Source organism: Triticum aestivum, chromosome 1A, assembly GCF_018294505.1.
Source record: "Triticum aestivum cultivar Chinese Spring chromosome 1A, IWGSC CS RefSeq v2.1, whole genome shotgun sequence".
Classification (NCBI taxonomy): domain Eukaryota; kingdom Viridiplantae; phylum Streptophyta; class Magnoliopsida; order Poales; family Poaceae; genus Triticum; species Triticum aestivum.
Window position 1 is genome coordinate 505,758,348 of NC_057794.1, and position 71,709 is coordinate 505,830,056.

Consider the following 71,709-nt stretch of genomic DNA (forward strand, 5'->3'; position numbering starts at 1 on the left):
AAAGAAAGTAAAGCGCAGAATGAATGTACGTAATTCTTTGGGACAAATCAACGAAATTTTTGTTTGAATTCGACCAGTGTTAAATATAAAAAATCCAGAAGGAAAGGAAATATAGTGTTGTATGAATGTACATAACTTTTTTGGGAAAATCAACGATGTTTTTTTCAATTCAAATAATGTTAAATATAAATATCAAGATTAAAGAAAATATAGTGTAGAATGAGTAAATTCTTTGGGACAAATCAACGAAATTTTTGTTTGAATTCAAATAATTTTAAATCTTAAAATATAGATAACAGCAAATATAGTGTAGTATGAATGCATGTAATTTTTTGGACAAATGAACTAATTTTTTGTTTGAATTCAAATATTTTTAGTCCAAAAATCTAGAAAAAAAATATAATTCAGAATGAATGTATGTAAATTACATTTAAACCACCAGCCCCTCCTTTTTTCATTTTATTTGAGGGACTCTGTGTGCGTCAATAAAAAAATGCAAGGCTGTTTTCTGAATAAAAAATCTGGCACGCCAGGGAAGCGCGAGATACGGCTGGATATGGGAGGAAGCATCGTATTTGAATTATCGGACAAGTTCGCTGACAAAAACACGTATTTTATAAGTTTATATACCAAACTGACCGTTACATACAAGTTCTATGACCCATGATGTATTTACCTCTTGAAGAAAGTCCTATGCTTCATTAGAAAGGAAAAACAGGTCACTTATGCTGCATAACCCACAGTTTCAGGACATCAGCACCCACTCGACAAACAGCTGCGGACGTTCTACTCGCAAAGATTCAGCAATATTAACAGAAAAGACACATCTGTGCTGACACGATTTAAGATACCAGCGCGATGAAATTATGAGACGAGGCAAACTCTGGTCGGAAATCTGTAAACAACCCAAACTGCAGCGACATCTACTGCACAAAGCTTGACTGTACTAAAATGAACCTCTACACACGAGGTGATGAAGGGCGCAGCTTTGTCTCTAGAGGTTGTTCACCTGACCGTAGGATAGCCTTCGCCTGTTGAGGCTTTCAGCGGTTGAAGCTTCAGTTTTGTAGGACCTGTATTCCTACTCCGAAAATGAACCACCATATCTGCATCTCTGACTTTCTTATGGGCGCAAATCAGATTGTGAGAACGACAACCACAAGTCTGAAAACCAGTAATGTACTCTCTCCATAAGGAAATATAAGAGCGTTTAGATCACTACTAAGGAGGGAGTATTTCCCATCACACCCTAAACTTGCTTTGACAGATTATTACAATTCCTCTACTAACCTAGTACACATCATTAACTCATCTAGTAATAATGTACGTATGTCCCTGCCCCTGAATCACTGCTATGATTACCACGCCCATCCAAGTTCAGTATCAGGATCAGTCATGCAAACCATACCTGCTAGTTTACTGAAACTGGAGTTATCATGGAACTCTGAACCATCCCCACTTGCTTGCATACTGCAGGTCAGGCTTCCATTACCTACAGACTCTAATTTAACCCAGATTATGAATTGCAGATAGTGGTGTTCCTATTTAAGGCTTCTACAGAATGAAAATGGATGTCTCGTTGCATCCTTGTAATGTGCAAATTAATGTGAAAGCAAATTTAATTAGTAAAATATCATAATCAGAAGTGCTTTATTAAGCATTCTACTGAGATATGGCTGCCTTAGGTATGCTTCTGGCTTCTTTAATTTGGACAAGCTGGCCATATTTGCTTGACTACCATGACCTACGTAATTAAAACACTGACCTTGTACAGCTAGGAATCAGTAAGTTCCTGGAGGACAGTCTGACCGACTACAAATTACACTTGACCAGATTTTTCATAGCAAAGGATGCATTCCAGAACTTGCCACCACATTGTGTGACGATTCGTGATTCGACTAGACAGCCTGTGCAACTTCTACTCACTTTATTCACTGCTACTCAATGTAAAATATTAGGAGACCATGACAGTTCTAATGCAAAGGATACAGAGGAGCTAACTGCAGTCCCCTCCACATTTTCTCATCCGGGCTTGGGACCGGCAAAGGCAGTGTTAAACTACTCCTACTTAAACACAGAATACAGCTAACCATACAAGCCACGCAATCAACCGAAGGCAGCATTGGCACGACACACGATTGGCAATAAATATTCACACAACGTTTTCACAACATCATAAAACTGACATGCGGCGCAAACAAAGAATGCCATAAATTCCAAAACCTGAATGGCAGTAACTAATTTATCTAGTGGGATGAGCGAGATTCAAATCTTTGCATTGAGAAAGCTTTCGTAGTTTATACAGACAGGGTCAGAGGACCCATAAGATGTGTGAACAGATACTTACGTGTCTTTGAAACCTATATAGGATTTATTATGTAGTATGAAACAGAATGGGTTTGTCTCGACAGGAATCATCAAATTAGTACTTTTGCTAGTTGCCAATTAAAGAGAATATGTGGTTCAAGATTCAGAATCCAGATCAAATTAGCAGTTCACCAGAAAAGAAGGTCAATTAGCCATTAGAGGACTGTCAGATGTGTGAACGCCATGAAATTATAGATTTACGTAATTGAAGATTCCATAATCCATATCAAATTAGCAGTTCGGCCGAAAAGAAGGTCAAATTAGCCATTAGAGGACTGTCAGATGTGTAAACGCTATGAAATTATATATTTAATAAGAATATATGTAATGGAAGATTCCATAATCCAGATCAAATTAGCAGCTTGCTGTAAAGAGATCAAATGAGCCATTGGAAGACCGTAGAGATGTGTGAGCGCTTTGTGTCTTTAAATCCAGGATGAATGAAGTAGGAAACAAACTGCCGTATGTTGAAAGTAATCAGCGGGATTCATCATCAAATTTGCCAGAGTGTTTAAGAATCATCAAATTAGCCAGACTGTTTTGCTATTTGTCAATTTAACGTAGGACGTTCCCCAGCAAACCGAGAAGATGCATTGAAGATTTCCAGATCTCACAGGAGAAGCACCAATGAGAATAACATCACTTCTGAAAATCAACTCCATACCAACGAGTGTTCAGGGCAAAATATTTGTTCAGAACCTTCAACTCTCCATTGTTTTATACTCCTAACATATTTAATAGCCAAATATCAAGTCATCAATATTACCAAACTACAGGAGGCCACTACTGTTAAACCAACACAAATGCGAGGGTGGGATCTTTCAGTTATAAATTATGTGCAAACTAAAGAATGCATGGACAAGAGTATGTAGAATAGTAGACCGACAAATCCAAGTATAACCAATTCATATATTCATATAATATGCTTAACATTTTTACTGCATTTAGAGCTCATGTACATGCGATCTTTACTTCCTATTAGGTGATAAATTTGCAAGTTGAAAGATACAAGCAGCCAAATATCAAAACCAAACTTCCTGAAACAGTATGGTAACCCGGTAATTAATAGCCAAATCAAACTTTGATAATCTGCTACACAAACTGAGTACGAACTGATATTTCCATTCTGGACCCTTGTTTGAGACTTCTAGCATTTTCTTGATTCGAGCAAAAGATGAGATCATATTCCATCCAAACCACATGCAAGTTGAAGAAGATACCGTAACCAGTAAGGTGGCACAGCAGAAACGAAGTAAGATGATTCAGGACAGTTGAAAGAATCAGATGTGCACACTACCAGCTCCAAGCTGCACCAAAGATATGAGGCCACTGAATGCAAGTTCAAACTGAAAACTACCACAAAAACCATCATGCTTCAGGATCACTAATCAGAAGTCAAAACCATCAAGGGAGTCCATTTGCTTCACCAAGTCCCCGCGCTAACTGACTATCCAACTCTACAATCTTGCAATAAAACCTCCAACAATGCAAATCAATGAACGGCCCAAATATAATCAGCATACTTAAAGTTTCTTCAAGGAAAGTCAGACCATAGTGAAATCTGGTAAATCAGTTGAAACAGGCATGAAGTCCAGGTGCAAGTTTTTGTGGTTGAAGAAGATTCCGAACGAAGATCCCAAACAGCCATCAGACGAACATAAATCGAAGAATGTATAGCCACTCAAATCTGACGTCACCAAGCACAGATGAGGAATCCAGTAAACCAATGTGACGAAACATGGGAAACTGACCTGCCTCGAGTCCCCTTCACCATACGTTCACAACCCACATGGAGCTTTACTTCCCGACCAGATCAAGATCCAGTCCTGCAAGCCAAATTGTAGAGGCGGCGATAACAAATGAAACAAACAGACCGTCTACGAGACACTGACCTGACTCCATGTACAGAGCAAAGGTTTGGGCCCAAACTCCTAATAACAATTATATATTGCCAACCCACACACGCAGAATACCAATAAAACACAGGGATCAAGAGTTTAGTCATTGCCCACATGGCCTGGGCTAAAGAAAAATCTGCAACCATAGGAAGGGCAGGGGCAAAAACCTATATCAGAGAGATGGCCAAGTAACTAAATGAAATTAAAAAAAGGAAGGTAAGAGTCTTTTTCGGTTGTAGGATGTGCCATTAGTTGAAAGCTCTGGATCATCCTATATATTCGTGCTGCATATGAATCTGTATTTAAAATATTGTCTAGTAAGATAATTTATAGGTTATGTAAGTTGCAATGAATTGAAACGACACTGTGGATTTCGAAGATCAGTAGACGGATTCATCATCAGGCTGGACAGGAGTTTGTCAACTACAACCTGCAGCGAGCAAGAGACCGTTTCTATAAAGAAATGTTAGGGGAAATGCTGCTTATAAATAGCTAAAGCATGGATGAAACGATGAGTGGGAACAAGTAAAGCCTGTCTAGAGTCAGGTATGGATGATGGAGGACAACAACGCCGGTTCCAAACTGCAGTTATATCATTTCCAAGTCAGTATCTGCAAGAGCTGATAAGTACTAAGGCAATGAAAACCTAATGTCTAGAGAGTTCAATTATAGAGTAAAAAAGGTTGAAAAAGTTTTAGCCACAGAAGGAACTGCCATGCCGAGGCAAAATAGGACCGCCTTCTAATCCATATTATTCCAATTTCTGGAGCCACCAAGAAATAGTTTAAATCAGAATTGTGGGAAACCAAAACAGAACAGTGGAGACGAAAAGAGTAAAACAGAGGGAGTGATAATTATCCAAACGTAGAGCAGCAAGATGCGTCGCTCCCGCTAAGCCATATAATTCCAATTTCTGGAGAACCACCAACATATCCAAATATATCCTGCACATAGGCCCAGACTCCCTAAATATATCCTGCAACTGATACGCGCAGAAGACCAGCACGGGGATCAAGAGTACAAAAAACAAATCGATCCAGAGAGAGATAGAGAGAGATCGCAAACCAAACGATTTTAACAGATTCCGACTCACTACCAGCATGGTTTGGGCTTAATCTGCAACCAAAGGGAGGGTAGAAGGAAAAACCTAAATTAAAGGCATAAACAAGTAGCTACGTGAAACAAAAAATAAGAGGTGGGTTAAATATAGTCTTTTCATTGTAGGATGTTCCATTAGTTTGAATCTCCATTGTTGAACCTTTGCAGATCTGTATTCAAAATATTTCCTGGTAAGATAATTTTAAAGGTTGTCTAAGTTATGATGACTTGAGAAAATAGTAGATTTAGAAGAACTGCAAACAGATTCAACTCAGCACCAGGTTGGACTTGAGTTCATCAACTACGACCTGCGACGAGGAAGATACCTTTCTATAAGTTAACAGGAAAACTAGGCTCAGCTAAAGCATGCATCAAATGTTAAGGTTAAGAGGTAAAGTGTAAGTAAGCCTGTCTCGGCCGCGAAGGTCAGATAGACAACACTGGTTCCAATTATTTCGCTTCCAGGCCAGCATCTGCAGGAGCTAAGAATTACCAACTAAGGCAAAGAAAGTAATCTCTAGGAAGTTCAATAATCAAGGGAGGACAAAAGGTCAGATATGTTTGGGCCACAGAAAGAACCGCCATGCTGAGGAAACATAGGTTCACCCGCTAAGCCATATATGTCCAATTTCTGGAGAACCAGCAACAAATCTAAATCAGAATTGTCGGATAACTAATTGAGCTGTGGAGAAGAAATTAAGCAGAGAGTAATGATCATCCAAACGCAGGTCAGCAAGAAGATAGGTCACTCCCGCTAAGCCATATAATCCCAATTTCTGGACAACCAGCAACAGATCCAAATCAGAATTGTCAGGGACTAAAATTGAATTGTGGAGAAGCAATTAAATAGAGGGGTTCAGAATCATCCAAACACAGATCAACAAGAAGATAGGTTGCTCCTGCTAAACCTTATTAAGCCCAATTTCTGGAAAACCACAAACAAATACAGATCAGAACTGCCAAGGACTAATTGTACTGTGCAAACCAAATAAATTGAATCTGGACAGAATTCATTAACCAAACGCAGATCGCAAGTTCCAGGTTCCAATCCAATCAATCAAAATGATGAACAGAAACCAAATCTCCACCAATTAACCCCATCTCTGGAAAACCACAAACGAATACAGATCAGAACTGCCAAGGACTAAATTGTATTTTGCAAACCAAATAAATTGAACCGGGGCGGAATTTATTATCCAAACGCAGATCCGAAGTTCAGGTTGGTAAGAGATCCAAAGCTTCATAATCCAATCAATCAAAATGATGAACAGAGACCAAATCTCCACCCTATGATTCATCTGTGCAGAACTACTACCCTCCTGCTGCAAGCAAAGGAGCACAAACACACACCAAACGATCAGCTGCTACAACCACATGACCGCACGATTCAAATCTGACCTGCCTCAATCCCCTTCGACATACAACACCACAGGGATCTCCACATTCCAGATCCAGTCCTGCAACCAATGTGTGGAGGGAGGCAAACAAATAAACCAAACAAACCGTTGATACAACACTGACCTGACTCATTGTACAGAGATTTGCCCATAGGCCCAAACTTCCTACAGGATAAGAGTACAGAGAACAAATCGACCCATATAGAGATAGATTGCAAACCAAATGATTTTAATAGATTTCGACTCGCTACCAGCACGCTCTGGGCTAAAATAAATCTGCAATCACAGGGGGGGAGAAGCAAAAAAGCCTAAATCAAAGGCATGAACAAGTAGCTACGTGATATAAAAATAAGAGGCAAAGTTAAAATGGAGGAGTCTCTTTTTTATTGTAGGATTTGCCAAGTTTGAAGCTCCATTCTTGCACCTTCCCAGATAAATCTGAATTTAAAATATTGCCTAGTGAGAAGATCTTAAAGATTATCTAAGTAATGATTGGACTTTGCATTCCTCAAACCTGCAACGAGCAAGATACTTTTAAAAGTTATAAGAAAAGTCTTGTCTGGGAAGGTCAGGTAGACAGCACCGGTTCCAATTATATCCCTTCCAAGACGATGTCTGCAAGAGCTAAGAATTGACAAACTAAGGCAGAGGAAACTTGTCTGGTGTTTTCTAATAATAATCTTGAGTAAGAAATACTGTTGAGCCACAGAAAAGGAACCGCCATGCCGAGGGAAAAGAGGACCACTCGCTAAGCTGTATAATTCCAATTTTCTGGAGTACGAGCAACAAATCCAAATCAGAATTGTGTGCAGACTAATTGAACTGTGGAGGAAAGGAAATAAACAGAGAGAGAATGATCATCCAGACACAGGTGAGGAAGAATGACAAGTCGCTCCCGGTAAGCCGTATAATCCCAATTTCTGGACAACCATCAACAAATCTAAATCAGAACCGACTAAGATTGAACCGTGTAGATGAAGGAATTAAATGGAGGGGGTAATTAATCATCCAAACGCAGATGTTGCTCCCGGCTCCCGCTTTGCCGTGTAATCCAATTTATAATTTCTGGAGAAGCAACGAATTCAGATCAGAATTGCCGTTGACTAGTATATATGCAGACCAAGAAACTAAAATTTTGAGGGATTTAGTATTTATAAATGCAAACGCAGATGGCAGGTTCAGGTTGGTAAGAGAAATCCTAAGCTTCATCACCCGAGAAGAGCTGACCACATCATCAGAAAAAATAACCGCTGAACCGGAACCAACGAATCAATGAAAACAACCATGAGCAGGAATCAAACCTCCACCAAATCCATGAGGGCCTCGAATTAATCCACCTCGTACTAACGAATGATTTGGCGGAATAATGGACCAGAAGACGACACGGGCCATATCCATTTGATTTGAAATCTGGAATCTATCACGGACGAACGCAGGTGACGTAATCAAGGAACCGATAGGAACGAGCACGGGAAACTGACCTTGCGTCGGCCTTCGGCTCCGCAATCAGAGCTCCAATTCCAAAAACAGGGCACGACGATCCTGCAACCAACGCGCGCGGATCCAGGAACACAGGATCCACGCCTGCAAACAGAAGTGGACACACAGAAAAGAGTTCCTGAGACAGATTCGCAAACCAGATAGATGAATGGATCCTCGATCGATCGCTTCCCGGGCTCGCACGGAGGCAGAGGAGACGGGCCGGATTCGAATACCCTGCGAGCACAGCAAGGCAACGGTGACGGCGACGGCGAGGGCGACGGCGAGGGCGAGTGAAATCAAATCAGACGCGATTGGAAAGGAATCGAGACGAGGGCAAGAAGGGGGAAGGAAACAGTCGCTCAAACGCGAGGAGGCGCGGCCCGTCACCAACGAGAAAGGTCGGACGAGAGACGGGGCCGGAGCGCGGGGAGGAGAGGGTGCGCCTGGGCGCCTTTTATAGCCGCCGCGGAGGCGGTGGGGGAGGCCTGGCGCCAACCGGACACGGCCTCGCCGCGCTGGGCGCTGGAAATCAAAAGGGAGTTGAGCTGGTGGGGTCGGGCTGGATCCGGGCCGGGCCGGGTCTGGTTCGGGTGGGCGGGCGGGCGGGCGGTAGGTCGGCAACGGCAAAGCCACGCGACGCGCGTCCGTCTCGGGTTGGGGGTTTGGGCTTTGGGGCGTGGGGAAATTTCTAGGCTGCTCGGGAGTCGCGGCAGGCCATGTGATGTGATGCGATGCCGTTGGTCGCTGACCGCGCGTCCGCGAGGGACCGCGAGCCACGACGAACGCGTGGATGAGGAACGTGGAACAGGCGGTGCGGTGGCCGGTGGGGGATTGCTGCCCCGGTCCTAGACGTGGTCCGCGGAATCAGCTGCCGCGTTTACGCGTTCAGTGTGCTCGCAAGTTATTTTATTTTAATTTTTCATTCAGGGTCAAGATCGCGTGATCGTCGCTCTCGCAAGTTATTTCGAGATTGTATTTCAGCTTTCGTCTAGCTGCCACGAACAAAGAGGTACGGTATAAAATACGGTTTTCATCGTTTTATCATCACCTGCAACAATGCAAATATAAGTTTTTGCAGGTGCACGTCTCAAACTCCTTATCTTCAGACTTCACTTCACATGCACAAGCGTGACCCTTTTATATTTGTTTGCTTTGCACCCACTCATACCAACTTCTATTTCCATTTTTTTTCTTTGTTGAGGGTATAACCTGTGCTACTACAATGACACGCAAAGGTTAACTGGTTTTAATATTTCTGGGATAAGCAGCAGGAACCCTTGACTGAGCTGGCTGAAAGATGTCAAATGATGACAATGCTAGTGATCTCCTCATCTCCTGGATGCCATAGGAGAATCAGACAGCAGGGGCTCATAAACTGAGCTCTTATTCTTGACCGTCGCCAGTCGTCGGTCGACATGTAGCTGGTCGAATTATCGTTCTCTGATCTCAGTTGAGATTCCAGATTTACCAGGGTGTACATAGGCCCGCGTGATTGCTCGGCCTTCTGAAGAATGATAATATTTCAGAGCTATTACAGGACCCATGCCAACTCCACTGATTAGCTGAAACATTGATATCATGCCGTCGTGAGAAACGTATTTGGAATGATAAACCAAGCAAAACAACATGATAGCAATACTTACCAGCGTCGTTATCCAGTATGACGGCTGTCTACAAAGGCTGTACATGATAGTGCACATCCCAGCAGTTGGTAGCATTGATACAGAAATTTCTGATGTACTAGAAAGCAGCAAAGGTTCCCCATATTGCCAGAAACTGCAGAAAAGTGAAAGGACTGCAAAATGGAAAGATGCGTTAGAACAAATATAATCTACAATGCATAAGCTGTTATAAGCATTATGATTCAAGTTCTTTTCTTTCTCACTTCATCTCTAATGTCACAACAGACAGACGCCTGCAACCAAATACTTCCTGAGAGAGCAACCATTGACAACACCTCCATCTCACTTTTTTCATTGGCATAAGCATTAATGGTGATTAAGAAAACAAAGATTGCCTGAAACCAACCAAGAAAAGAAGAAGCTCTCATCAGCCACGTCAAAAATTTGTGCACTATTACAAATTGGTGGGTTCAGACTTCCCTTGCCCCCTCACCACAACCCACACCAAACCCATCCGCGTAACAGCAGCAAAAACCAAGGAATTATGAAAAATTGTAGTTCGTGAATTAACTTCAATCCACCGCAAGAATGCCCGCTATTACTAGCTTTCAGAGCACCATCCATTAGTCGCTAATAATGTGTAGATAACAGAGGACCATTCACTGAAAATACAATGTACCCACATTTCGTACGAGTGAAGGAACATGAGTAAATAACAAGTAAATAATGTAGTTCATAGATTTTTTTTTCAATACAAGTTGACAGTAATCACTTACTGAGTTTAAGAACTCATAATTCTAGTGAAATGCATGAAAATTATTTCATATTTTTTGCAACTGTCATTTGCAGACTAGAAGCATCACATGGTGCGCCAAAAATGTACTCACATCATATAATGATCGACCAAACCAACCAGGAAAAGTACTTGGATTAAAAGCCTGCAAAATATGCACATATTAGTGAAGGTAACACAAACTTGATTCCAAAAAATTACAGATAATTTATTGCATATACCAAGTTACTAACAGAACATATAGAACATATGGATGCTGTCAACAACAAATGAAAGGAGATATAATCTACCTTCCAGACTGGCAGTAAAGTGAAATTTCTGGGTTCTGTGCCACTGTCTTTTTCAGATAAATCCTTGTCCAGAGCAGTAGTTAGAACATGAATGCTTGCGTAGAAGACATTATAAGCCACCAAACTAACTGAATTGAATAAACTGGTTCGGCAATACCTGAAACAAAAGAAAAACTGCATGTATGCAATATGAGAATGCTGGCAAGAGCAGCTAGTATCCAGTATGCTTGAATGAAATATGAGAAAGATATTACATATAAGATCTGTGATTCTGAAGGTGAATTATGGACCTGTGATTTTGTTTGTGACGTAAGAGTATCTGAATAAAGCAAATTAACGAGAGTACAATAAAGCAAATTAACAATGACTTGTAGAACGAATACTGCGAAAGGAAGGCAGTACGGTTGTGTGAGTATCGTCCATGGACAAGAATAAGCCTTTTCAAGAACCTGAACTCTGCCAAGAAGGAAAAGCAGAAATCAAAAACCATCAGAATTTCAGTGCATTTCAGTGTTTCAACCATTATGTGATCAAATTATGAGACCAACAGTTGAGCAATTTCATAAAACACAAAAAATTATCTAGGTAACATAAAATTAAAATGTTTCCTCAAGAAAAAACATATAATTAAACTCATGCCCGCAACTTCAGTTGTATTTTGAACATTTCAGGGAAAAAGTTACACTGTTGTTCACATCAACACAGCTTGGGATATACTTTTGGCTTGCTAAATCTTCTATGAGCTCCATTTACATGAGAAACATCTCAAGGCATTAGAACGATGACCCAGTGATATTTTAAGGAGAAAGCATACAAAACTCAGCAAGTGGTTAGTATTGCATAATTTACTACCACGGTTAGTATTGCATAAGATTTGATGAGACTTGGAGCAACAATGAGCTGGAAGCCTGAAATGATAGGCATCAGTGCAGCGGATTGAAGACTTGGGAGTAGGGCGACACGACAGCCTCCTGCACCATCTTCCTTGGGTCGCCTGGATCGGGCCCCCACCTCACCTCGCTCATGTTGGGCGTCTCGACGAACATCATGGTGAACTCGCCCACCTTCTCCACTCGTCCTCGCTTGCCGGCGCGCAAGAACAGGTTGTTGCCCCTATGGTACGAGAAGATGCCACTCGTGAGCCGCACGATGTCCCCAGGCTCGAAGGCATCGCACTCGGTGCCCCACAGAAGGAAATGCACCGCCGCCGTCTCGTCAGCCACTAGTGACGGGCATGTCTCCTCCCTGCCGTGCGCGTTTGCGTGGGCCGGGCGGGGCACCTTGTCGACCACGATGAACGTCGTGTTCACTGTGTTGGTCGCTGCCGGGACGAGGTCCTTGAGCTTCACCTCCATCCTCCCGCCACCTATGGTTACTTCGGCCTGCAACAGATTTGTTGATAACCAAAGTAAGTGCGCATGAACTAGCTACACTTGCATCACAAAAGTACGACCTCGCTGCATCTAGTCCATGCTCAGTGTTCATGACGAAGCAGCGTTCAGCCTGTACCGGGCAATTGAACGAACACCTTGTGGTCGTCCGAGGAAAATCTCTAGACCAGCGTCCAGGCAATAGAACCAAATGCATGAGAAAGAGGAGAAGACGAAAAGTGCGGCGATCTTGCCCCTTTTGCGTTATCGTGATGACGCGGGCTTGCCTTTATACCGCCGCCTGAGTTAACCCTCGCTCTTCGCCATTTCTCCCCACCGGGGCCTCTGCTCCGCCTTATGTTTGGCTTGGTGCGATCCAATCATGTTGATTGCAGCAGGATCGGTACTCATTTTGTCCGACCTTGTTGGGTCCGTCAGACGAACCACATCACCCTTACACCCCATACTCTAGCCCGAGACACGACTCCTCCCCCTGCTCCATCCCTACGCAATTTCATCCACCAATACCAACTCACCTACTTAGTTTTGTAGATCAAGTGCACAGACTAAAGGTAGCTCAGTCAACTTCTACAACAGCCGCTGGACTTGGAAAGAAAAACGGGAACTTGAAAATCATGCTTCCAAAATTGTAAAACCAATTTTAATGATCTACCATACCCAATAGAACTATCTTGCAGCAGGCAATTAAAGCACCTTACCCAGACAATCAAATTCTATTTATTTTTTCTTTTCCTGGTAGAACAATTCTAACCAGGGTAATTTTGTGTTAATAATAGAAGTACAAATGTGTTGTAAATTTCTAATCGAATTTGAACAGATGAATCAATGTCATTGAAAGGAGTAGGACATGTCTGTAACTCTATAAAAAGACAACATGATGCACTGCCTAATAAATGCACCTCAAAGATTGCTAGAAACCCTGTTTGAAAATTACAGAACAGATGAATACAGTGAGTGAGAGGATAGGTATTAGCAGAACATGATTAATTAATTATCAGAAGATAATATTCCTTAGACATGGCAGAACAGTTTAGCAATAATTAGAATGGTGCAGCCGACATTCTGTTCTCAGCTAGATGCCAAATTCAGTCAGCCTAATACAAAGGTGGAAGCTCCTTCTAGTTCCTGTAGTATGCAACAGAAAGAAACATTGCATTCTTGGTGGGTGCTAGTGTGTAATGTTGGTGCTAATGTTCTCATGGGGATATAGACTTGAATATTTAATTAAACCAAGCATCAAAACATAAAGGTAAAAGCCTAAACGGTATTCTCCGGTGAAACATGTGAAATGAAGCAGCACCTTTGAGTGCAACTCTAGCCTACAAACACTCAGTAACACATAATCTGAAATTCTCTCTGAAAGAACTATATATAATCTGAACAATCACACAGCAGCAAATAATGACAGGCTGCAACCACTTATTATTTCTGTATGTGTAACACTAAGCTCCACAATATGGCTGACCAAATATGTTCGATATGCGATACTGAATCAAGTGCCGTTCTGGCTTTAGTTGCAAGCAGCTTCAACCCTGCGCCTTCTATGCAATCCATGCCTCGGTTTCTAATCAAAAGCTAATGAAGAACTGTCAGCGGCAGACCTAGGATACCCTATCCCACATCTGTTTACTATATAATCCGTGTGATGTTCTTCAGAACCAGATACTAACTGCAACAGTATTAAACAGTTGGTGTTAAATCCAGTGAGGAGATAGGTCACCCCACCCCAGTGGCAAAAGCAGCATCTCTGGGCTCTGGCCAAAGACTGCAAGGAAGGCTCCGGACAACAGGGGCCGGGGCGGAGGAGGGGAGAGGCGGAGGGAGGTGCCGGTGCCGGGGCGGAGGAAGGGGCCAGCCAGGCTGAGGGCTCCATCACCAGAGAAGAAGGTAGAGGAGATGCAGATCTTACCGGAGAGAAGGCGGCAGCCGGCAGTCGTCGTCTCCGCTCGTCGCCCGCGCCGCCGCCTTCGCTTCCCTGTTTCCTCCCTCGGTAGCGCCTCGCGTGGACCCTGGAGCTTGCCTGCGATTCACATCTGCGGGCTAGGCCTGGCCTGTGATCGCGTCGCCCGCAGCGCATTGCTCTCTCACAGCCTCGCAATAATAGGCCGGCCCATGAGCGCAGTTTTTTTTCACACATGGTTTTTTCCTAGGTCGATTTTTGTTACCTATGTCGGTTTTCTAATTAAAATAATGCGAAATTCAAAATAATGTTCGTGATTCAAAAATCAAATGCAAAAAATGTTCATGAATTCAAAAAAAATTTGCAGATTACAAAAAGTATTCACGAACTCAAAAATGATCATGAGTTCAAAAAATTGACAAATTCAAAAAATATTGCGAATGCAAAATTTGTTCATCGATTTGAAAAATGTTCACCAATTCAAAAAAAAAAATCACCCACTTGAAAAAAATTATTGGATTTGAAAATAAAAGGTTTGCAAATTCGTAATATGCATCAGGATTTAAAAACTATCAACTTTTCAAATAGTGAATTTAAATCCAGAACAATTTTTATAATTTCCAAATAAATTTTAAAAAAATGTAAAGCATTTTTTAAATTTATGAACATTCTCACAATTTTTTAGGTTCAAAACATTTTAAAACATGAAAATTATCTGAAATTGTTATCTTAACACTCACAATGAGCGATCTATATCATTTCCGCACACAGAGGGTGTCAAGGTAACTCCAACTCGCCCCTAAAACGTCCGGACCAGGGTGTGTGGATGATTTTTGCCATCCTATGTCATGCCTCAAATGTCCGCGGGCTCATTTGGGCGTCCGCAATCCCACAAACTGGTTAGAAAGCTAGGGGAGGTTTGCGGACGTTCAGACCTCTGCCACGTAGGCATCCAACACCCCAGACCCAGCCAAAACAAAGGCTGAGCCCGCACATTTTGACCATTCCGCAATGTTTTGGCATGAAAAAGCCCGTAATTTCCCACCATCTCCGCTCCGAGCGTCGCCACCCTCTAACCAAGTTCCTGCCCTTTTCATCTTCTGACGCCACGATGGAGCCGACGGAGTAGCTGATGGAGATAACTGTCGTGCCGCCAGAGCCGGAGGACCCATTGACTACGGCCGCCTATAAGGTCAACTCGGCCACACGCACCGCCACAAAAACAGAGGGGCAGGGAATTAGCAGTTGCGCCGCCCCGATTAGTCACCATCTCGTAAGCCAAAGATGTTGATCCGTCTGCCCCAACAAAAGGGCTTGAGCCAGCCAACAAGGTCAAAAGGAACTAGAGGAGGAAGGAGGAGAAAGAGAAGCGGGAAGGAGCGACTGCCAAGATGACAAAAAGATTTGAAGTCATCATGGAAAAGAAAGAGAAAGCATGTGTGAAGTGCCATGACGTGAAGGAGGAAAAGAAGGCCAAGAGGTTTGACAAGTTCATGGTGGTGATTGAGAAAAATACCAAGCTCAAAGAGAAGAGAGTTGAGCTCACAGCCAACTCGGACGATGCCAATATGTTTACCTTGAAGATGGATGACTTGGATCCCAATGCGACGAAGATCGTGCAAGCCTATCATGCTAAGATGTTGAAGATTTTGACATGGATAGCCAGTGGAAGGCAAAAAAAATGTCATTGATTTTGAGGATATGCATGGAAAATATGCAAAGGCCTAACAACGATCTAACTGGTTTTTCTAATACTGTTCAAACAATGAATACAATACCTTTGAATAACTATGCTGACCAAATATGCATTACGCTCAAACACTACAAAAAAGTATGAGATGGTTTGAACAGTATCGGGTGATCATAGACTGGATAATGCGGAGTGTCGTACGTTCATGCCCATGGACTTACCATCATCACCCCAAACACCAAGTGGACCGATGACAAGAGCACGATCAAGAGCTATTGAGACCGAGATAACATATCTCCTTAATGAACTTCCATCTGAACCACTTGAGACATGGCTACTACCTCAAGGTGGAATGCTATGTGTGCTTAGGTATCAAGAAGAAGACACCCTCGGCGACACTCGAAATGAAGGCGAAGCCACCACGGATGCAGAAAAAAGAAACACCTTAAGTGGAGTCGTCGAAATGCTATAGCGGCCGGACATCCGGCCCCTTCCCAGAAATCCAACACCTCCAAGTCTAGTACCAGCGGCAAGAACCTGCGCCTACTAAGGCTACAACGGCAGGACATCCATCCCACTACGACAGGTTGGACTTCCGGCGCCTCCCCGGAAATCCGGCCCAAGGAGTCCATAACCGTTGCCAAATCGGGCCATCACCTGGCAGGACATCCGGCCCAGCCCAGACATCCGGCGCCCCAAGTCGGGCTCGACATTCGGCGCCTGCGTGCACAGAATCGAGCCAAAGGCCCATGTAACCATCTCCCTCTCACTTATTCCATCCTAGACTATAAATAGACCATCCCCTACCTCTAGTTAGGATTAGCAAAGCATATTGTGAGATCTTTGCTCCTAACTACCACCTCTCCCATTAAGATCAAGGCCTCCATGTGAAAAGATCCCTATTGGATATTAAGACCCCTTCTGGGGAAGATGCTCTAAGGATATCAAAACCCCTCCCTCCCTGAGACCGGGATGAGCTATCTACCTATGTGCCTACCTTTGTTGGATTTGGATCTTGTATTTCATTGTGTATGTGGATTTAGTGGATGTGTGACTTGAATCTTGTCTTGAGTGTTTTCCTCTTGATTTCTGCTCGCCCCACCTTCAAGTGTGAAAAGATCACCAACTAGGATTTCACCCCTGGAGTGAGAAAAATCTTAGCCATTTCCATGCTGTACACTACAAAGAATGCTAGATGCTGAGATGTGCTTTGAGTTAATTGTAGAAAATACATAAGTGGTTGCAGTTAGATGATGACAAGATGCCAACAAGATACAAAGAGAATACATTTACCCTTGTTAATTCTTGGTAAACTCTATCATGATAATATCTTGAACAATATCGGATGATCATAGACCCGATGGAGTGAGAAAATCTTAGCAGTTTCCATGTTGTACACCACAAAAGAACATCAGATGTTGAGAGGTGCTTCGAGTTACCTATAGAAAATACACAAGCAATTGCAAGACGACAAGATGGCAACAAGATGTTGGATGGCAACGTACATGTATTCTATTATTTGCACACAAAAATCCCTAGACCAAAAGAGTGCCCATGAAGATCAGGTAGATTATAGTGTGTGGTGATCTTAGAATACCATATTGTTTTTAATGCTCTTCTCATTTCATTGGAAAAAAATTAGGCTCATGTGCCAACGCATGGGCACATACCTAATAATGATAACAAAACGAGCACTACCTATGTTGTTAGTCACAACAAGCTATGATATACCACTTGTAGCATGGAGGTGACGGTGTGGCGTAACTGTACACATAAACAATGTGTCAGTGTGTCCATAAAACATTGTGCATGCCAACTCTACTACTTCTTGGAAATTAGAATATTTCCAACAATATTGTAAATTGGTCATTCATCGAGGGATCAGAATCCACAAAAGAGGACAAAGCATTGTTAGAACTGTCCAAAATGGGAAGTCCATGGCAAAAATCACGTTTTTGTCCACGTCTCCCTTGTGCTTGACTAGTCAACAACCCCCCCCCCCCCCCCCCCCCCGCCCGCGCGCCAAATCCCACACCATCGACAAGTCCTCTCCTCTAGAATGGATTTGTAGAAATTATGAATCGTCTTGACCATCCTGGGAGGCATGCGTTGTGACTTTATTGATGAGATGAGGCTTATCTCGTGGATGCATAGAACATGGTGGAGAAATTACAACAAGGAGAGGAGATAAGAGAAATTAAAATAGAAAGATTACATATTGTCGATTCTTCTAACAACTCTCCTAACAGCCTTATTCTGTGTGTTGCGTGTCTAGAAGATATTTCAACAACCCCACTTAATCACAACTTCATCAAGTTGATATTACACTTGAATTCTTCTAGACTTTTGTAGAGGCAATGCTTTTGTAAATCAATCTGTAGCCTGATCTTTAAAAGGAATAAAACAAATATCCAAATTCTTTGTTTGCAACATGTTCTTTCACAAAGTAAAAATCTATTTCAATATGTTTAGCCCTGCCACAAAAAATTGGGTTAGTAGACAAGTAGTTTTCACCAAGATTGTCACACCATAAACAAGGAATTTGCACTTGTGATACTCCAAGTTATTTAAGTATACTAGTAAGCTGGCAAGTGCAACACACGTCTAACAAAGTAGAAAACGATTTTCTCATTCATCTAATTATGACTTATGAAGCAATAAATAACATCATATATTAATTTCTGGATGCAAGATTTAAGTAAATAATTGCAGAGAAAATATTTAGGCAAGATTTCGGAACCTCTCGACTTGCAAATTGCAATGCACGGACAAGCTTTTTTTCGAGGAAACAAAAACAAGCATCTAACCGTTGTACTCCCTCCGTTCGTTTTTATAAGGCGTTTTGGAGAACTGATTTTGAACTATTTAGAGCATGTTCTGAGCAGGCTTAAATGTCTTATATAAGTGAACATAGGGAGTAATAAATAACTGGTAACCCAAAAATCTACTGTAGTTATGTTACAGCGTACTGGTTTTCTTATTCCATTATGGCAATTTCGGAGGTGGCTCTATGCTTTATCTACCCCCTACACAAATGAGTCGTATTCATCTCATGCATCAGATACAATTATATTCTTGTGAAGCAAGTTGATTATACAAGTATAATGTGTTGTTTCATCGCAGAAAAAACACAATATTCCATTCATGAAATCCTTGAGTATGCACGCACAAAAAAATCAACTATACCCATATTACATCGCAAAAACAAGTATTCCCTTCGTAAACTAATATAAGAGCGTTTAGAATACTAAAATAGTGATCTAAACGCTCTTATATTAGTTTATATTAGTTTACAGAGGGAGTATTTTAGTATTACAGCTTAAAGAAAATACATTTGTATTCCATCGCAAGCAAGGATATGTTAGTCGAAGTTAGTTTTGCAGCCAGACCCATACAGGTAGATTTTGTCTAATAGAGGGGAAAAGGGAGGCCCAAAACCTCAGCCCCCCACCATGCATCCGGAACAACTATAACAAAATCATATCTTGAATGTGGTGTCATTGACTTAATGTTCCAATTTTTCCTAACGCCATACGAGGTGAGTCCATGAAAATGCTTTTTCTCCTCCTTTGAAACCTGATCGCCATCCACCAGTCATAGATGGGAGCGATGTTCTAGAAACTGGGGGAGACAACACCTGGTATCATGACCAAAAGGCCACCCTGGCCATACTTGCCTCGCAAAGCTGGCCGTCTCTTCGCAAGAGCCACACGTCGGGCAAATCTCACTGCCTGGCCATCTCTAGCGCAACAACTTATTGGCCATGAGGATGTGGCCATGCCAAACCAACCAGGATGAGGACCTCACTTTGTTATATATATGCAACCTAATACATAGCTTGAGGAAACAGAGCTTACGTTCTTCAGTCAGGCTGCATTTACTCGCCTGTGGAAACAGAGCTTTAGTTTTTCTTATAGCCACTGAAGTCTGATATCTGCACACAACAATCTCCACATGATCAAGTTTGCTGAAACAAATTATCTCTGCACACAACATTGCTAGTGTGATAAAATTTGCAACGTAAACTTATAAGTGCAAGGTCATATAAACAATCGAGTTTATCTTGTTAATCCTTTGGAACCAAAAGTAGCAATTGCAAAATGATGGTCTAAATTGACATTCATCAGCCTACATGCTTTATTTTGCCCTCTTTTAACTATATTTTGCCCTCTTCTAAAACAACATACCCCTCTCTCTTGTGTACTCGACGGAGGAATACAATTATGATGTACACAGATGCTTATTATGACCGATCCCTCTCTATGCACCTTAGTTTATATTCAGTCTCAAGCTGGCCAACACGAATCTACAATAAAAGTGACTGCAGTTACTTCTTCGGCTACTCGGCATGATGCTGCGGCTCAAGTCATCATACTGGAAAAAACATGGTCGCCTCCTCATTTCATCGCATAATGCTACCAGTAGGCTGAAGTCATGATGCTAGAAAATACATGGTTGCCTCATCTCATCAGATAATGCTACTGGTATTAAAGCAATTAACTCCCAAGACTCAAGTATGAATCCACACAAATGGCAATTGAGACCCACTATCAGTTTCATTCGCCAGAAGGGATACATGAGCGATGCTATCTTCAGACGTATTTTTGGAAATCAATACAAGAAAGCGCACAACTTAGCTAGGAGCACTTTCTTCCATATCCTTCTCTATTTCTTGTATGAATTATTGTGATGTTTCTTGCCCATTAAATCATGTTTTTAGCAGTGACATGTACTCAAATGTAATATGTTGCTCACAAGAAATGTCCCTCGAGGGAGCTTTTCCTTGAAAAAACATTGCAAACGATAATCTTTTTCTGCCAATCTTATTGGAAAACATAATCATGATATGCAAACGGCAACTTATAGGGAGCGAGAACAGATACCTAGGACTTTTAGTTGTGGAAGTAAGCAACGGTGGTGGTGGCTCCCACGTCCTCGGAGGCAGTGAAACAAGGACTCCGAAATTTCCTTGTTCATTGTTCAAGGGCTGCTTGGAAGGGAGGTAATTTAAAAATTAGTCAACAATAATACTTGGGATGTTTGATTCATATCAACTCATATTGCACAACAAAAAATTGCAATGAAAAACAGAGAACAAGAAAATGAGTATTCTTATTGTGGTATCTAGAAACTTGTTCTCCCAGTGGAAAACCTGCATGCATCGAAATATAGGACATTGTAGTGAACAATTTGAATAATATTCTTATTGTAGTATAGTGAGAGCAGAATATAGGGCACAAACCTGTAGGGTTGGAATTTTGCATTGCAGAGACTACAGGTGCTTATACAAGTTCTTAAACCTCCTAGAAAAAGGTACTTGCATTGGGCAAGGTATCTTTAATTATGACGTTTGAAGTTTGATCACTGCCCGTATTCTCGCTTTAACCACCCACGGAGCAGGAAGAGGTTCCTGCATTGGACGTGCACCGAAATAATCTAAACATTTATGGAAGGAAAAGTGGTCTGATTTTACATAACAGATGGAGTCAAATAGTGTCTCCAGCCAGATTAGTAGCAGTTTACTGATTCACTTCTATGTAGAAGTTATGTCTTGTATGAGCAGATTGGGGTGGGTAATGGGTCCCAGAAATTTCAACACTACATCTAAGTGATACGAAATTAACTCATTAAATAACTATTGTTCCCAATCATGCACAAGAAAACGGTCACAAATGACATACGCGAATGTAATCATCGATCATTCCCACGGTCCCACCTCGTCCTGATTGCCAGTCACAATATTATGCAAAGAAAATTTGCATGAAGCAACAAAACAATTGATGTTTCTAATGGAACTCAGGCTGCAAGTGGACGCGGGCTGTCCGCGGTGCCCACGTCCAAGCCCACATAATTTACGATCGTGGACACCCACAGTTAGAGCACCGAGAGATGCGGATTATGTGGGATGTCCCGCGGCGCCCACATCAAACCCACATCCCTTCTGAGTCGAACGTCAGTCGTGCGGATTAGCCCGATTATGACATGCCGCCATGGCCGCGGCGCCGCCGTGTACCTTCCCCATGGCCGCCCAGCGCCGCTGTCCAACTCCGCCATGGACGCCGTAATGTCGTCGTCAACCTCCGCCATGTACAGGTGCAGTTCAGTCTTCTTCTTCCCCCCTCTCATCTGTGATTTATTTCCTATCGACTACTACATCTTCAGCCAATTTCCTCTAAATTGTTCAGAGCAAAGCCGATTCATTCTACCCTGTTGAATCACGTATCATCTGTGGCCTGATAATGCGAGTCAGTGGTTGTGGTATCTTCCCTCCTTATCCAATCCTCCTTGATTTCTTCTTCTCTCAAGAACGCCATGAAGAAGCTCGCTGCTTCAAGGAACATCAGCTGCAAGCAAGCAGATTGCACCCTGCTCACCTCTTATTTTGATCTTATAACAGTGGCACTTCTAAAATCATTTTCGATGTGATTCTTCTACTGAAGCGACGCCCGCCGAACCACTGAGCTGCAACTTCGTAGAGGCAGAGGATTACCCCTCCCAGATAAACAAAAGTACTACAAAAAAGATATAATTTGCAGTGTCAACTCTGAAGATTCTCCACCTGATATAATGAAGCCTGAACTTCTCTGCTCCTTCCATGTCCATTGCAAAACAGAAAATATAAGCTTGAGCCTGTGATTTACATAGGGATTACGTGGGATGTGGGATGCCCACTTATCCCGTGAAAAATTATGTGGACATATGCTGGATTCCCACTAATACTACGGGGCAGATGTGGGCGTGTTTGCGGGCTCCTGCGGAACATCCCACTTGCAGCCTGAGATCGAACGCAACATATGTATCCCCTCGTCCAAGCACGGCCATCTTGAACCACAAGGATGTGCAGATTCACAATTCTCCAATCCAATGGCAAACACAGAAGCTAATCAAAATCAGCAGCAGTCGCGGTCACCACTCTCACGGCATTCCACGCACGCGGCATGAACAGCACGCGTCGAACACCTTGCCGCATATGCAATCAAAGGACGCAAGAGGGAAAACAGGCGAACCGGGAGCGGAGCTGCCCTCACCTCGGGGTCCTCGAGAGGCTGCGCGCCCGAGACCTCGTTGGCCGTTGCCTGAGACCTCGTTGGCCGTTGGCGCCCGGAACCAGTCGACGGTCAGCACGGTCCGAATCAGGCGCTGCCTGGCCTCCCGGTGCTCCTCGTCCTCGTAGTCGATGTTGTCCTCCTCGTCCTCCGACTCGAAGCTGCCGCCCCGACGGCCGCGGGCCCCCCTGCCCTGCGGCCCTCCAGCTTGTCGTCATCCTCCTCTCCCGCGGACACCCACCGCCACTCCATGGATGGCGCCTTCCGCATGCCAGCCGCCATTCCCGAGCTGTGGCCTCGATCAGATCGAGAGACGAGAGGACGGGGCAAGGCCAGGGAAATCCTCCCGCCAAGCTGAGCGGCTGCGGAGGATGATTGGATCGGCGGGCGGCGAACGGCGTGGGAGGCGGCGGGAGGATTGGCGCGGGAGGCGGCCCGTCCGTGCTGTGGCGAACGGCTGGCGTCTGTTGGGAGGAGGAGGAGGAGTGGGCGAAAGTCGTGCGGGCGTGGTGCGCAGCGGTTTTTTTTTCTGAACGGCGGACAAGGTTAGTGATCGACGGATTACCGGCTTAATTCGGTGGCTTATAGCGTTAAACATGGATGGAAAGATTAAGAGCCATTAGATCTTGCTAATGAATAGATCTGATTGTTTGGTTCTCCGCCCTCTCTTCTTTTTATGAGGGTAGTAGATAATGCACCCAAATAATTTTTGTTGACGCAATTGTTACGATTTGCTTCTTTGCACACTAAGATACTAAGTTTGGCCAAAAAAAAATTGCAAACCCACCAGTTGACCGCTTGTCATCCAAACAACCAACTTAATCTGCATCGAAGAAGGCATTAACAAGAGTTGAGGATGACTAACCAAAAGTTTTTTTCTCCGTGAGGCGAATACTAGGTGACTTAGGGTTAGGCGGTCCGCCGCCGATCGCCTCCCCGACGGCAGCGCGGGCGCCAACATTTATTGCCCTAGGACGGTGCTTCTGAGGTGTTGTGGCTGGTTTAATCACCGTAGCGCCCATGAAGGGAAAGGACTTTGGTGGGCGTTCATGTTATTATGAGACTTGGCCAATTAAATCTTGTACTTCGGTAAAATTCTGAAATCTCAAAGGCCCATTTAAATTGTATGGCAAATGTGCAAGTTTAATTAGTGGAGTGAAAGAAACACCAATATAAAAGGTGAGTTGTTCTACTATTTCTTGTAGCATGAGAAAAGAGAGCAATAATACTGTGCTCACTCACCTCATGCCACACAACGCACACGCGCGCATTTCCTGAATTGGGTTTGAGTACCAATTTGGGCTAATATTATATGCGCCTTGTTGTAAGAACTAAATTAATACGCGAGAATAGTCTTCCGAAACCGCGCCCCTTGAGAAGCTGCACTGGGTGAGAGACGGTAAAGTTTTTGGGAGCATCTTGGCGCGATTGCTCGCTCAAGTTCCACTATATCCTTGATGCTCGTCTGCCTACTTCATCTATGATAGCCACCACCATGCCTGAAGACGGTGCCGCATCAAAGTTTTCGGTGCCCTCTCTCTTTTGACATGTGTCATTGATCCATATGCGTATGCGCTAGATGTTTCTATATTATCCTAAAACTTAATTTAAACATCATCCTAAAACAATAATTAAATATCTATACTTAATCTTTACCTACTAATAAAGCGGCTATCGCTTCTGCCCGTCCGTCGTCGCGCACATTTTACAAAAAAGCCCCTATGGTTTTCCATTATTCAACTCGCAGTCCTTTTTTAAAGTGGCTAATTTGTGAAAACGTTTCGTTCTTGCAAAAAAGGCCCTGCAGTTTGGGGTATTCAACCCGCGTTCCGACCACACACAGAGCACGGGCGCCTCCTCTCCTTCTCGCCCGAGGAAGTCCTCGCCGCCGCCAGCACCCACGCCGCCTGCTTCCGGCGAGCTCCGGTGCCGCGCAGCACGCCCCCGAGCTCCCCGCGGTCTGCGCCTCCCTCTCCTCCTTCCAGATTCTCTGCTCTCGGCCTCTACCGCCCGCTTGCAACCCCACCCGGCCCCGTGGCTAGGGTTTCTGGCAGGGCTTCGCCGGCACGTCTCCGGCGGCCCCAGGTTCGTCTCCTTCCTTTCGGTCAAGTCTTGGTGGAGGTGGGGCGGCGACTTGGTTGTGGAGGAAGGGAGCATGGGGCGGCGTCAAGTGGGTGGAGCACGCGCTTCGCTGCGAGGGTGGAAGAAAAGCATGGCGGATACGGTTGCGTCGTGTAGGCGGGGGAGAAGGACGGCCATGCGACCCTATCATCCTCTGGGTGGTGGTCTTCGTGCTCCATGTGGAGACTAGGTGGAGCACAGACAACTGTTGTGGCTGAAGGTGCTGGGGCTGACGAGCTCCTGCCCCTACTGTATGTGGATTGGGATGGATGGGCACTGGGGTGATTTGGGGATCTGGCTGCTAATGCTGCGATAAATCGTTGTAGCGATTTTGTGTGATCTTGGGCCGCTGGCTGTACCTTATCTCTTGTGGTTGGCCAGGCAGCCACTATTCCCAGTGGTCGTGTCGCTGTTATCTGCTGCACATCTTTATATGGATGTAGCCTACGAAGAATAGGAACAATCACTACAGAGCCCGAAGATTGTTTGTATTTCTTTCATTGTCTTTCACTGATCTATCATTATTTGATTGGTCCATGTAGATTTAGATAACATGAGATGAGCTGATGATACGTACTACTATCTGATGACACGATTATCTACTGCAGAATTGTTGATGTATTTGTGCTGACAGGTTTTGCGAGTACTTGAAACACATCCATTAGAGGAATTAGAGTTACGAAGTTCTGACCTGGTTCTTGGGGCAATCTGAAAGAGAACTTGGTGATTTCAAGTAATTCTAAGAGCATAGGCCTTATCCTTATTTTTAAATAATGGTAAGAGCATAGATCTCATGGACCAGGAATTAATCCATCAGGCAAGCAGAAGACTGAACGAAACAGTACCTACACATATTATTTCCAAGATGATTAATATTGTTTTCTTTACTGTAAGGAACCAGCTTAATTAAGGCCTTTATGCATTGAACAAACTACCAAGATTTTGTATCTTTCTGTATGATTCATATTGCATAGACACATGAGTAGCGATGGGATACTATTTGGTATGAACAACATCATCATCTTGTAATTCTAACATGTATGCACTTAACTTATTTATGCACATAATAGTGATGCGTCTTCCGTATCTGTCTATTGTATCTGAATCTTCAATGCAATTAACTGCTTAATTTGCCTTCAACGGGATTGAGTGATCTGGCATATAAGCTTAGCTCAGTGGTTCAGGTTATCACTGTTAGTTTTCTGGTCGTGTAAGTTTTTAGACTTCTTGAGGTAGCTCAACCAATATGGCATAAAGCTATGAAGGGATTTTGCTTGGAAAGATTACTGAAAGGATAACTTAACTTCATTTTATCCCCTAGATTAGTATAAGTATATATTAGGCCCTCATTTATTTAGATGTATACCTTGCATGGCAGTCTTGTTTAAACAGATTTTTGGGGCATTAAGCAATTCATACTTTGCTCACCATTATTCCCATGTGTGTTGTTAGCCAAGCACTTGCTTTTCAATATATCCTTTCCGATGTTAGGCTGGGCTGCGCGATTCTTCAGTGGCTGCTCAATACAGTTGTGGTGATCCGGGCGACGAGGATATTAGGGACATCGGCCCGGCGAAGTATGGTGCGTCAGCTATGAAGCCAGATCCGCAGGCACCAGGGACCAGGGTGGATCAAGAGGTATGGGTGTCTGAATTCTGTGTTGTGAATATTTGTGCTAATTTTCTGGTGAGCCGTGACGACGGGTAGAGAACGGAATTAGGCGTTCATTTTGCTGTAGTGTTCGCTTGCGGTGGCGTAGGGCGCTGTGGTGAACGTAATTTTCTGTTAGAGGTGCTGTTGTGAGTATGTGTTCTGTACTGAAAAAATGCATGTACTTATGTTGCTGAAAGGGGTTAGGCTGTTCTGCCGGGTCGCTGCGAGAGTTGCAAAATGATTTTGCGTTGCTGCACCTCAGATTTTGTGTGCCCATGGAATTAAGTTGTGTGTTTGATTTTTCCGTCATACATTTAGAGTTATTTTTTATGCAGTGTTGGATGCAAAAACAAGCTGTAGATCAGGTGCATAAGATTTTGTAGGGGTAGTGAAAAAGTTGGTATCTAAATCCGTGTACAGAGGGCGGGTGATGAGCTCATAATTTATGGTGGGAGGATGGGGTCTGTGTTTTGCATCGCTCAGTGAATAAAATTGCACCGGAGTTTAGGAATGCTGTCGCCAAGGGACGGGCGCCATTTGGGGTAATTTCAGGAAAGAAAAACAGTGTTCTGTCCTGTGTGTTTCTTTTCTGAAAGCCTTCACGGCCTTCCTTGTGTGTTTTTGTTTTGTTTTGTCTTAACTTTTTTTAATCATTGTTCGCTGGATTGGTAATTTTGTTGTGTCTAAAGTGTTTCTCCCTGAACGGCAGGTCGCTGATTTGGGTTTTGCTTTATCGCAGAGTTCTTGTGGAAGCGAATCCGACAGAGCGAACCCTATGCCTCATTAGCATGGGTACTCTTGAGAAGTCCATAATGGTTTTTGCAGAGGGCGCCGACAGAGGCATACGACTTTTACAGCCTGTATTAGTGGGAAAATGGGTTTAGTATCAGGCATGGGAAGAGCCGATTGAATCCTGCAAGCGGAGGACCATGCAGGAGACTGTTTGTGGTTGCTCAGTAAGTATATCAATTAAAAATTCAGTTCTCCTTCATATTTGCGCTGGATGAAGGGTCTGGTCTGATGGTAAAACATCCGTTGGAGCAGGGGGATGCTTTGCGTGAGAATACAAGGTCGTGCCGCTATGAGTGTCCTGCGATAATAAGGCTGCTACGGACATTAGATAATGGGGGGGGGGTACATAACGGAGCACCGGGTAGAGCATAACAATGTTATGACGCCAGGAGAGATGTTGCACTGGCCACCGCACATACACATTGATGTGTACATGGGGGACCTGGTGCGGGCTGCGGGAATCATCCGTGGCCGCGCATTACAGTGGCGGCAGGGTGGATAATGATGGCATTAGGGACAGTGCCTCGCGGAGTCCGAGGAGTCTGGAGTGAAACCAGATTCCCGAGCACCCGGTAGACTAAGAGGTATATCGGATAACTTAGCAGAATCTGTGTTTTGGCTGACAACACTGAGGTTAGGGTGCGTCTTCACGGGAAGGAAATTGAAAAAGTCAGTGCCAGATTTAAACCGCCATGTGGGGGAAGGTGCTGCGATGAAATTCCGTGTTGTTAGGTGCCCGCCTAACTGGCTAATTTGAAAATGTTGTATAGTTAGCAGTGGCTGTCATTTGTGATTTTTGTTCGGAAAAACCTAGGATGCATTGTGGGGTGTGGGAAAACAAATCATTTTTATTTCATGTAATTTATGTCAAACCGTACCATGGCAGCAATAATTTAAGAACTGTAGGAAAATGAGAGTTGACTTGGAATTCTGAAGTGTATCAATGACGATCCTGTGATTATCAGATTATTAATGTATTCCTTGTGCCATAAAATTTCTGCCGATGCAACTGTGAGCTCAGGGGCAATTTATTTTATATTTTTATATAGTTGCAATAAAATGCTACGGTTACCCGTTGGCTTGCAGGCCTGATTAGTGATGAATATTGTTACTCAATTAAAATGATCTGAAACTTTTTCATGCCAATAAATACTCTCTGAATTGTTTGTGTTTTGCACAGAGTTCATGTAGCAAGAAATGTGACCCGCAAAAAAAAAGTGATGCCTGAAGGGGTGCACACGTCTCCTTGGTAAAAAAAGAGACTGCAATTAACATGCCTGATGCTTCGCGAAATGTCTGAATGAGAAAGATAGATAGATAGATAGATAGATAGATAGATAGATAGATAGATAGATAGAGAGTATGCGAAGGATGGAGCATCATGTGGTCTTGAACCATTGTACTAGCGGAGTTGATTTTTTTCTCCCGTTGCAACGCACGGGCATTTTTGCTAGTAATAATAAAGGGGCTATTGCTTCTCGCGGTACGTCACCAAAATGCCCCTAAATTTGCAAAATATTACCCCCCCCCCCAATGCCACCTATAAGTGATAAAAAACCGTCTCACGCAGGAGAATCCTGGCCTGGGCCAGCCCATGCAGCAGAAACCTTCTATACTGCGCTCTGCGCGCCGGGAGAAGACACAAAGCGCCCATTTGGGCCGGCCCATGTCCGGGAGGCCTGTTTTAAATGTCGTTTTTTATTTTTTGTCTTAGTTTTTTTCTACTTTAAATAATTTGGGACTTCAAAAAAGTTTAGAAAAAATAAAAAATGAACATTTTGAAATAAATTTTTAATATTTCATAAATGTTTATGGATTCAGAAAATGTTCGTGATTTTTAAAAAGTGTTTGCATATTAAAAAAATTGCAATCTCGAAAACAAATGTTCAGGAAATCAAAAATGTTCATGATTTTATGAAAATGTTTGTATATTAAAAAAATTAATGAAATAGAAAAAATTCGCCAATTCAAGAAATGTTCATGAACTGAAAAATATTCCAGAAATTCAAAAACGGTTCCTGACTTACAATATAGTTTATTGATTCATTAAATGTTCACTGACCATGCATTTCAGAAATGTTCCTAAATAAAAAAAGGGTCGTGAATTTCAAAAATTGTTCCACCAAAAAATTTCCAATAAAATGTTCCTCGTTTTTGGAAATGTTCTCCTATTGAAGATTTTTTTTTTGAAAATGATCGCAATTTTAAGATATTTTTGCAAATAGTATAAATGTTCATGAATTCAAAAAATGTTCATTGTTTCAAAAATGTTCAAAAATCTGTAAAAATGTTCATGAATTTAAATTTTTTTCACAATTTCAGATAGGTTCACGAGTTTAAAAAGTATTCATGATTTTCAAAAATTGTTCACAATTTCAAGAAAATGAGAGTGATAGTGTATCTCGGTGATGCAGCAAAACGTGGTCATGACCATTGAAAATTACTCCCTCCGTTCCAAAATAGATGACCCAACTTTGTACTAAAGTTAGTATAAAATTGAGTCATCTATTTTGGAACAGAGGGAGTATGAGTTTTTTCTTCCGTTGCAGCGCACAGACCGTTTTGCTAGTAATATATAATTTGTACCACCCTAAAAATACAATATAAATTCTATGTTTGCATACATATTATTAATTTAAATATTCATGTTTCATACTCTCTCCGTAAAGAAATATAAGAGCGTTTAGGTCCCTATTTACAGAAGGAGTACATCACTATCTCATTGAAATACACTACAATCATTACAAGATGATATGCCGGCTGAGTCTCTTCGACATGTGTACATTGATAGGGTGAGTGTATGCGCATATGTATGAGTGCTTGTGTATATACTGTGTTAGAAAAACGCGCGAAGGTCTTGACTAGATGCGACGCAAATCGCAGCCTGGTGGACGACTCTTTTTAGAGACGCAGCCTGGTGGGGACTAGTTAAATCAAGTGGATCGATCGAAAGCATCTTTCGGTACATCTTATCTTTAGAAGACGAGCGTGTATATCAATCCGGACGTCCTTGTTTCCATACCGGTATTGACCGATTGGACGAAGTCGCGTAAACTATGAATTTTCCCATCCGAACTCGCGTGGAAAGTTCATCCCCATCGCCGTCTCCCCGCCCGTACTATAATGCCTTTGCAGAAATGTATTTCGATTCTCAAACTGTTCGTTTGGCGGCAGTGGCGAGTCTACTAGCAGGCTTAAACAGGCTCAAGCCTACTCTCCAAATAACAATATTTTTTTACCACTATTACTAGTACTCCCCCGTTTCTTTTTAGGCTGCATATAAGATTTGATTAAAGTCAAACTTTTTAAAGCTTGACTAACTTTATAAAAAAATATTAACATCTCTAATATTTAAGTTATATGTTATGAAAATTAATTTCATTATGCATCTAATATTATTGATTTCATAGCGTGGATGTTGATATCTTTTCCTACAAAGCTAGTCGAATTTTACAAAGTTACCCGCAAAAAAATTTATAAAGTTTGACTTTGACCAAATCTTATATGCAAACTAAAAAAAACAAAAGAAATACTTTCATCCCAGCTCAATAGTACATCTACTATTAAGTACGTACTAGCAAACACACAACGCCACACACGCACACAAAACAGGCACCACACGTGAATGCCCAGCCTCTATCTACTGTGATCACTAGTTCATGTACTGTTAACTAATTTAGTGTCCAATGCAACTTATTTGCAAAAAAGAAGTGTACAAAAATGAGTATGCATGCATGTACTCCTCGCACTAAACCTAAACCTAACCCAGCTAATTTGAACCCAGATAGCCTTCCCTTAACTATTGTGGTTGTAATCCCTCCTCTTAACTTATATGGACACCAAGATGGGGATATTACGATTATTCTGCAAGATAAATTCAAATTTTAGTTCAAAATTTCATATATTTTTTCAAAAATCCTAGAAAAAATCTAGTTAATACTACATGTTTTAAGTAGTAACATGGGAAATTCTGAGCTTATTTTGACAACAAGGTTGGGACATCATGTTTTTTTTTAAAAAAAAGAAAGCTTAGTTTTCTCACTGTTGACTTTAGCCTACCCTTCATTTTCTTCCTAGATTCGCCACTGTTTGGCGGTCTCCCTCCCGGCCATACTAATATGTGTGTATATATACTGTTTCCATGGTTGCGTTCTCTTTTTTCTGCTGCCGAGACCGAGGAGAGAGGAGGCAAACCAACGGAGAAAGCAGAGACAGGAGCGGAAGCAGCAGGCAGGCATGGAGGGAGGAGGGAGCAGCTGGGCGAGCATGGAGGGCTATCTGAACGAGTACTTCCACATCCCGGCCAAGAACCCGCCGAGCGACGCCCGCCTCCGGTGGCGCCGCGCCGTGGGGCTCGTCGTCCGCAACCGCCGCCGCCGCTTCCGCGAGTTCTCCGCCCTCGGCGCCATCGACGACGCCCAGCGCCGCAGGATCCTGGTACGCACGCACGCTCCTTCGCCCACCCACCATTTCCCTCCCTCCCCGTTCCAATCTCCGGCCACCGATCGCCGCGGTCCCAAAGAGGCCAGCCAGGCCAACGCCGCACGAATGGTTCGCGCCGTCGCTTTCGCTGAGGCTTGGTTCAAAGCCTTTGCGAAAGTGCCAGGAAACTTCGTCCTGAGTCCTGACTGCGTGCGTCGGTGACCATGGGTCGTGACAAGGATATGCATGTGTACGTCCCGGTCTCATGGTGGAAATATTCCCCAACTCGCAGCATGGGGTGTCGCGTCGCTCTTCGTTTGAATTGAAGTGTGTCGTGGGAAGGTGGCTTGGATTCTGCACGCACGCGTACGACCTAGCTTGCACGTTTCGCCTTCCCTGGCTTGAATCCTTCTCGACCTCTCGTGGCCGAAGGCGTGTGCGTACTGTGTCCGTACCGGCCGGCTGGCTGGCTTTGCACGACCAGAGAAAAATTCATGGTCAACTCTGCCACGAGTAGTTGGGGGCGCGCATGATGGGCTCTTGTTAGAATAAAACCGAGGCGCTTCGTCTTTCTATCAAGGATCAAGCAATCACACAAGCACGATACCGAGATTTGTTAACGAGGTTCACCGATATGGCTACATTCCCGGGGCATGACTACAGGCGCTCCTCCCCATGACACCGTCACAATACCGCACCCCGGCCGCCCGGGCGCCGGCACACGCCGCCGGCTCCCCCGCGTGCCTGTGCTATTATGTTGGCATATGTTACATCGTGTGTCTATCCTCGTTATATATGAGAGGCCTAGAATACAAGTGTCCTATTAGGACACAACTCCTACCCTGTTTACACACAGTCCAAAACCAAATCCAACTGTAACCTACCTTGTACAATAATATTCGACATAATTCTAACAAACTCCACCTTGGCGAATATTCTTCACCACCTTGAATTCGTCCGTGCGTCGAACCTCCATGTACATTGGACTTGAGATACACCATGAGCATCGCTGCTACTCCCAGACTCCATGTGACTCCACCTGCAACTATAGTCCCTTCTCGTCTTCATCACAGTCAACACTCGAGCAAAAAATTAAGTTCCTCGTTACTCTACTTTGTGCTCCCAATTTCCGGAGTATCCGCTCAACGCCATCACACACCGATCATTAATCTGCGTGAAAAATGAACAACTCACATATTGGGTGTCACATATAAGAGTTACCTGAACTCAACATCACCGCTCTTTTATGACCGTCTGTTTGAAACTTGAAGGAATTTCACCGTCGCTCTGTGTCACTTTGAGTCAAATTCACAGTTGTCTCATCCTTTTTTCCCCGGATAGTCTCTGACATGTCCCATAGCTATAGCACTCTGGCTCCTTCTGCCTTGTCATCCGCACTTTGCCATGTGCACTGAACACCATAGAATATATGGCCATGTATTCTCTCAGCTTTTGACAATTTCAGACCCTCCGCCACTTTCTCAGATTCTCCATGGTCAACTCCTGTCCATCTTCCGGCACCGATAGACCCAGTCACCAACTTGAATCCGGTACTCGTCAACACTGCTTCAGCACCCCCTGCACACTTTGTCTAACAACATATCTGACCACCGGTGCCCTGGCCTGTCGCTGTGTCCCGTGCTTACCGCACGCCTTGCTGCTATCACCGCGTCAAGCCTCTGCTGTCCTGGTCGAGTCTCCCGGGCCGTGAACCCACACCACTCAAACCCCTACTGCAGAGAACCACCGATCATCACCGACCGATGCCGAGTATCACGTCTCCATCAGACCACTGGTACCCAGTCCGATCCACGTGTCTCTCGCTATCCTGCCGAAATAGGCTTCGACTCTCCGAATTCTTACGCCATAGCCCCTCCATCAGCTCGGAGTGAAGTCGTCCATCAGACTCCAGCTCCACCTTCAACATGACTCCATGGTAGATGATCAGTCCACCCTCGCGCCCCGTCGACTTCAAGCTCTCTCATGTGTGCACTGCCTTGAATCAACCCTGCGCCATAGTCTTATCGAAGCCGCACAAGCCCTCGGGCCCGCACCACGTGTTTCCACGCCCCAGAAGTCGGTCACCATCAGCATCACGCTCCTATGTCGTCGTCGCTGAAATCACCGTCGTCTTCTGCTTTGACCGACATCCCCGTCGATCCGTCAGACGGTCTAGTCCGACCCAGCCGAAGTTATCTGACTGCAATCATGCTCCACCCCGCATCTTGTCCGCCCGCACGTCTCAGTGCATTGCTTGACGCCCTGTGTCTGCATGATCCCTCATGACGCGCTTCAGGCTCCACAAGCCTTATACGCACGTCACCAGTTTACTGTCGTCTCTGTCGTAGGACGTTCTAACTGACCAAAAGCCATCAGTCCGACCACGCCCCACCAGTTGTCCTCCTGCCGTGTGGCTCTCCGATCACCCGCTGCTCACCTAATGGCTTCTCTCGCTAAAACCATCAGGACTCGCACGACTCTGCATTTGTTTGTCCACGTCGTCCATGCTCTACGGCCCTGACAATACTTGCAAACCTAACTCTGCCGATTGTCGTAGTCCCCTGAGCAAGCTGATCATGCCAACACCATCTAAACTATACAGGAACCATCCCTGCTGCCCATGACACCTTGATATTCCTTGTAATTGTCTAGAACCACGAGAATATAATCGCAATCCAACAGCCAACACCAGTCCTCCTCTTACACATCACGTATCTTCCTGATGCATGCACTCCATGTACTTTTGACTAGTACAAACAGCATCAAATACATAACGTGTCCTAGATCCTGCCCTTGACTTTTGATTGCTCTTTTCCTTTTAACAAATCTCCTGTCACCTGCATGCACCGAAGCTCCTTCTGTAGACCTGTAGCGACCAAAGCTGCTCCCTCATCGACCTCCTGCGTGTCTAGCTTGCTGCGCCTGGGCCATCTGAGTGCCATGGGCCTGCTGCTGCATCTAGCCCAGCCCCAGCCTCCAACGAGCGATCGGCATGGAAAGCACGCTAGCACGCCGGCCACGTGTGTGTCGAGCCTCGCGAGCCGCCTCCCTGCTGCCGCTGGCTGTACGTGTTCCGCTCGGATCCTGCCACCTCGAACACAGCTACCGCCGCACGCACTTCCGATCTTTTGCAACTTCTAATCTCGCCGACTCTAACGTGAACTGCTTCTCTGATTCCGATTGCTTTATACGCGTCGATCTCCGATCGCTGCTGCACGTACGCCGTACCTCCACAGCCGCCGGTCTTTGTCGCTCTCCTCTAAATCAACGATCCGCAACCTTCAGACCTTGCAACCTTGTTCATGATACCACTTGTTAGAATAAAACCGAGGCGCTTCGTCTTTCTACCGAGGATCAAGCAATCACACAAGCACAATACCGAGATTTGTTAACGAGGTTCACCGATATGGCTACATCCCCGGGGCATGACTACGGGCGCTCCTCCCCATGACACCGTCACAATACCGCACCCCGGCCGCCCGGGCGCCGGCACACGCCGCCGGCTCCCCCGCGTGCCTGTGCTATTATGTTGGCATAGGTTACATCGTGTGTCTATCCTCGTTATATATGAGAGGCCTAGGATACAAGTGTCCTATTAGGACACAACTCCTACCCTGTCTACACACAGTCCAAAATCAAATCCAACTGTAACCTACCTTATACAATAATATTCGACATAATTCTAACAGCTCATTCTTCATCCCTCGAAAAACAACTGCGCAACCTCAGCTTGTGACATGGAATTCAATTCAAGTTGAGGTGATACAAGCATATACAGTACTACCTCAACTTGCATCACCTCAATTCTATTATTATTGTAACACAGTAGGGTAGGTGACGGCACGGTCCATGCCCACTGTTATGTCCTCTGTTATTATTCAAGAGAAAATGAAATATTTTTGGGCCGGTCCTGTTTGCGGACGTTTAGAAATGGTCTCTCGACTTCAAAACCAGAAAACCTAGGCTCTCAATTTAAAAATCAGATACTTTGGATTCCTTAAACACATTTTGGTGATTTCGGGATGATGTGACCCCTTTTTTTTAATCGTGATTCAACCCCCCCCCCCCCCCCCCCACCCCTCGCGCGCGCAACCAAACCGTGCATGAAGAGCATTGTGGAGGAGCTTGGCCGGACTTGGAGAAGACAAGTACAATTCGCTCGATGTGGTCATAGAGGAGGCGTAATGAGCATGCATGGAGTCGGTGCGCCGTCATAGTGACTTCTTCCATTTCCGTTGCTGCCGTCGTATGATTGGAGATTGCGGGGAGGCCTAGGAACTACCTTGCTGAGGCGGCGCTTGCCATCGTGTTCATCCGTGGGTTGTCGTCCATCTTCACAAATGCGTGCCACGTGATGAGCCTGGTCGTGCCAAGCACCACCTTGGAGATATGCCACCGCCCATCATCTTTCCGACAAAAGCCGCCGCTTCAAGAAATGATATCTCGTGCCGTGCAAGCGTTATGGTTAGTTGCTGAAAAGCAACGCCACATGCTGAACTTATCCTAGCAGCAGCATGCCCCTGGGGTGTAGGGGCTGACTGTGACGCTAAAAATGTCAGGCGCATCTTGTGGCCGCCGACATGTGTTTAGGGGCCTGTTTGGTTGTGATATGAGAGTTTGGAGCATATATGTCTCAGTTGGGTCTGATTGAGGGAAAACAGGTAAAAAAACAATATTTGCATCTTGTTTGGTTGCCGCATCGAGGCTGCCTGCATTAGGGGATATGTTTTCGCATGGTGTTTGTCGTCCTGCATTGTCTCAACTCACGCAACTACATGATGTTTGGTTGCACACATGCTGCGAGTTGTGCTAACCTTGTACCCTACGTGGTGAGCTTACTCGCTGCACCTTACACAGGATCACAGCTAGCACACCAATGCCATAGCACTGCAATGGCGACAAACTGCACGATGATGACGAAGTTCTTCACCCCAAAGTGTCATGCCGCCTTGCCAACTTCAACATTGCATGCTTACTTTCGAACAAACTTGGAGTAAGCGTCCTCTGCCGCATGGCTGCTGTGTTTGTAACCTATTACTTGTTACCTGCTACTGTAAACCCCTAAGCCCTCCCGATGAGCACCATGCACATACCACTTGTCCTAGCAGTGCAGAAGAGCAGCAGTTCAAGCAACAAGCAAAGAAGCACACAAGCAGCAAGCAAAGGAGCAAAAGAGCAATATTAAGCATGCTGATCATATGGCATAGCAAGTTTAACCTATCTACTATAGTGTCATCCTACCATCACATCCAAAAGAGGGTGTAATCCTACCACCACAAGTTCGTCATCAGTGTGAGGGGTTAGTATATACCACCTAAGCAAAATATATAGACCATCAAGTAGTTTTCAAGCCCTAGCTACACAAAATGTATGTCGTCATCGTCATCATCGTCGGCACCGCCATCGCCATCGCCATCACCATCGAGGATCATGAACGCAGTAATCGGCACCAGAGGCAACACTAGTAGTAGTGCTTGCCCAGCCAGCTCCTGAGTTAGAGCACCCTGTGAGCGTCTGCCATGGCATCAAACTCAACACCCTGGGCCTTTTTGTCCAGCAGGTGGCTCAAAGCAGCCATCATAGCCTCTTGGCTGAAGCCACCACGGTCCATGACGGTGGTGTATTGGTCAGGGTGGACGTCGATGGACTTGCTCTCCCATAGGGCGGTTGCCACCTCCTTCACGTCCCCAGTCATGCTGGTGAAGACACTAATCTCCTCCTCCATCAAGTCCCCCTTCTTGCTCTTCCTATCAAGCACAGGGATGTTCTCAAAGGGCTTGTCAGGGCCATCAAGGACTGCCTCTGCGTCCTGGGTGTCTGGGAACTCAGGCACGGGTGAACCGAGAGGCTTGCACCGGAGCCCATGGCATGCTTGCTGGTTTCCATCCCAAAGGAGAAGATGTGTTTCATCTGGTTGTAGTTCTGGATGGGTGTGTTGAGGAACTCCGCATCTTTGGGGTGGTCCTAAGAAAGAAACACAATGTTGTTAGTTGCGAGAAGGCAATGGTTGACATGCTTAAAGCAAGGAGGGCGTGAGCTAACCGTGACGTGGCCGGTGTAGTGCTCTTCCTCCAGAACGATCGAGCAAGTGTTCTGATCCCATGAGGCGCTACTAAGGTCTCTGAGCTTGGACACTGTGATCCATCTCGCTCTCCACTTCCTCAGGTGGTTGTAGACCTGGGTGGAGGTCACCTCCTGGCCACAGAACTCGAACACCTACTTCGCAATGGTGTTCAAGTGCGCCTACTTGAAGCCCTTGTTAGTCCTAACCCCACTAGACACACATCTTTTTAAGCACGAATGTGGACATGAACGGCTCACTTCATGTCCCCCCCTACCATCCTTCTCTGCCTTTGTGGCTGCCGTTTACGTAGCAGCAACAGTTGCCTCAGCGAGCACAAAGGCTGTAGGCACAAAAGGAGGACCCGTGCCAGAAACCTCAAACACATCTAAATCAGCAGGCATCTGGTCATCGAGGGGGGCTGGGAGTGCTCGACATTGGACGGAGGGAATTGGCTCTTGGACAGGACAGTGGCCTGACTAAGATCTTGCGTTTGCGTGGTCATCTCCTACAGTCGCACCACACATTGACAATAAGCATATCACACACTATCGAATAATTTAGCTCAACAAAGCACATATGAGCAGCATACATCACAACTAGCTACCAATCCATTGTGTTGAACACTACCCTAGCATGCAAATCCACCACCAATAGCTACCGCAACATCACAATCTCACAGATCGGCACACGATACAACCCTAGCATGCTAGAAGGTGCTCACAGATCAAACCCTACCACAAGCTCGAACATCAAACCGTACCACAAGCTCTCAGATCTAGCTACAACGAGTACAAAGAAGGGGGTGATTGAACTCACAGAGGCCATCACTGCAGCTCGAGGAAGACGCAGAAACGGATGGAGAAGATGAGGACACGAGTCACCGTTGCCGTGGACCGCAGGCCGGAGAAGGAGCGCCGCTTACCAGCTCGTCTGTGTCGATGCACGTCGGAGGGAAAGCTCGAAAGGAAGGAGATGAGTAGCGGGAGTTTCGAGGGTGAGGCGAAGGGAGCAATATAGGGCGACCGAATCAACGGGAAGTGACTCGAAATCCTCCCGCCGATTTTTTGGAGATGCGCGCGAGCTCGCGCCTCTCCGTGGTCGCATGAGCTCAGCGCCGTGTTCCCCTCCCCTGCTTCGGCCGAGCCTGGCTCGCCAGAAACTGCCGACTCGGGTGTTCCTAGCGGGCCTGGCTAGGAGCTGCTTTAAAGTTTGTGCTATGCGGGCCAAATAGTGTATGCGAGCAGTCAAACAAGCCAAATTCTCCTGTGCGGGCCTGGTTGGGCTCTATGCGACGTACCAAACACGCCCTAGGTGGACGTTGATGAGGCAAGGTCAATGGTCATAACTTGTCATCATGTCAAGTTTAGGTTAAAACCAAGCCACTACCATTACTCGTACCACTATAGCGGTACGAGGGACCAAATATATATAGCTTTACAATTTGAGGGCTAGGTTTTCCTAGTTTTGCAATCGAGAGACCATTTTTAGACTTACACAACAATTTTAGGAAGTCGTCAACCGAATGACTGCCATGTCGGAAATATCCTATCATGGTAATATAGGTGACGATTATTATTTGAGTAAATTCCGTCGTTTACCTTACAAGCTGGAAACTCTGAAAAGAAAACCCCATTGAAAGAACTTTTCATCAACGTATCAAATTTAAAACCTAAATACCAAAATGTTCCATGTTTAACCGCTTGTGACCCCTTGACTAGCATGGCTCGCCTGTCAAGCTAATGTGTAGATGGTTGAATGATGTCTTGAAGACTTAATATATGATGAAGATCCATTCAATTCAGAATTTAAAAGTATATAATTCAACATTTTATTTATAGGGGAGAATATATTTTTTGGAGAAAGGCCTAGCACTAAGGTTTAAACTGATTTTTTGAAGTAAATTCAAATTAATTAAATTTTATTGAAATGAAATCTGCACAAAAAATCATAATGTGTGTAGTATAATATATTATATACTTATAGGATTTTTTTAAGTTAGATTAAAATCTCTTGAGGATTTTTTATTTGGTTTAATGTAAATGAAAATAAAATTAGGAATTTAAAGATAATATAAAATTTGCATGAATAAGTATCACCCAAAATTTCAAGTTTTGCAACCAAGTCATCTGTCATTTACAACTGATGCGCAAGCCAATCTTATCAGAATGGGGCAAACAGTAAAAGTGGTACGTTCTGGTATTCAAGTTTTAAATCCTATATATTAGTGGCAAGTTCTTTAAATGTGGTCACTGTCACTCTTGCCATCTTAGGGGGCAAAAAGTGGAATCTACTCATGTTATTTGGGTGGCTATATTGTTTAGGCTACTTTGGTTACTCTAATTAAACTACAAAAAAGAAGTGTTTCATATTTTCAGTATCAGGAAGCCAATTATTTATTTGGTCTAATTAGAGATGCTTATTTGCCAGGGAAAAGTCCAGGTTGTGATTAATGTGCACAGGGCAGCATTGCACTTTATCAATGGTGAGGTCTCGTCAACTGATCGTGAAGTAGCATGTGCCTTTTGATCTTGTCATAACTACTATGTTGATTCCACTTTTTATCCTTTAATCACGCAGGCGTAAAACAATACCACTTAACACATGAGCTTGCTGAGGAAGGATTTTCTATCAGCCCGGATGAACTGGCAGAAATTACTGGCATGCGCGAAGATTCGACAATCTTGAAGCTGCATGGTGGAACCAGCGGAATATCTAGGAAAATCAAAGCCTCTCTGCAAGATGGTGTCAATGAAATTGAAATAACAACCAGACAGAAACTGTATGGTACTAACATGCACGCCGAGAAGCCCGCTAGAAGCTTCTGGATGTTTGTGTGGGATGCACTACATGACCTGACTCTGAATATTCTCATAGTGTGTGCTCTGGTTTCTCTGGTTGTTGGCCTAGCCACCGAGGGGTGGCCGAAGGGTATATATGATGGTCTTGGCATAATACTCAGCATTTTGTTGGTGGTACTAGTTACTGCCTCCAGTGATTACAAGCAGTCAAGGAAGTTTATGGAGCTGGACCGTGAGAAGCAGAAAATATATGTCCTTGTTACTAGAGATAAGAAAACCAAGAAGGTTTTGATTCAAGACTTGGTCGTCGGCGACATCTTGCATCTTTCGATTGGTGATGTGGTTCCTGCAGATGGCTTGTTTATATCTGGCTACTGTCTACTGGTAGATGAATCTAGCTTGTCAGGTGAGAGTGAGCCAATTCAAGTTTCTGAAGAAAAGCCTTTTCTCCATGGTGGGAGTAAGGTGGTTGATGGGACGGCTAAGATGCTTGTCACTGCCGTCGGTTCACGTACCGAGTGGGGGAAAATCATGGGCACTCTTAGTGACAATGGAGTGGATGAGACTCCTTTGCAAGTTAAGCTCAATGGTGTGGCTACGATCATTGGACAGATTGGACTTGTGTTTGCTATTCTCACATTTGTAGTACTTCTAGCAAGGTTCTTGGTTAACAAGGGAATGGATGTCGGTTTGATGAATTGGTCGGCAAACGATGCATTGACGATAGTCAACTACTTCGCTATTGCCGTGACCATCATCGTAGTCGCAGTCCCTGAAGGTCTACCGTTGGCTGTGACCCTTAGTCTTGCATTTGCCATGAAGAAGTTGATGAATGACAAAGCACTAGTCAGGCATCTCGCGGCGTGTGAAACGATGGGTTCAGTCAGCTGTATTTGCACTGATAAGACAGGAACTTTGACAACCAACCACATGATTGTCGATATGGTTTGGATCGGCAATATATCCAAGTCAGTTAATGGTGATTCAAAAATCACCGAGCTAAAATCTGTAATTTCAGAAAGATCTATGGCAATACTTATACAAGGCATATTCGTGAACACCGGATCTGAGGTGGTGAAGGGAGATGATGGCAAAAGGACCATCTTGGGCACACCAACTGAAGCAGCATTGTTGGAGTTTGGCTTGACCGTAGAAGGAGATCGATATACTGAATACAATAAGATTCGAAGAGTAAGAGTAGAGCCTTTCAATTCAGTCAAGAAAAAGATGTCAGTGATAATACACTTACCAAATGGAGGCTTCCGATCCTTCTGTAAAGGTGCACCAGAAATTATTCTAGAACACTGTGATACCATGCTGAACGGTGAAGGGGATATAGTACCACTGTCAGATATGCAGAAGCAAAATGTCTTGAACATAATCAATTCATTTGCTTCTGAGGCGTTGAGAACACTTTGCATTGCATTTCAGGATCTTAATGAATTTTCTGACGAGCAAACTATACCAGAAAATGGATACACGCTAATAGCGCTTTTTGGTATCAAGGACCCAGTTCGTCCGGGTGTCAGGGATGCAGTAATGACCTGCATGGCTGCTGGTATTACGGTAAGGATGGTTACCGGAGACAACATCAACACTGCAAAAGCCATTGCCAAGGAATGTGGGATATTAACCGAGGATGGCATAGCGATAGAAGGACGAGAGCTTCACGGTAAGAGCGAGGATGAACTGAGGGAGCTCCTCCCTAAAATTCAGGTTTACTTTTACTTAACACGCTTGCTTTCCACTAATTTTTTTATGGATCTGAAGGTCCAGTGTTACCTAAATCTACTTCCTAAGTACAGGTAATGGCCCGTTCGTTGCCTATGGACAAGTTCAAATTGGTAACAAGCCTGAAAAGCATGTATCAAGAGGTAGTTGCAGTTACTGGTGATGGAACCAATGATGCCCCGGCATTGTGTGAGTCAGATATTGGACTGGCAATGGGTATTGCTGGCACTGAGGTACTTCTTGATGTTTCTGTCTAATGTATGCTGTTTTAGGCTTCCATGATCACCATTCAGTAACTTGTCCTTGAAAAAAAGGTTCAGTAACTTCAGTTTGAAGATCTACTGCAGAGTGCAGACAGTCTGAAACTCTGTCTCAGTTGTCTATAAGAAATATTTTCTATGTGCTACCATGCTGTATTAACATTTCATAGATTATGTAGTGATCTTTGACGTGTAATAGTAGCAGGAGCCAACTTAGATGACCCAAAATTTAAATAAGAGTAAGCACCCTTGCATACACTGTTCACTAGATAACTTAAACTGATTTCCCTATTCGTGATGGTAGACATGTTGCACAACTATGATGTTTTTTTTTGGATTCTATTGAGATGCACAACTATGCAATTCAAAACCCATAAGTGAAAAAATTCCATTCTCATTTCTTTTGGGTGATGTCAATTTCTGCCCTGGATTGAAACAATATTCATTTCGCATTGTCTTGAAAAAACATATACTAGTAATCATTTTACAGTACCATTTAAGCTGTGTATAAGACTTTGTTGTGATCAAGTATTTAACCATGGTATTTGATGCAGGTCGCAAAAGAGAACGCTGATGTCATAATAATGGATGACAATTTCAAAACTATCATAAATGTTGCTAGATGGGGGCGTGCAGTTTACGTGAACATCCAAAAGTTTGTGCAGTTCCAGCTTACAGTTAATATAGTGGCTCTGATAGTGAATTTTGTCTCGGCGTGTGTCATAGGTATTTGCACACTCTCTACCAGTATGATATTCTTGATCCAACCAATGACTGCCTTGGAGCTTGTCTACATGTTGCTCACAGAAGGAATTTCTGTGCATCTTATGCGGAACGAAATTCATGTGCACCAACTTGTGATCTATCTCCTTACTTATGTACCTTTTCAGAACCATTTCATATTTGACACTTTGAATTAACTTACAGGGACTGCACCTCTTACTGCTGTCCAGTTGCTATGGGTTAACATGATCATGGATACATTGGGAGCGTTGGCCTTAGCAACAGAACCGCCAAATGATGAGATGATGAAGTGGTCGCCTGTAAGGCGCGGAGATAGTTTTATCACTAAGGTTATGTGGAGAAATATTCTTGGCCAGGCTTTGTATCAGCTCCTTGTATTGGGCACCCTCATGATAGTTGGAAAGAGACTCCTTGATATTGAAGGTCCAACAGCCGATAAAACGATCAATACTCTCATATTCAACTCTTTCGTCTTTTGCCAGGTATGTGGAGTTAATTTTACATGGAAAGATATTTGTTGCTTCTGCGTATTTATTTTGTTCAGCAAGGTTTCAAAGTCGTCACATGTCATTATGCACATTACTAATCAGTAACTGTTTTCCTTGCGGGCACAGTATTTAACTCTGAAGTCATTGTTATTTCTCTCTCTATGTTCATGTGTTAAACTGTTCCCTTGATCCTAGATAATTTTCTCAAAATTAACCTCAAACTTATATGTAGGTTCTTTAGAAAACATGACCAAATGTTTGTATCACCAGTAGGCGCGAGCTTAATATATAAAGTTCGGGTCTTTTAGTTTTTACTGTTCACCGGGTGCAGATGAGCCCGGGCTCAGAAATGGATATTCAGTTCTGGTTCTGTGGGCTCTTTTTATTTGAAACTTCAGGTTTCATATTGTCCAATCATATTTGAAAATCTATGCGACAATGTACAAATATGGTCTGGTAACTCAAAAATGAGTTTTGCAGTGAAGCTGTAGGAATCAGTGCATCATTTTAACGAGAAATTTGTATTTAATATGCTGCCATGCTTCCAGGTTTTCAACGAAATAAACAGCAGGGAAATGGACAAGATCAACGTCTTCCGAGGGATATTCAGAAATTGGATCTTTGTCGGCATACTGACAGCTACAGTAATATTCCAAGTGATCATAGTGGAACTTCTTGGAACTTTCGCAAACACCGTGCCGTTGAGTTTGGAACTATGGTCGCTCAGCGTCGTTCTTGGCTCAGTTAGTATGATTGTCTCCGTGATCCTCAAGTGCATTCCAGTTGAATCTGGGAAGAGATTTACCAAGCCGCACGGGTATGAGCTGATCCCTGAAGGCCCGGAAGCTCTCTAGTTTCAAGACGGTGCACAAATTCAGCCGTTTCGACGGTGGCCACCCAGTCAATCAGTGAACAGGATCTCTTGTCTGGGTTGCTTTGCTAGTGTAGTTGTGATGAAGGAAAAATGATCAGATAAGTTTAGAATTTGGAAGTTGGAAACATTGGATTACTGGAAAACAGGGAAAATGGAGCATTAGATCAGTTCAAGCATATAATGGGTGAGGGTGTACATTATGGCTTGTCACGGTTTCTCCTTTTGCAGAGTGTGGATTGGAATTTGGAAGTACATACGTAACAGTTTTGTTCAGGATGGCTATATTAGCTGAAGAACTCTTTGTAGCAATACCGGCATCCATTGTGATGTGCAGCAGGTGCTCTGCATCTTCCATTCATGTGTAATAATTGTAAATTGTAACTATCATATTCATTTGCAAGTTGTAGCTATTCATGTCTGGAAATAAATCTGAATAAGACATTGCGCTTGAGTCAAACAATTTGCTCTGCCCGATCGATCCTGTGACACCCTTTTAGTAGTCCTTTTCCCCCCCTGACCGATACATGTTTGCATATTTGTTTTTACCATTATGCCTAATTTGTTATCTGTGAAAGGTTTAAAGAAGACTAAAGGTCATGTGTAGAAACTTCACACACATATTTTGCCATTGCTACACAAACTGCGGGAAAAAAAATGATCTAACAATACCTGAGCCTGACATCATATTAACACAAGAAACTCAAATTTTGGACGAGAAAAGGACGGGCAGCACCACCAGCCGCAGCAACCCGCGAGCTGGCGCGCGCGGGTTGGGTGAGCTGCCCTTTTCCGGCTAGGCTAGCCGAGAGCCCGAGATATCACAGGTGTGCTGTGCGCAGGTGTGCTGCTCGGACCAGCTCCACCGCTCGCCTACTCGGGCGGCCAATTCATACCCGAGAAGCCCGGGATTTCGTCTCCTACACACGCAAACATGTCTGCTCTCGTGAAAACGATGGATGATGGTATACGTGCATGGAGCTCGCTAAGGGTTATTTGTCTTGCTCATCCAGATTTATTTCCGAGTTTTACACAGTGTGTTGTACTCCCTCCGTCACGGTTTAGAAGGCACAGTTAAATTTATGTGCGTTTCCAAAATAGACAAGATTTAAGGCGCCAATGCAATTACTTCTACTAGTACTGTACTAGCAAACCCTGCGCAGCGGCACACCGCACCCGTTAATAGGGGGTAATGTAAGTATTGGAATATTATGCGTGTACACTTTTTTCATCAGATGGCAACTAAAGGGAAACAATTGCATTGTAATCATCCCACGAGGCATTTTAAGAGAAAAGGTTTGCATTCATAACTATATTACAGATGGCATACAACTTAGATGGAAAGAAAACAATATTACATTCCGGAGAAGATTCTCTTATTGTAACTGAACATGGTGTACTAAAAGGTAACTAACATGACGGGGACTTGCACAGTGGAAAGACACACAAGATACCAGAGAAGTTCAAACGGGAGTAGAGACGTGATCGGAGCTTGAAATCAAATCATCCTGATATACCCCCCCTGTGGGGTTAGGACCAATATCGAAATGATAGAGCACCTTTGCAAAGTGTTCTAGCCATTCCATAGGTGGGCAGCTACCTGTGTAACTGATGATACAGACTTCATTCAATGGGCGCAGTGGATGCATACGAAGGGGCACCACATCAAAAAAATCGTTGCATATGCGCGCCAGTATTTCTGCCTGTCTTAAACACTCAGCTTCCTAATATGATCATGACACTGTACTACTGTTTTGGCACCTGAAATCACAAAGCTCAATCACATATGCCTCGTTCCAAGTACACAAAACACCCAAAACCGTGAACTCCTCCTACTTATATCATCATCAAAGAGCTTGCACACTCCACATAAATATTAGCTGCATGTTTTCGTAACTGGTGCTATTATAGCTCCCAGCATACTTTTTAAATATAGGGCGTCCTTGTATCAGCACATATCAATTACTTCCTACAAGGAATGATCTTGGTAACTGGCAGTATTAGGACAAAATAGTGCTAATAGTGCAATTAAACTGCTTCTGATGATTAACGTGGAAGTTTCTGCTGATTGTTTATATATAATTATATGTGCAAATAGTCTGTTCATGCTATGAATCTACATAGATGATCTCAAAGCTTGGAAACATGAATTTTGACAGCAAGGTCTACTATGTGTGAACTTGTGGTATAATAATAACACTTACACTGCAGGTACTGAAATAACAAAATGTACACTTACATTTGCAGGTACTGAAATAACAGAATTTACATAAAAGTGTGCATTGACATCATAGAGCAGAATATAATTCCTAAACAGTAGTAGTATGTATCAGATGGGGAGTGGATAGTAGGGAGGGGAGGGGATAAAGCTGTGCACTGACATCAAGTTCTCAGTTTTTATTTACTGTTATTTGTCATGGAGTGCTTCATCATTGCGAGTTTTATGTATGTAATCGTCAACTCGCTGATTGTTGATATATAGCAAGATAATACATCTGCAGTATACTTCATCAAGATCATGGCAAGTTTATATGCCAAGTAATCTTCGTGGATGGGTCTGATTCCTCTTCATTATCGGAGCTTAATTAGTAGGCCTTGTTTGGTGGAAACAAATGTTTCCTTCCACATCACTTTTGCGTAGCAAACTATGCAAAATAAGCTCATTTTCCTAATGATGGGCCTTGAGGGATTATGTTAACAACTTCCTAGCTAGGGATTAAACTATTTGGCATCTAAGTGATGATGTTACTAAATCCTAAACCAAGTCCATGTCATCATCATCATCGCAAATACAAAAAAAGAATCGCATAGCATCTTCAAAATTTTACTCGTCAGTTTAATAATTTTCTTGTATCAAATATGTAGTACCATGCAAAATCGCTTCTAGCACACATGCATTAACAGATTCACACGTACATGGTATAATTCATTCACACAGATGCAAGAACAGAAGGAAAGCTGTAAAGGAAAAGGGACAGATCAGTGATGCAAACTCCTGCACTAGCCGCGAGCGTTGTGCCAGGATGCGAGCAGCTCGCGTGCCTCCCTCAAGTCATCGCGCGCCATCCCTTCATGAATCGTTGAGAGCCTCCTCCTCCGTCGTTTCGGGGTAGAAGATCGGAGATAGCACCGCCGCGCCTCGTGCCCTCATCCGCGTGCTGCTGTGACCTGGCTGTCCTCGCGCCCTCGCCTAACCAAGGAAGGAAATGGCTCCGTCACCGCTACATGGAGAAGGGCGAAGAGCGAGGTCGCATGCGTGGCGTGGGAATTAAGAAAGCAGAACAATATTTCGCCAAGCTAATGATTTCCATCGAGCAGCTGCAACTGCTCATCCGCAGCAGCCGAACTCGCCCGACCACAGCCAGCTCCTGCTCCACTCGGTCCCGTGCCGCTTAGCCGCGCTCAAGACCAACCGCTTCCTCTCCGTCTCGACGACACAGAACCAGCAGCCCAATCCTAGCTGGCACCAAGGGGCACCACGGCATGCACACGCACCAGGACGCCAGGAAGACCCGCCCTCGCCGCCAACGCGTCATGCACGCTAGATGTCGGAGCAGAAGGAGTTGCGCACAAGATCCGAAAGCACTCCCGTCACTTCCTGGCGCGAGCTGCGGAGCGCACGGCAGTGACGCCGTTGTGTCTCCTCCTTGCTCATCGCCGGTGGCGAGACGTCCTTGAAGCTTGGGCTGCCCACAGCCTGGTGCACTTCCGCCACAGTCCCTCACCCTCGCGCACACCCGCCTCCTCATTCATCTTCCTCCATGCACCTCCTCCTTCACAGGCGGACGCCTGCGAGGCGGTAAACGGAGTGAAAGCGAGAGACGATAGCCACGGAGAAGAGAAAGGAGAGCTTTTTATAGATGCATATGGGGGTGGAGGATTCGACCACGATCATCGAGAGCGGAGCATCGAGAAGAAGAGATAAGGAAGACGAAGGTAACAGTGGTAAGATGAACAAATCAAATAGTACAATTAACATCTAACCCGCATGAGACGGCATGTCCGCAATCTTTGACCAAATGAAGCACGTGACCACCGGCCATGCAGGGATCCATCCAAAGAAGAACCGCCAAACAAACGTAGCCAATCACATGGGACAAAGAGTAACGCGGCGGCAGCAGCAAGGGACAACGCATGTCGGCCCATGCATATGCAGCCGCTCGCGAATCGCCTGATCACCGTTGCCGGCAGTTCCGATTGGTCGTCCACTCAGACACGCGGCATGTCCACACTCGACCACATGCATGCACCGCTGAAAGGACTACGTACTTCTCTCGCCTCGTACTTACACGCAGACGCACACCCCCGACATACGTGCTTCTCATGCCATGCAAACACCCACATAGACTTTTTCTGCCACATATACCCAAGGCATTGCATGCTAGAGCGGTACATACAAAAGGAAGGAAGATAGAAAAGCCCCATGCTCAAACAGCCTACACGCTAGAACGGCGGTCAAAAAGACCCAAAAGAAAACCAAACGCTAGAGCTACACGATGACTACACAGCGATGAAGCAATGGAGTTCAAAAAATTTGAATCAAAAACTTACAGCCACATACTGGTTTCTACCCCACCATATCCCAAAGTAATACACGTGTCAAGGAAGGAAATGCCCACAAGTTGCTTTCAACCAAGTGGTTAAACGTCAGGGCGAAAACTTTGCCTGGAATAGAGGCTTGGGTATGCATGCAACCGTGTGAATTCCAAGCTGCTCACGTCAGGGTGGAATCGGTCTCCACCAATGCATGCATGAGGGCTGCTCGTTTAGTGGCCATGGGGTTGCTGCACATTGATTTTTCAAGCAATTAGGCGCTGTGCTATTAACTAGGCTGCTATTTTTCAGTCGCATGCAAAGAAAACTAGAGCCAATCGTGGACTACCTTGGTCCCATTGATTTCTCATGTACGCCTTCTAAATCGTGACGGAGGAAGTAGTATATAAAAAATCAAAATAGGTGCATGACACACTTCATTGATAATTGCGAGGAACTTGATATCTAAAGTAAGAGCATCTCTCTGACCGGACCTCCACTTCCCCCTATATGTTCGGACGACAGTCTGGACGTTGTCCGAACAAAAAACGACACCAAACTAGACCCCCCGGAAGTCGTCCCCTATGTCCAGCAACCCTCAAATCCAGCCCATATGTGGGGTGGATTTGGAACCGCATGTACACATCTGCCACGTCGGATTGACTGGTGGGACCCACGTGAAAACCCGTTGGTCTGTCGAGAAAGTCATCGGTTTGGTGCCCACACTCATTGCAGGCACGCCACCCGAGGGGCCAATCCTTGACTATTTAAGCTGGACGACGTCGGTAAACCTTATTTGCCCTCATTTCATCCGCTTCTTTTCCATCCGCTCTGCCACCGATTCCTCGTCCGCGTCCCCTTCCGATCAGACCTCGCACCGCGTCCCCTTCCGATCAGACCCCCACCTCCTCCTTCCCAGCCGCCCCTCCTCCTCCTCCCTCCCAACCCTAGCGGCCCCTCCTCCTCCCTCCCTCCCAACCCTAGCGGCCCCTCCTCCTCCCTCCCTCCCAACCCTAGCCACCCCTACTCCTCCTCCCTAACCGCCCCTCCTCCGCTTCCCTTCCTCGCCTCCGCCCGAGGTAGCCGCCGGGCAAGCCCCGGGCGCTAAGTATGGTGGCGGCGGGGCCTCGGTTGCCCTGCCTCTACGTGAGGAACCCCGGATCTGGAGCTGCCGCTCCATTGGCAAGGCACGACCGGCTAGCAGCTGTGCTGGCGGTGGATCTGGCGTCCCGGCCGCGCGGGCGTCGGGGTCTGGTGGTCGTTGGCGGCCGGCGGCGGACCGGTGCGCGTGATCTGGCGCCTCCCCTCCTCCCCTGTTCGGCGTGCAGGCCAACCTCATCGGGTCACGCTTCCTTGGGTCGTCGGTTCTGTACATGAGGCGCTGCTGGTGGCGGGGATCTAGTTCGGGCGAAATCCCTGGTCAGCCATGGCCGGCCGCGTCGACGGCGACACCCGAGAGCGCCGTCCCCCCTCCTTGGAGGCGTTGGTATGGACCGATCCCCTCACCTCCCCTTCCCCTAGGTCTCCCGGGCGAAAGCCCTAACTTTGTTGGGCGGCGACGACGCTCACGGTGTCGTTCCCTTCTTGAAGGCGCCGCTTTGGGAACCTTGGGGCTAGGTGGTTGAGGGAGTCCTGGATTAGGGGGTGTCCGGGTAGCCGGACTATACCTTCAGCCGGACTCCAGGACTATGAAGTTACAAGATTGAAGACTTCGTCCCGTGTCCGGATGGGACTTTCCTTGGCGTGGAAGGCAAGCTTGGCGATGCGGATATTTAGATCTCCTACTATTGTAACCGACTTTGTGTAACCCTAACCCTCTCCGGTGTCTATATAAACCGGAGGATTTTAGTCCGTAGGACAACTTCATCATACAATAATCATACCATAGGCTAGCTTTTAGGGTTTAGCCTCCTTGATCTCGTGGTAGATCTACTCTTGTACTACCCATATCATCAATATTAATCAAGCAGGATGTAGGGTTTTACCTCCATCAAGAGGGCCCGAACCTGGGTAAAACATCATGTTCCTTGCCTCCTGTTACCATCCGGCCTAGACGCACAGTTCGGGACCCCCTACCCGAGATCCACCGGTTTTGACACCGACATTGGTGCTTTCATTGAGAGTTCCTCTGTGCTGTTGCAATCAGGAAGGATGCCTTTTCCCGTCTTTAAAAACGGCGCCGTTACTAAGGGAGCCTTGGCTGTCGGCAAACTCTCCAGCTAGGCGGTTTTCTCATGACCGCCTATTCGGCCGTTGCGCCGACGGTGACCTCTCGGGTCATCAAAAGTAATCTTCACGTCAGCTCAGAACTCGTCGAGCAGTTAGATCCAATGGAGCTCTCTTCCGTAAACGAGCTCTCGGATCGCATCGCCGCCTTGGGGGTCACTACGGATTATGACTAGATTGGGATTAAACCCGATCTAAGAGAAATTAATTCTCCCCAAGTCACCCATCACGTTGCTGTGGTAGAGGCACATTGCGGCGACTCTTCATCTATCTTAAGGACTAGCTACGTCCGGATTCCCGATCCCTTCAAGCCGGATACCCGCGGAGGGGAGGATGTAACTCAAGACCTGAACTTAGAATCAGGCAACGGGCTAGATTCACTAGACAACATCCAAGAATCCAAACTTCAGAGTTCAGAAACTCCTTGGCCTCTGAGTCTTAGATTGGGTGAAGTTTCGAACTTAATTCCACCCACCCACCCGAACATAAGCGATCTATCCCAAATCAGGCAAAAGCCCGAAGAAACAGTACATCATTACTGGGCAAGGTTCCTCCTGGTTATGAACAGGATAAAGGACTGCCGCGAGGAAGACACAATCTCAATCTTCTGCAATAATTGCACGGACAAGGGAATCCTCAACGCCACAGGTCGTCGTGATCTTACACGCTTCGCTGACTTGGCATCCATAGTACAAAAGTACTATGCGATGGAAAGCGCCCGAAAAACCGAAACTAAATTTTGGGACAATCCGGCCCTGAATAGAAATCTCGTCCGAAATAAAAGGGTGCATCATCATCAGACACCCGGGTTAAAAACCAAAAAACCAAAACCCTCTACAGGGCATGGAACCGTACTGGAGGGATGGCTTAATGGACCCTGTAAAATTCATAGTACAGAGGACGCCACACCAACTCATAGCCTTAGAGCATGTTGGATACTCCGGCAGGTGGCTAAAAGGGGCGAAGATCTCCTAATTCCGGAGGCCGCAGAAAGCCACCTCAGGGACTCCAGTACAGTCTTAACAATCTTCGAGACTTTCGCATCAAATAATATGCGAAAAAGAACACTCCGCAGCCTCGCCGAAGTCTATCAAGTAGCAATAATAAACCCATGGAGTGACACGACTATTACTTTTAATGCCAGTGATGAACCTAAATTCCGAACAGCTCGAGTACCAGCCGCATTGGTACTCAGTCCTATAGTGGACGACTTTCGCCTCACCAAGGTACTCATGGACGGAGGGAGCGGATTGAACCTCATTTATGAGGAAACCCTTCAAAAAATGGAAATAGACTGGAACCGCATTGAGCGAAGCAGAACAACCTTTAGAGGAATAATCCCCAGTCGGGAAGCGCGCTGTGCATGAAAAATCACACTAGATGTGGTGTTCGGCATGCCGGATAATTATAGGTCTGAAGAGGTCACATTCCAAGTGGCCCCATTTAGTAGTGGATACCACGCTCTGCTGGGGCGGGAAGCGTTTACAATCTTCCAAGCAATACCCCATTACGGGTACATGAAGCTCAAGATGCCCGGGCCGAACGGAATCATCACTCTCGCTAGTGATCCGGACCTAGCACTCCGCACCGAAAACAAGACAGCCGCATTGGCCCTCGAGGCACTGTCCGAAGCCCTAACGGCTGATGAACTGACTACGCTGCGCTCCACGGTAAATAGGGACGATGTGATACTCGACAGAAGATCCAAGTCCACCTCTTTTAAACCAGCGGATGAAATAGTCAAATTCCAGGTCCATCCAACAGACCCCAATAAAACAGCTTCCATCGGGGCACGATTAAACCCCGATGTAGACGCCGCACTGCGAGAATTCCTACGGGAGAACTGGGACATTTTTGCCTGGCACCCTTCAGACATGCCAGGAATCCCACGCAGGCTGGCCGAACACAGCTTAAATATCCTAAAAGGATTCAAACCTGTCAAACAAGCCCTTCGGCGTTTCTCTGAGCCCAAGAGACAGGCAATGGGAGAGGAGCTAGCCAAACTATTGGAGGCCGGATTCATCAGAGATATAAAACATCCGGACTGGCTAGCAAACTTGGTGATGGTACCAAAGAAGGACAAATCCTGGCGCCTGTGCATTGACTTCAAAGACCTTAACAAGGCTTGCCCAAAGGATCCCTTCCCCCTCCCCCGCATCGATCAAATTATCGACGCCACTGCAGGACACGATTCGTTGTGCTTCCTCGATGCATACTCCGGTTACCATCAAATCAAGATGGCCGAGTCAGACCAAGCCGCAACAGCATTCATCACCCCATACGGCCCATTCTGTTTCAACACAATGCCTTTCAGGCTCAAAAACGCCGGCGCAACATATCAACGCATGATTCAGACATGTCTGGCAAACCAGATCGGCAAAACAGTAGAGGCATACATGGATGATGTGGTCGTAAAAACAAAACATGTCGAATCTCTAGTAGACGACTTGAGGCTTACATTTGACAACCTCCGAGCATATGACATCAAGCTAAATCCAGAAAAATGCGTTTTCGGCGTTCCAGCCGGAAAGCTCTTGGGCTTCATTGTATCCGGTAGAGGAATCGAAGTAAATCCAGCCAAGATCCGAGCTTTGTCACAATTGGATATCCCAAAGGACCTCAAACAAATACAAAAATTAACCGGATGCATGGCGGCTCTAAGCCGCTTTATCTCCCAGTTGGGAGAAAAGGCGCTACCCCTCTATCGCCTCCTTCGGCGCACCGAACACTTCGAGTGGACGGATGCCGCCATGGCCGTACTCGAGGAAATAAAAGCCATATTGGCAACAAACCCCGTCCTGGCCGCGCCAAACATCGGCGAACCAATGCTATTGTACATTGCAGCAACCCATCAAGTTGTCAGCGCAGTACTCGTCGTCGAACGGGAAATGGACGGACACAAATTCCCCCTTCAAAAGCCGGTTTAGTATGTGTCCACTGTCCTCACCCCATGCAAATCACGGTACCCACATTATCAAAAGATGGCATATGCGGTATTCATGGCATCCCGGAAGCTACGACACTACTTTCAAGAGTGTTCAATCACAGTAGCATCGGAAGTACCACTCAACGATATTATAAACAACTGTGACGCAATGGGCCGGATTGCAAAATGGGCCATCGAGCTCCTCCCGTTCGACATAACTTATAGGCCACGTCGAGCTATCAAGTCGCAAGTTTTGGCCGACTTCGTCGCAGAATGGACGGAGGCCGAACTCCCTAAAGAGTACGGCACATATTCAAACTGGATCATGCACTTCGACGGTTCCAAAATGTTGGCCGGACTTGGGGCCGGCGTCATTTTGACATCCCCCACAGGAGACACAGTTCAATATGTACTCCAGATTATGTACACGGACTCCAACAATGCAGCCGAATACGATTCCCTTTTACATGGTCTCCGGATGGCAGTATCCATGGGCATTCAACGCCTAGAGGTGCGCGGGGATTCGAACCTCGCGATATCCCAAATAAATGGAGACTTCGATGCCAAGGATCCAAAAATGGCAGCTTATCGCAACATCGTCCTCAAAATGTCAGCTCGGTTTGAGGGGCTCGAATTTCACCATATAGCCCGAGAAAACAATCAGGCGGCAGACGTCCTGGCACGCATCGGCGCAAAACGCGATGCGGTCCCCCCCAACATCTTTCTAGAAAGGCTGTTCAAGCCATCCATAGTATGGGAAGGGGAACATGGCAATATTAGCCTGGACCCAACCGCACTATCCGACGCCGAACAATCTGACATAATCGGAGGCTCTGCCAATGAAATCACAACCTCAGCCCACGTACTAATGGCCGTTATCACCCCGTGGACAGAACCATTCCTAGACTACCTTACTAGGCAGGAACTCCCAGAGGACCAAAACAAGGCACGCTGTATAGTGCGGCGATCTAAAGCCTATAAAGTCCATGAGGGAGAACTTTATAAGAAAAGCACTACCGAAGTCCTTCAAAGGTGCATCTCCGAAGAGGAAGGGCGGAACCTGCTAGCTGAAATTCATGCCGGACTCGGTGGCCATCACGCCGCAGCCCGGTCCCTTGTAAGCAAGGCTTTCCGTACAGTCTTTTATTGGCCGACGGCCCGGGCGGACGCTCAGGACTTGGTCCAACGATGCGCCGGTTGCCAGCTTTTTGCAAACCAAAGCCATATGCCACCCACCGCCCTCCAAACTATCCCCATCACTTGGCCTTTCGCGGTCTGGGGGCTTGACATGGTGGGACCCCTTAAAGGCGGAACCCACAAGAAAAAATACTTACTGGTCATGGTGGATAAGTTCACCAAATGGATAGAAGCCAAGCCTGTTAAGACGGCCGAATCCGGACCTGTGATAGACTTTATATCCGGGGTCGTACACCGTTATGGCGTCCCCCACAGCATCATCACTGATAACGGCACAAACTTTACGGCCGATGAGGTAAAACTCTGGTGCAAAAACATGGGCATCAAGCTCGATTATGCTTCCGTCTATCACCCACAAACTAACGGTCAGGTCGAACGTGTAAATGGTCTCATCATGAGCGGCATCAAACCCAGATTAGTGCGGTCCCTCAAGGAATCTAACACGCAATGGGTAGAGGAGCTCGACTCCGTACTCTGGGGGCTACGGACCACGCCGAATCGCACCACCGGATACACACCATTTTTTATGGTGTACGGCGCAGAGGCAGTCTTGCCCTGCGACATAATTCATGACTCACCTCGAGTGCGCATGTACGAAGAAAGGGAAGCCGAGCTCGATCGGCAGGACAGTTTGGACGCCTTAGAGGAGGAGCGCGACGTGGCAAAAGCCCGTTCCGCATTCTATCAACAGCAGGCTCGAAGATATCAAAGCAGAGAAGTGCGGGCCAAAAACTACAACGTTGGCGAATTAGTTCTACGCCTGCCGGACAAGAAAAAGGACAAGCTGAAGCCCAAGTGGGAAGGTCCCTTCATAATCGACCAAGTCCTGACTGGTGGAGCATACCGCCTGCGAGATGCGTCGGATAACCGACTCGAGCCGAACCCATGGAACGCAGCCCGTCTCCGAAGATTCTATGCCTAGCGCCGGACTCTGTGTTTGTCTCCTTCCTCTGTCCATTTTTTACATTTTCTGTCTTACATTTCTCTCCTTCCCCCCTTTTTCTTTTATAGCCCTTAAAGGCTCCTCAAGTGACGTGCTACTCGCGCTCATTAAACCTGGGGGCTTCTTTAACAGAAGCTTATTTATACGGGCTTCATGCCCACCACATGTGTCAAACTTCCGCATGTACCTTTTCTTCACCATTATATGCATCGATATGACTTAAGTTTTGGCCAAGCTGGGTTGCCTGGCTCCTGTGCTTACCCCTACGTTCCCGATTGTTCGGCTAGGTGGTAAAGGGAGCACCTCTGCGATTGTTACTGCCGGATCAGCCGGATGTGTACCTCAGACTGGGTGAAGCCGAAAGCTAGCGTTCTTAAGGGAATATTCGGTCGGTGAACTAAAAGATGACCTTTTTTACTTATTTATATATATGCCCCCAGATGATTTTCCTGCGTTTGCAGTCCGGACATGCACTTTAGGGCATGCCTCCCAGAGAAAGGAACCCCTAACGGAACTATTCTCTCTGGAAGATGTTTCTTACTAACCATGTAATATAACATAACTAGTTGGGCACTTGTCTGATAAAGCACTAATGACCCCTACGCCTGGTCTCCATGCATACCCCGGTTCTTACATAACCGGTAGGGTATTCGGACACACTCCGGACCGTCAGGTCCTGAGGTTGAAGCGAAAAGGTCGGCAACGACAAACGATCTACAATCCGGCTAGAAGGCATTACACATGTCAATTAAAAATTACATAGTCACTCTGACTGATTGTATTCCTCTTCAATACCATCTAACAGGCTGTCTAACTTACAGTCCTGCTGGGAATACTTGGCGGCCAATTCTACTTGGCCGTACACTAAGCTTACAGGGATCTCCTTCCCGTCAGACCCCACAGGTCCGACCTCGGCCATGTGGTTTGGGTCAGACTTCGTGTACCGTGTCTTCACCATGGCCCAGGCCTCCCTAGCACCTTGTCGGCAGGCCGATATCTTCCACAACCGGAAGCGCCGCTGAGCTTCCTTAAGCTTCTCCGAAAGCTCTCCAAGGCCCTCGGGCATGGAGTGGGAAGGCCATAAGGCTTGGGCAACGCCTCGCATCGCCTGCCGAACTCGCTCATGCAGTTGCGAGAGCTCGAGAAGAAGGTCACCCGTAGAACCGGGCCTCTCCTCTGCAGGACGACCCGTTAGCATACCTACAGACATTACTCTGTTAGTCGACTTCCTCGCCGAACTCTTTTTCTTTCAAAGATTCGCTTAAGCACTTACTAAATATGCTGCGTCGAAGCCGCTGATTCTCCTTAGTGGAGTCCGACAGCTGGCCACGAACATCTTTAAGTTCAACGTCCAGCTTGGTGTTGGCGTCCTGAAGATCATTCTTCTCCCGCCTCACCCTTGTCAGCATACTCTCACCGGCCTTTAGCCGGCGTAAGAGTTGTTGCCTCTCTGGATCCAGTCTAGCACCATCTGCAATATGATTTGCCAGATTTACACCCACGCCGCACTTCGCAAGATACTAATCTTTCGAAGTGTATCTTACCAGAGGGGGTCTCTTTGGGCTCCCCTGCCGCGGCTAGTGCGGCCTCCAGTTGGGCTTTGCACTCTTCCAGCTCCTGGGACAGTATGGTATTCTTCTCTGTGAGAACCTGCATAACAAATGATCCTTGAATCAGTTACTCTAACTGTTTCAAGTCTCGGGGGCTACTGGTATATATATATATATATATATATATATATATATATATATTTACCAAAAAAATTCTTACCCGTATGTCTTTTGCATATTGCTTCGTGGCTCTGGCTAAACCATTTTGAGCGGCACGGAGGTACGCATCTCCCGCATTGAACGCATCTAAAGCCTCTTGGGAGAAACAAGCATCGCGAAGAACTGTCCGGCGACGCCTGTGGTTCATGGCACTCTCCACCTTGGAATTGGTGGCAGACAGCCTATCCGCATCCTCGGTCGAAGGAGCGTCCGGTGCGCGCCTTGTGTTCGTTTCCGCTTCCGAGCTAGGCGTTGGAACCTGGCTAGTGGAGGCGCGATTAGCAACCTCTCCGGATGTAGTCCGACGAGGTCTCTTCGTCCTGAAGATAGCACGAACGTTAATATGCCCTGAAGGAATAACACCAGGGAAAAAGAGGGTGCACTATACCTTTGCGCCGGTGTCTCAGTCCGGACTACATTCCTTTTTACCCCACGGGGCCCTGCGGCCCCTCGTTGGCTAGCCGCCGCAGGTTCGGCCTCCCGCCTCGGAAACCTCCCCTGCAAAACACGGTCGTTGTCAGGAAAACTGAAATGCGTGAGAATGGATTCCTTCTCAAGGGGATGAGACTCCACTCTCTGTTACCTGGGAGGCCGGAATTAACCCTGGGTAATCAGCCGTAATGGCCACCAAGGTATTGTCCTTGCTTAGCTGATGAAACACCCCGTCGATCAGCTCCACCGATATGTCCGGATCCTCTTCGGAGTCCGGATCGAGGGACCGTTCTGGATCCTCGGGCTGTGGGGGACGGCTGTTTATATCCTTTACTTCCTGACGCAGTTCCTGCGTTGAAGTCGTTAGACTACATATTTAATCATGGGAATATAAAACGGATGGGCAAGCACAATTGTCCACTTACCCAACTCGGAGGGTTGTACATAGTAAATCCGCCATGCGGGTTGACGCGGAGGAATTCCTCCTCTTCTCCCTTGTACAAAGAGGATAAGATCTTTACTAGAGCGGCAGCTGAGGCTGGCCCCTTACGACCATAACGGGTGGCGTCATCCTCCCCATTAAAATCCCACATGGGGTGGCCTCTATATTGAAGCGGCTGCACCCCCCGCATAATGCATGCGGTCATGACTCCAATCATGGTTAGTGCAAAATGAGCCAATAGTCTTATCCGGCCCATCAGGTGAAGGATGTCCCTGTCGCCTTCTCTCTGAGAGCTCCGCGGATGCTAGCTTAGGCATTTCTTTAAGGGAGCACTGTTGAATTCGGGGAGACCAACCCGGATAGGATCCGGCAGCGGGACGTCATCTAGATAAAACCATTCCGAAGGCCAGTCCTCGGGCGCCTTCTTTGGGGTTCCGGATAGATATCCGGTCCCGGCAATACGCCACACTTCGGCTCTGCCCACTTGATATATAGACCCCTCTTGAGAGCGGGGCACCAGGCAGAATAACCTCTTCCACAGCGCGAAATGAGCCTCAACACCCAAGAATAGCTCGCAAAGGGCGACGAAGCCCGCGATATGCAATATAGAGCCGGGCGTGAGATTGTGCAGCTGGAGGCCGTAGAACTCCAGGAGCCCACGGAGAAACGGATGAATTGGAAATCCAAGTCCTCTTATTAGATAAGGGACGAGGCACACCCGCTCTCCTTTGGAGGGATTGAGGGTGCTCTCCGCTTGCTCTCCGCCATTATAGGTGGCGAGTCCGGCTCGGACCGGGACCATATAGGCCTGAGGGAGAAATCCCTTGGCCTGAAGCGACACTAGCTCGCTGTGCGGGATGGAGCACCTCTCCCAGTCTCCAGGTTTAGGACTGGAAGGGCGAGAGGAGGAGCTGCGACGGCTGGCCATGTTGGAATGGACCTTTGCTGGAGGCGCTCTGATGATTACTCGCGGAGAGGAGAAGGTGTGGTTTGGATCTGAATCCCCATCCCATTAAATAGGCGGCTCGTTTATGCGGCTAGGGGTGTGAATGTAAAAACACCCCGACTTTTCGCATTCGTTTGACACGTGGAAGACGGCCATTATTGGGCGTGGAAGCCAAGGTGCGCTACATTACGAAAATCGGACATTATTTAACAGGTACATGGAATTTGGAGAAGAACCCGCCTTGCAATGCCGAAGACAATCTGCGCGCCGGACTCGTCGTCATTGAAGCCTGGTTCGGGGGCTACTGAGGGAGTCCTGGATTAGGGGTTGTCCGGGTAGCCGGACTATACCTTCAGCCGGACTCCAGGACTATGAAGATACAAGATTGAAGACTTCGTCCCGTGTCCGGATGGGACTTTCCTTAGCGTGGAAGGCAAGCTTGGCGATGCGGATATTTAGATCTCCTACTATTATAACCGACTTTGTGTAACCCTAACCCTCTCCGGTGTCTATATAAACCGGAGGGTTTTAGTCCGTAGGATAACTTCATCATACAACAATCATACCATAGGCTAACTTTTAGGGTTTAGCCTCCTTGATCTCGTGGTAGATCTACTCTTGTACTACCCATATCATCAATATTAATCAAGCAGGACATAGGGTTTTACCTCCATAAAGAGGGCCTGAACCTGGGTAAAACATCATGTTCCTTGCCTCCTGTTACCATCCGGCCTAGACGCACAGTTCGGGACCCCCTACCCGAGATCCGCCGGTTTTGACACCGACAGTGGTGCTTGTGGGTGGTGGACGATGGCGGTGGTGTGGCCCTATCCTAGCATGGATCTGCGTCCGTTGCTTGGAGATGGACTCGCGTAGGTGGAGGTCGTCGTTTGGCGTCATGGTGGCATCGATGGCGGAGGCACCTGCCAAGGTTCGCACCTCAATCTGCTCTGAAGAAGGACTAGTGAAAGATGGCGGCGACGACACATGTGAGTGCATCGGACCGGTTTGTGCCCCGGACCCGGTATGTGGCTCGGTCGGGGCCTTCGGCTTTAGATGTTAGGCTTACGTGAGAGGTCTGGGTATTTGGCCCAGCTTGCACCCCTTCATCATATGGATTGGAGTAGCGGCAGATGTTACCAAGATGGTGGATTCAGGCATATTGTTGTACAACTTTGTAAGGTCCTCAAGAATAATCAATAAAATGGCCGCATGCATCTCCAAATGCAGAGGCCGGGGGTCATCCTCCTTTTTTTTTAAAAATCATGGTCCGTGAGAAAGTGACCTATTACAAAATGCTCAAGCTGGAGCATTGGGCGAAGGTCGTCACGAAGATGCATGCCGTCCGCATTGAGCGCCGCTTACCTCCGAGTGAGGAGGAGGAGGAGGAGGAGAAGGGTATAGAGGTTGACCCCGCCGTCGGAGAAGGTGGTTTTGGCATGGAGGAGGACAAGGACAAGTTCCACCAAACCATAGAGGCAGAGCACCTTGCGGCGAAGGCGCAGATGAAGGTCGTGTGGGCTGGCCTTGCCGCCTTCACATCGCTCATCACCAACCTCGGCCTGGTGGCCGAGAGCGGGGCCATCCTTGAATCATCACGTTATCCACCTCGTCAATGTTCGATGGGAGTGGCTCTTCGCGTACGACGAGGAGGAGGAGGGGCGCTCGATTCACTCTCCCGCCAATGACCATGAGAGCGGCGGCTTCGGCAAGGAGGTTATTGACATCTTCGACGATGATGAGTAGGATTAGGGTAGTTTTTTCTTCCAAATGTAGCTCATTTTTATCTATGTGTGGTGACCTGCATATGATGAAATCAACGTTGCATGGTGTGGAAATAAGGGTTGCAGACGCAGACAAATGAGGGGTAAGCCAATGCTTTTCACCACGTATAGGCCGGGGCCCAAATTTGCTATGACCTGTTGGGGATGCTCTAATGGCTTCGTTTATGAAATCGAAGCACAATCCTTTGTACACATAAAAAAATATCTTATACTACTCCAATAAACTCAATGTCATGATCATTTTCTCCCCTTTTTAAACCCTCAGCGTTTCTACTTCCTCCTAGCGCGACGACCATCCCTCGAACAATTCTAGACTTCAATGACGCCCCCTCCGCTTGTCATGTCCACCGGCTACCATCATCAGATCAAGTTTTCTCTCCAAACCACTCTCGGATTGGGTGAATCTCGCTCCAACCTTAACCCCCAAGCGTTGGTAGGCAAATTCTTGCACTCCCTCCAAATTTTCTTTATTTTGTGCATCAAGTTTTGTTAGGGCAAGCCTTTGGTCAATAATTACATTACTAGTGTGTAACTTTTATGATGCAAAATCACAATCATAAAAAAGTACTTTAGAATCGAATGACATGTTATCATGTCACACAAAGATTATAGTAATAGAGTAATTATTCATTAAAAACTTGTCCTAATGAGACCTAATGTGAAGAGTAAAAAAATAGAGGGAGTATTTATCCACGTGAAAACTGAAGGAAATATGCCCTAGAGGCAATAATAAAGTTATTATTTATTTCCTTATATCATGATAAATGTTTATTATTCATGCTAGAATTGTATTAACCGGAAACATAATACATGTGTGAATACATAGACAAACAGAGTGTCACTAGTATGCCTCTACTTGACTAGCTCGTTGATCAAAGATGGTTACGTTTCCTAACCATAGACATGAGTTGTCATTTGATTAACGGGATCACATCATTAGGAGAATGATGTGATTGACTTGACCCATTTCGTTAGCATAGCACTTGATTGTTTAGTTTGTTGCTATTTCTTTCTTCATGACTTATACATGTTCCTATGACTATGAGATTATGCAACTCCCATTTACCAAAGGAACACTTTGTGTGCTACCAAACGTCACAACGTAACTGGGTGATTATAAAGGTGCTCTACAGGTGTCACCGAAGGTACTTGTTGGGTTGGCGTATTTCGAGATTAGCATTTGTCACTCCGATTGTCGGAGAGGTATCTCTGGGCCCTCTCGGTAATGCACATCACTTAAGCCTTGCAAGAATTGCAACTAATGAGTTAGTTGCGGGATGATGTATTACGGAACAAGTAAAGAGACTTGCCGGTAACGAGATTGAACTAGGTATTGAGATACCCACGATCGAATCTCGGGCAAGTAACATACCGATGACAAAGGGAACAACGTATGTTGTTATGCGGTCTGACCGATAAAGATCTTCGTAGAATATGTGGGCGCCAATATGAGCACCCAGGTTCCGCTATTGGTTATTGACCGAAGACATGTCTCGTTCATGTCTACATAGTTCTCAAACCCGTAGGGTCCGCACGCTTAAAGTTTTGGTGACGATTGTATTATGAGTTTATATGATTTGATGTACCGAAGGTAGTTTGGAGTCCCAGATGAGATCGGGGACATGACAGGAGTCTCGAAATGGTCAAGGCGTAAAGATCGATATATTGGACGACTATATTCGGACATCGGAAAGGTTCCGAGTGATTCGGGTATTTTCGGGGGTACCGGGGAGTTACGGGAATACGAGGAAGAAGTAATGGGCCTCATGGGCCAAGTGGTGGAAGAGAGGAGGCAGGGCGCACGGCCCCCTAGCCCAAACCGAATTGGACTAGGGGGCCAGCCCCCCTTTCCTCCTTTTCCAGCTTCTCCTTCCTTCTCCTTCTCCTCCTTCCTTTCCTCCTCCTAGTAGGAGTAGGACTCCCCTTTCCTACTCGTCCTACTCCTACTAGGAGGGGGACTCCTCCTCCTGGCGCGCCCATAGAGGGCCGGCCGGCCTCCCCCTTGCTCCTTTATATACAGGGGCAGGGGGGTACCTCTAGACACACAAGTTGATCAGTTGATCTCTCCCAGCCGTGTGCGGTGCCCCCCTCCATCATATTCCACCTCGGTCATATCGTAGCGGTGCTTAGGCGAAGCCCTGTGTCAGTAGTAACATCATCACCGTCACCACGCCGTCGTGCTGACGGAACTCTCCCACGAAGCTCTGATGGATCGGAGTTCGCGGGACGTCATCGAGCTGAACGTGTGCTGAACTCGAAGGTGCCGTGCGTTCGGTACTTGGATCGGTCGGATCGTGAAGACGTACGACTACATCAACCGCGTTGTGCTAACGCTTCTGCTTTCGGTCTACGAGGGTACGTGGACAACACTCTCCCCTCTCATTGCTATGCATCACCATGATCTTGCGTGTGCGTAGGAAAATTTTGAAATTACTACGTTCCCCAATAGTGGTATCAGTGCCAGGTTTTATGTGTAGATGTCATATGCACGAGTAGAACACAAGTGAGTTGTGGGCGATATAAGTCATACTTCTTACCGCATGTCACACTTTGGTTCGGCGTTATTGTTGGATGAAGCGGCCCGGACCGACATTACGCGTACGCTTACGCGAGACTGGTTTTACCGCCGTGCTATGCACACAGGTGACTAGCGGGTGTCAGTTTCTCCAACTTTAGTTGAACTGAGTGTGGCTACGCCCGGTCCTTGAGAAGGTTAAAACAACACTAACTTGACAAACTATCATTGTGGTTTTTGATGCGTAAGAACGGTTCTTGCTCAGCCCGTAGTAGCCACGTAAAACTTGCAACAACAAAGTAGAGGACGTCTAACTTGTTTTTGCAGGGCATGTTGTGATGTGATATGGTCAAGACGTGATGAGATATAAGTTGTTGTATAAGATGATCATGTTTTGTTGAAGTTATCGGCAACTGGCAGAAGCCTTATGGTTGTCTGCTTTATTGTATGCAATGCAATCGCGATGTAATGCTTTACTTTATCACTAAACGGTAGCGATAGTCGTGGAAGCACAAGCTTGGCGAGACGACAATGATGCTACGATGGAGATCAAGGTGCATGCCGGTGACGATGGTGATCACGACGGTGCTTCGGAGATGGAGATCACAAAGCACAGATGATGATGGCCATATCATATCACTTATATTGATTGCATGTGATGTTTATCTTTTATGCATCTTATCTTGTTTGATTGAACGGTAGCATTATAAGATGATCTCTCACTAATTATCAAGAAGTGTTCTCCCTGAGTATGCAACCGTTGCGAAAGTTCTTCGTGCTGAGACACCACGTGATGATCGGCTGTGATAGGTTCTACGTTCAAATTACAACGGGTGCAAAATAGTTGCACACGCGGAATACTCAGGTTATACTTGACGAGCCAAGCATATACAGATATGGCCTCGGAACACTGAGACTGAAAGGTCGAGCGTGAATCATATAGTAGATATGATCAACATAGTGATGTTCACCATTGAAAACTACTCCATTTCACGTGATGATCGGTTATGGTTTAGTTGATTTGGATCACGTGATCACTTAGAAGATTAGAGGGATGTCTTTCTAAGTGGGAGTTCTTAAGTAATATGATTAATTGAACTTAAATTTATCATGAACTTAGTCCTGGTAGTATTAGCATATCTATGTTGTAGATCAATAGCTCGCGTTTAGCTCCCATGTTTTATTTTTGATATGTTCCTAGAGAAAACTAAGTTGAAAGATGTTAGTAGCAATGATGCACATTGGATCCGTGATCTGAGGTTTATCCTCATTGCTGCACAGAAGAATTATGCCCTTAATGCACCGCTAGGTGACAGACCTATTGCAGGAGCAGATGCAGACGTCATGAACGTTTGGCTAGCTCAATATGATGACTACTTGATAGTTTAGTGCACCATGATTAACAGCTTAGAATCGGGACTTCAAAGACGTTTTGAACGTCATGGATCATATGGATGTTCCAGGAGTTGAAGTTAATATTTCAAGCAAATACCCGAGTTGAGAGATATGAAGTCTCCAACAAGTTCTATAGCTAAAAGATGGAGGAGAATAGCTCAAGCAGTGAGCATGTGTTCAGATTGTCTGGGTACTACAATCGCTTGAATCAAGTGGGAGTTAATCTTCCAGATAAAATAGTGATTGACAGAATTCTCTAGTCACCATCACCAAGTTAGTAGAACTTCGTGATGAACTATAGTATGCAAGGGATGATGAAAACGATTCCCGAGCTTTTCATGATGATGAAATCGATGAAGGTAGAAATCAAGAAAGAGCATCAAGTGTTGATGATTAACAAGACCACTAGTTTCAAGAAAAGGGCAAAGGGAAAGAAAGGGAACTTCAAGAAGAACGGCAAGCAAGTTGCTGCTCAAGTGAAGAAGCCCAAGTCTGGTCCTAAGCCTGAGACTAAGTGCTTCTACTGCAAAGGGACTGGTCACTGGAAGCGGAACTGCCCCAAGTATTTGGCGGATAAGAAGGATGGCAAAGTGAACAAAGGTATATTTGATATACAGATTATTGATGTGTATTTTACTAGTGTTCGTAGCAACCCCTCGGTATTTGATACTGGTTCAGTTGCTAAGAGTAGTAACTCGAAACGGGAGTTGCAGAATGAACAGAGACTAGTTAAGGGTGAAGTGACGATGTGTGTTGGAAGTGGTTCCAAGATTGATATGATCATCATCGCACACTCCCTATACTTTCGGGATTAGTGTTGAACCTAAATAAGTGTTATTTGGTGTTTGCGTTGAGCATGAATATGATTTGATCATGTTTATTGCAATACGGTTATTCATTTAAGTAAGAGAATAAATTGTTGTTCTGTTTACATGAATAAAACCTTCTATGGTCATACACCCAATGAAAATGGTTTGTTGGATCTCGATTGTGGTGATACACATTCTCATAATATTGAAGCCAAAAGATGCAAAGTTAATAATGATAGTGCAACTTATTTGTGGCACTGCCGTTTAGGTCATATTGGTGTAAAGCGCATGAAGAAAATCCATGCTGATGGGCTTTTGGAATCACTTGATTATGAATCAGTTGATGCTTGCGAACCGTGCCTCATGGGCAAGATGACTAAGACTCCGTTCTCCGGAACAATGGAGCAAGCAACTGACTTATTGGAAATAATACATACTGATGTATGCAGTCCGATGAATGTTGAGGCTCGCGGCGGGTATCGTTATTTTCTGACCTTCACAGATGATTTGAGCAGATATGGGTATATCTACTTGATGAAACATAAGTCTGAAACATTTGAAAAGTTCAAAAACTTCAGAGTGAAGTGGAAAATCATCGTGACAAGAAAATAAAGTTTCTACGATCTGATCGCAGAGACAAATATTTGAGTTACGAGTTTGGTCTTCAATTAAAACAATGTGGAATAGTTTCACAAAATCGTGCCACCTGGAACACCACACATAATGGTGTGTCCGAACGTCATAACCGTACTATTATTGGATATAGTGCAATCTATGATGTTTCTTACCGATTAACCACTATAGTTTTGAGGTTATGCATTAGAGACAGCTACATTCACGTTAAATAGGGCACCATCTAAATCCGTTGAGACGACACCGTATGAACTATGGTTTGGCAAGAAACCTAAGCTGTCGTTTCTTAAAGTTTGAGGTTGCAATGCTTATGTGAAAAAGTTTCAACCTGATAAGCTCAAACCCAAATCGGAGAAGTGCGTCTTCATAGGATACCCAAAAGAAAATGTTGGGTACACCTTCTATCACAGATCCGAAGGCAAGATATTCATTGCTGAGAATGGATCCTTTCTAGAGAAGGAGTTTCTCTCGAAAGAAGTGAGTGGGAGAAAAGTAGAACTTGATGAGGTAACTGTACCTGCTCCCTTATTGGAAAGTAGTTCATCACAGAAATCTGTTCCTGTGACTACTACACCAATTAGTGAGGAAGCTAATGATGATGATCATGTAACTTCAGATCAAGTTACTACCGAACCTCGTAGGTAAACCAGAGTGAGATCCGCACCAGAGTGGTACGGTAATCCTGTTCTGGAGGTCATGTTACTTGACCATGACGAACCTACGAACTATGAGGAAGCGATGATGAGCCCAGATTCCGCGAAATGGCTTGAGGCCATGAAATCTGAGATGAGATCCATGTATAAGAACAAAGTATGGACTTTGATTGACTTGCCCAAAGATCGGCGAGCCATTGAGATTAAATGGATCTTCAAGAGGAAGACGGACGCTGATAGTAGTGTTACTATCTACAAAGCTAGAATTGTCGCAAAAAGGTTTTCGACAAGTTCAAGGTGTTGACCACGATGAGAATTTCTCACTCGTATCTATGCTTAAGTCTGTCCGAATCATGTTAGCTATTGCCGCATTTTATGAAATCTGGCAAATGGATAAACAAAACTGCATTCCTTAATAGGATTTATTAAAGAAGAGTTGTATATGATGCAACAGAAGGTTTTGTCGATCCTAAAGGTACTAACAAAATATGCAAGCTCCAGCGATCCATCTATGGACTGGTGCAAGCATCTCGGAGTTGGAATATACGCTTTGATAAGTTGATCAAAGCATATAGTTTTATACAGACTTGCGGTGAAGCCTGTATTTACAAGAAAGTGAGTGGGAGCACTACATCATTTCTGATAAGTATATGTATGACATATTGTTGATCGGAGATGATGTAGAATTATTCTGCAAAGCATAAAGGAATGTTTGAAAGGAGTTTTTTCAAAGAAAGACCTCGGTGAAGCTGCTTACATATTGAGCATCAAGATCTATAGAGATAGATCAAGACGCTTGATAAGTTTTTCAATGAGTACATACCTTGACAAGATTTTGAAGTAGTTCAAAATGGAACAGTCAAAGAAGGAGTTCTTGCCTGTGTTACAAGGTGTGAAGTTGAGTAAGACTCAAAACCCGACCACGGCAGAAGATAGAGAGAGAATGAAAGTCATTCCCTATGCCTCAGCCATAGGTTCTATAAAGTATGCCATGCTGTGTACCAGACCTATTGTATACCCTGCCCTGAGTTTGGCAAAGGAGTACAATAGTGATCTAGGAGTAGATCACTGGACATTGGTCAAAATTATCCTTAGTGGAATAAGGATATGTTTCTCGATTATGGAAGTGACAAAAGGTTCGTCGTAAAGGGTTACGTCGATGCAAATTTTGACACTGATCCAGATGACTCTAAATCTCAATCTGGATACATATTGAAAGTGGGAGCAATTAGCTAGAGTAGCTCTGTGCAGAGCATTGTTGACATAGAAATTTGCAAAATACTTACGGATCTGAATGTGGCAGACCCGTTGACTAAACTTCTCTCACAAGCAAAACATGATCACACCTCAGTACTCTTTGGGTGTTAATCACATAGCGATGTGAACTAGATTATTGACTCTAGTAAACCCTTTGGGTGTTGGTCACATGTCGATGTGAACTATGGGTGTTAATCACATGGTGATGTGAACTATTGGTATTAAATCACATGGCGATGTGAACTAGATTATTGACTCTAGTGCAAGTGGGAGACTGAAGGAAATATGCCCTAGAGGCAATAATAAAGTTATTATTTATTTCCTTATATCATGATAAATGTTTATTATTCATGCTAGAATTGTATTAACCGAAACATAATACATGTGTGAATACATAGACAAACAGAGTGTCACTAGTATGCCTCTACTTGACTAGCTCGTTGATCAAAGATGGTTATGTTTCCTAACCATAGACATGAGTTGTCATTTGATTAACGGGATCACATCATTAGGAGAATGATGTGATTGACTTGACCCATTCCGTTAGCATAGCACTTGATCGTTTAGTTTGTTGCTATTGCTTTCTTCATGACTTATACATGTTCCTATGACTATGAGATTATGCAACTCCCGTTTACCAGAGGAACACTTTGTGTGCTACCAAACGTCACAACGTAACTGGGTGATTATAAAGGTGCTCTACAGGTGTCTCCGAAGGTACTTGTTGGGTTGGCGTATTTCGAGATTAGGATTTGTCACTCCGATTGTCGGAGAGGTATCTCTGGGCCCTCTCGGTAATGCACATCACTTAAGCCTTGCAAGCATTGCAACTAATGAGTTAGTTGCGGGATGATGTATTACGGAACGAGTAAAGAGACTTGCCGGTAACGAGATTGAACTAGGTATTGAGATACCGACGATCGAATCTCGGGCAAGTAACATACCGATGACAAAGGGAACAACGTATGTTGTTATGCGGTCTGACCGATAAAGATCTTCGTAGAATATGTGGGAGCCAATATGAGCATCCAGGTTCCGCTATTGGTTATTGACCGGAGACATGTCTCGGTCATGTCTACATAGTTCTCGAACCCGTAGGGTCCGCACGCTTAAAGTTTCGGTGATGATTGTATTATGAGTTTATGTGATTTAATGTACCGAAGGTAGTTCGGAGTCCCGGATGAGATCGGGGACATGACGAGGAGTCTCGAAATGGTCGAGGCATAAAGATCGATATATTGGACGACTATATTCGGATATCGGAAAGGTTCCGAGTGATTCGGGTATTTTCGGGGGTACCGGGGAGTTACGGGAATACGAGGAAGAAGTAATGGGCCTCATGGGCCAAGTGGTGGAAGAGAGGAGGCAGGGCGCGCGGCCCCCCTAGCCCAAACCGAATTGGACTAGGGGGCCGGCCCCCCTTTCCTCCTTTTCCTCCTTCTCCTTCCTTCTCCTTCTCCTCCTTCCTTTCCTCCTCCTAGTAGGAGTAGGACTCCCTTTTCCTACTCCTACTAGGAGGAGGACTCCTCCTCCTGGCGTGCCCATAGAGGGCCGGCCGGCCTCCCCCCTTGCTCCTTTATATACAGGGGCAGGGGGGCACCTCTAGACACACAAGTTGATCAGTTGATCTCTCCCAGCCGTGTGCGGTGCCCCCCCCCCCACCATATTCTACCTCATCGTAGCGGTGCTTAGGCGAAGCCCTGCATCGGTAGTAACATCATCACCGTCACCACGCCGTCGTGCTGACAGAACTCTCCCGTGAAGCTCTGCTGGATTGGAGTTCGCGGGACGTCATCGAGCTGAACATGTGCTGAACTCGGAGGTGCCGTGCGTTCGGTATTTGGATCGGTCGGATCGTGAAGACGTACGGCTACATCAACCGTGTTGTGCTAACGCTTCCGCTTTCGGTCTACGAGGGTACGTGGACAACACTCTCCCATCTCGTTGCTATGCATCACCATGATCTTGCGTGTGCATAGGAAATTTTTGAAATTACTACGTTCTCCAATAAAAACAACGAATGACGTAGTTTCAAAAACCAATTTGTAAAATGGTGTGTCAACTTAGGATCAAACCCTTGACCTTGAGCCCAGAGACGCTAAAGGACCAATAACCAACTAGACTAACAACAGTTTATGGTTTATTAATCGATTACGTCCAATATTATGCGTTCTTATTTGAACTAAGGTCAATTTTCATAAAAATAATTGATCTAAGGTCAACCATTTTAAAAAATGTAACTTAAATATTTCATTTTTTTGTTCGCTAATGAACCAATGAACCTGCGGTTCGACGGTGAACCTAAACCGGTAACCTCAACGGTTTGTTTTT

General features: G+C 45.4%; 2 protein-coding genes and 3 long non-coding RNA genes across 10 annotated transcripts; 2 read left to right on the top strand and 3 right to left on the bottom strand.

The window, feature by feature from the left end:
- Positions 1-3,256: 3,256 nt before the first annotated feature.
- LOC123060881 (uncharacterized) lies at positions 3,257-8,879 on the bottom strand. 2 transcript variants are annotated; one of them, XR_006428211.1, is made up of 2 exons: positions 8,242-8,879; positions 3,257-8,170 (listed from the first exon to the last, which is right to left on the bottom strand). It is a non-coding gene; the product is annotated as an uncharacterized lncRNA (long non-coding RNA). The 2 variants fall into 2 exon arrangements; XR_006428210.1 differs by having other exon boundaries at positions 3,257-8,177.
- Positions 8,880-9,361: 482 nt separating this feature from the next.
- On the bottom strand, positions 9,362-14,416 carry LOC123060889 (SOSS complex subunit B homolog). 4 transcript variants are annotated; one of them, XM_044483769.1, is made up of 7 exons: positions 14,248-14,416; positions 11,350-12,329; positions 10,948-11,104; positions 10,752-10,802; positions 10,128-10,259; positions 9,886-10,037; positions 9,362-9,804 (listed from the first exon to the last, which is right to left on the bottom strand). In XM_044483769.1, exons 1-2 carry the CDS (start codon positions 14,413-14,415, stop codon positions 11,871-11,873), a joined length of 627 nt encoding a protein of 208 aa, XP_044339704.1. In that variant the 5' UTR covers position 14,416; the 3' UTR covers positions 9,362-9,804; positions 9,886-10,037; positions 10,128-10,259; positions 10,752-10,802; positions 10,948-11,104; positions 11,350-11,870. The 4 variants fall into 4 exon arrangements, with proteins under 4 accessions (XP_044339704.1, XP_044339690.1, XP_044339698.1 ...); XM_044483755.1 differs by having other exon boundaries at positions 10,948-11,121; positions 11,202-12,329; XM_044483763.1 differs by having other exon boundaries at positions 10,948-11,010; positions 11,105-12,329.
- Positions 14,417-19,411: 4,995 nt separating this feature from the next.
- LOC123060906 (uncharacterized) lies at positions 19,412-23,499 on the bottom strand. Its single transcript, XR_006428257.1, has 4 exons — positions 22,957-23,499; positions 21,171-21,338; positions 20,812-21,080; positions 19,412-19,862 (listed from the first exon to the last, which is right to left on the bottom strand). It is a non-coding gene; the product is annotated as an uncharacterized lncRNA (long non-coding RNA).
- Positions 23,500-24,737: 1,238 nt separating this feature from the next.
- On the top strand, positions 24,738-28,665 carry LOC123060911 (uncharacterized). Of its 2 annotated transcripts, XR_006428262.1 has the most exons (4): positions 24,738-25,059; positions 25,730-26,733; positions 27,488-27,704; positions 27,793-28,657. It is a non-coding gene; the product is annotated as an uncharacterized lncRNA (long non-coding RNA). The 2 variants fall into 2 exon arrangements; XR_006428258.1 differs by having other exon boundaries at positions 24,744-26,733; positions 27,793-28,665.
- Positions 28,666-31,687: 3,022 nt separating this feature from the next.
- LOC123060920 (probable calcium-transporting ATPase 6, plasma membrane-type) lies at positions 31,688-45,377 on the top strand. Its single transcript, XM_044483787.1, has 7 exons — positions 31,688-31,977; positions 40,454-40,508; positions 40,604-42,540; positions 42,630-42,788; positions 43,370-43,541; positions 43,743-44,041; positions 44,596-45,377. The coding sequence occupies exons 1-7, from the start codon at positions 31,777-31,779 to the stop codon at positions 44,899-44,901; spliced, it is 3,129 nt and encodes a 1,042-aa protein (XP_044339722.1). The 5' UTR covers positions 31,688-31,776; the 3' UTR covers positions 44,902-45,377.
- The last annotated feature ends 26,332 nt before the right edge of the window (positions 45,378-71,709 follow it).

What these genes read in the sequence shown, in the direction of transcription:
- LOC123060920 (XM_044483787.1), top strand. Translation starts at nt 31,777, where the DNA reads ATGGAGGGAGGAGGGAGCAGCTGGGCGAGCATGGAGGGCTATCTGAAC. An exon ending in CCCAGCGCCGCAGGATCCTG is followed by an intron (nt 31,978 to 40,453) that starts GTACGCACGCAC and finishes CTTATTTGCCAG; the next exon opens with GGAAAAGTCCAGGTTGTGAT. An exon ending in ACTCTTTCGTCTTTTGCCAG is followed by an intron (nt 44,042 to 44,595) that starts GTATGTGGAGTT and finishes CCATGCTTCCAG; the next exon opens with GTTTTCAACGAAATAAACAG.
- LOC123060889 (XM_044483769.1), bottom strand. Translation starts at nt 14,415, where the DNA reads ATGCGCTGCGGGCGACGCGATCACAGGCCAGGCCTAGCCCGCAGATGT. An exon ending in CGGCTGCCGCCTTCTCTCCG is followed by an intron (nt 12,330 to 14,247) that starts GTAAGATCTGCA and finishes AATCTGTTGCAG; the next exon opens with GCCGAAGTAACCATAGGTGG.